Consider the following 67,753-nt stretch of genomic DNA (forward strand, 5'->3'; position numbering starts at 1 on the left):
AATTGTTATTTTGGGCTCAAACTCGGCAGCCGATTGTAGCAAGAATCGACAGCTGTAGATACCGTGTTTCGCCCATGAAACTGAATTCTTCTTTTTGAAACTGAACTCGTCAGTATCGCACCACAAATTCATGCCACAAGGGTATTCGACCACCGCCTTTGCCAGTCAGTTTAACTCTTATCCATCTGGAAAGAAAAGAGCCATCGAAATCAGCAAGCACTAGCGGACATGAATAAGAGGAAGCGTTCTTCGATCTTGCTCGCCGTTCTAGTGAGTGCTCAGCCGTGAAAGCGGATCTGATGATATTAAATTTGATACCGAAAGTTGTGTAGTTTTCTTGTAAATTCAAAATTTTGTGGTTTTTGCTGTTTCCAGCAAAGCGTGAAATGGATTAGGCTACATTGCGCTTACAAGCCATTAAGCTCATCATTGCTTTCATTTTTGCATTGATTCAACGTTTGCTGACGTTGGACCGGTGTGGAGGTAACATGTTTAGCTGGCTGGGGTCTTATAATTATCGCTTTATCGACGTAACTTTATATCAAAGCATGTGTGATATCTGGAAGATATAACTTCCCTGGAGAGGTTATAGGCCTAATTGGATTTCCGTAAAATGATGATGTTGTGTTTGCTTGTTTGTTTTTTTAAGAAGAAAGGGGGGATGAGAGCTTTATCAACACCATCATCTATCAGCTCATCCATTCCACCACCCGCCAGGACAAGAAACAACTACCTTAAACTGGATCTCAAACCTCAATCGTCGTAGGCTACTGTGTGATGTGCAGTCTTCTCTCTGACCATAGAAACCTTAACACCTGCTCTCCTGGGCCACATCGAAATTGGCTTTTGGCTAAGCATGGGTTTCTTTCATGTCCGGTTTTCTTTCTCCATCCTATTATTATGACTGCTCAGTGCTCATCCACATCAACATTGGAACTGGCAAATTCAATCCACAACACTTTTCATTAGGCTGTCGTTCATTACTACATGTGTGCTTCTCTCTGTTTTTGTTTTATTTTTTGCAATTTGTTTTTTGGCCGTGCTAACTACAGACATAATTAGGCTATAGCCGACTACATGATTTTCTATTCAGGCACGTTTTAAACCTTTCAAGGTTTTGCTACCTTTTCCTGTTCATTAACATGCTGGTAGGTCTATATCGATTTTTGTAGCCTAGTAGGCCTATCTTTTTCGTCCCGGACGCGTTAATGACAAACAATAAATGACCTGTTTTAGCGTGCGAGTTCGCTGTGGTGATAGCGAATTGCACTACCTTTCGGAACACTGTTCTCCAGTCATGTGCTGTGACAAATGGTGTTGGTCAGTGAGTCGTTATTTACTGCGGCTCTTTTGTTTGGCTTGTAGCCGCTGAGTTTCTGTGTTGTTAGCACAGTTGGTCAGCGCGTGACTTCATGAACAAAGTCACTTCAAGATTTAGTGGCGCTGGTTTAACTCTCGGGGTGTTTGCTTGAGCAATGCACGTTAAGGACAGCTCTCCATTCAGAAGCACCTAGTGAATGGAATAGTTTCCTGCAACAACACTTCAACAATCGGAGAACTTTACTCTGCCAATCTCGGTAACCGGCCCTGCGTCAAGAGCCTCTACAAGACTACAAGTATGCGAAACTACAGTAGAATTCGCCTATAACGGCACCTCTAGGGGATTGCAAAATCTGACGTTATAGCCGAATTGACGTTATAGACGAACTACCACAAACTATTCCAAAACTATCTTTTGATTAAAGAAAGAGGTGTAGGCTATAACCCAGTCAGGTTTACTGTGTAGCTACCACCAAACTGACAAAAGTCACGCAGAAAATACAGTAGGCCTAAATCTAGCCTAAATAAAGAAATTGTTTAAAAACCTGTTAATTTTGCTTCAGAGATCTCTTTCGACAACTGTAGGTAACTGCGGCGTGGTAACAGTGACTGCGGCTTCTAGTTTATACAGTAGGCTACTGCACGTACAACTGTTGCTTTGAGTTGTTTAAAGGTCAGCTGTAGAGCTGCTTTTTACACGTGATAGTTTTTCACGCGGGAAAAAGGTTGAATCAGTTAATTAAAGTCCCTGCTGCGAACGACGTAGCAAAATGAAGTGAAAACATTTTGCAAGCAGCAGCGCTAACTGGATTAAAAAACTGACCGTTCGTGATGAAGGTGATGGCTTAAAGTGACGTTATAAACAAACAAAAGACGTCTGGAAACCAATAAAGGGTGCAGTTACATGCAAATTGACGTTTTAGGCGATGCTGTTGTAGCCGAACTAATGTACGTAAAAGATAGGAATTCTGCCGGGACCGAGCGAAATGTGGCGTAATAGGCGAATTGACGTTATAAACGAAGCCGTTATAGGCGAATTCTACTGTACCAGGAATATTCAGATAATACGAAACCAAGAAAGTTTCCAGAAATATATTAATAGGAATAACCTATCAAGACTTTGTCAGTCCGAAGATAAACATTCAAAACCAAACTAAATGAACAAAATGAAGGATTTGAAACAATTGCGTTATATTTATTTGGGCATTTTCATAAAAGGTTTACTCAGATGCAAGATAATTTCATATTTTATGGCTGCCCAAATAGACATGACGCAGTTTTAAACACACAAAATTAAGAAGATTTTGTTACTCTTGTGTCTATACAAAAAAGATTACACATCTACAGAAAGTCACCTCTTTACCAAAATTGTATTAGCCTACATCTACATAAGAGTGCCAAATAAAAATGCTAAAGCATGCTAACCACATATTTTATGAAACTTGTAACTGTTCCACCGAATTCGACACTAAAATCCACGAGGCTTTGCTAATAAAATCATATAATCCTCGCCTCAATACACAGTTGTTTGCCTCAGGCGCTTCTTATTTACTCAACGTCTTTTCTTGATGCGTCTTTGCCTCGCGTAATTTAAACGCCATGTGATGTGCCTTTCTCCTATGCTCTACCGTTTCATTTTGCATTTCGCTTTTCAATTCAGTGTTTAGATCAGTTATTCATTTTCATTGTAGATATGATAAGCAGTTATTTTTTTGTTACTTGATGAGGGCTAACGTGTGTATGGCCGAAAACGTTTGTAGCTTATAGTTTATGTTCAATTTTAATGGATTATGTTAAATGCCGTAAGGTTTCTTGGTTGTAGCCTATATGTCTGTGGTTGAAGAAAGTGACCTCTTTACCAAAATTGTATTGTAACTAATTGATCTAAGTTTAAGATCAATTATTATTTACTTTAGTGACGTTTCGTTTGTCAGCCACAGACATATACAACCAAGCAACCACACGGCATTTAACATAATGGATTTCGTTTGTCAATATTGTAAGTTTTTGCCCAAATTTGCTACTTTCGACAATACAGGAGGCAGTTGCCCGCTTCCCTCGCAGGCAGTGCCGGTCTTTGAGATGTGCAAACCGTGCGATCGCACAGGGCCCGCAAATTAGGGGGCCCGCAACTTACTCAGAAAATGCAGTAATTTTGTCATTTTCAATGGAAAAATTCAACAAGTGAATTCAACAAAGGAATTAGCAACAAGAAAGACTCAACGGGTGCAACCTATTTCGTCCCCTGAAAAGATCGAGAAAAAAAACAACGTTGCTGATCGGAGTTGCCGCAAACATTTCAAATTTCTTTCGATCTTTTCAGGGGACGAAATTTGATTTTGTTACTCCGATTTCAGGGTACGAAATCGGGGTACGAATTTTTCAGGGGACGAAATAGGTTGCATCTAGACTCAACATAGCTTTTATTTCCAAAAAATGCCCAAGAATGTATGATCTTATCCTTTTGCCATATGCCACCGGACTGCACCATTTTACAGTAATATTCATACCCAAATTTTGAACATGCTCTCAGAATGCCCCAAATTCAAAGTAATTTTTTAAAATTTTCTGGGGGAGGCCCCCCAGACCCCCGCCGCTGGGTGCCGTCTTCGGCGATCACGCCGTCAGGCTTTGCCGCTGACCGTGAAACCACCCCCCTCCCCTTTCAAAATCCTTAGCTACGCTACTGAATTGGATCATTGTCATTGGGGCCCGCAAATCATATTCTGCACAGGGCCCGAAATGCCCTAAGACCGGCACTGCTCGCAGGATAGGCCTATTTTCGGAAATGTAGCTGACTTTTATTTCAGAAACATTTTTGATGTTTTACCGAATCTTATTTTTTTCTACTAGTGTTGCGACCCTGTCAAATTGTTTGATTTTGTTTAGTAGCACAAAAGATGATTCCAGAAGTTTTCCCCCAACTTCATCTTCTGTGCTGCAGAGGTACAGAAGATAATTTCTTAAACACAAACAGCCTTCCCGCCAGGCCCGGATTAAGGTCAAATGGGGCCCCTGTGCTAATGAATTTTATGGGGGCCCTTACCACCTTACGTGGAGCGTAATGGAAGTGAGCTGGTTTCGCTTGCAGTGGAAACCGAGCCTTGCTTAGGTAAGTTAGGTAACTTTGAAATAGCACGTGATCGATAATTAAATAAGCATGTGCAAATTAAGTCAACAATATTTACGTTATAATGGATGCAAAATCACACACATTAAATCAACGAAACCGTGCAAGGGAAAACATTGTAGCAAGGGACCACTGTTAGTACTGCACACTACACTGCAAATTGCAATGAAAGGTGATTCTGAATTTCTATTTTAAACTACTCTTGCATTCACTACTAACTACCAATAGGATTTAGAAAACTAACATGAAATTCAGTCGAACGACTTTTTTCTGGCTTTCTTTGCTGCAAAGTCTTTGTTGCCAAAAAAAAAATACAAGAACCATATTTTTATTTCACGTGAAGGGGAAGATATATTGATAAATGTGTTACTTTTTTCAAACAGAGGGGCCCCACTTTTCTTAATTTTTTTTTTCTTGGAAATTTTTTTCAGGAAAAATTTGTTATTTTATTTATTTCATTTTTAGGAAAAGTAAGGCCCTCTGTCTGCGGGGCCCCTGTGCTTTAGCACACCCTAGCACAATGGTTAATCCAGGCCTGCTTCCCGCCAACCAACACCCTCCACGCCCGTCATACTCCCTGAAAGGAATAGGTTTCATAACTCTCAAAACTAAAGCAGCTTTTATTGAAGCGGAATAACTAATGCAAACTACGTCATTGGCGTGTACTGTGATTACGTCATGCGGTATGAATGATTATTCAGTAATTAGTGCAGTAACTAACAACCCGCCACGTCACAAAGACTGGTGGTTGACAATTAAATCTATTTGACGATCAATAACGTTGTACTATCACAGGTGAGATGCGTGAAGAAAACGGGAAGTGAAGACGTTCCGACAAAATATTTACATTTCCGCTCCAAAGGAGCTCAGCGATGCACCGAGCGATATATGAAGAATAAAAGCACCAAGCAATAGACCACAATAATGACACGAGTGGTTGGGCGGCACGGACCGTTCGAACGGTTTCGAAACAGAACAAACTTTACAATGGTGACGTCATAATGGCCGAAACCTCGAGTAATTATTGTTGCTTAAGAGAAAAAATACAAAAGTTCTTTTTCAATAACGCAGAACATTTTTGGAAAAACCTTCGTCAGGCGATCATTGCCAACTACGAATACCGATGAATGCTGATGCGTGGCTAACATTACAAGTACGGTAACACCACGATAGGTCAACGGTGCAAACAGGTAGCCTTATATAAAAACTGGTAAAACTTTGCTAGAAATTGGTCGGCCTTGATCAAGATTGAGGTGTTAAGACGAGTGGAGCATTTCTTCCAGGAGTCAAGTGCCGTGGACACTCAGGTGATGGAACGGGTTAGTTTAAAGTGATAAAGATGTTTGTAGACTAAGTTCACTTCTTCTTCTTCAAGAAACTTAGCGGGCGTTTCTTTTTCTTTTTACCGCTGTCCTTTGTTCCAACATTTGGAGATCCCAAGATTTTTTCCTGACTCGGAGAATCTGTTGCTTTCTTTTCCTCTATCACAGAAGTAGGTTCCTTCTTTGGAGATCCAACCTCTTTCCTCTCGTGGATGACGTCACCAGAAGCATTATCGTGCTTATCGGAAATGTGATGGCTGTCGCTCGAATCTGCTGCACAAGCAGGAGAAAGAGGTGCCGGCATGACTTCTACCACAGCATCTCCCACAGTGTCTGCACATATCAAGATGATGAGGTGACGTGAAATTGATGAAAAGGTGAAGCAAATAAATTTAAAGGCACGTGGTAAAAGTGAGGTCCGCTATCGCAAGTGATGTTAAAACCAGACAAGTTATCGAATAAGTTCATTATATTTGCGTCACATGTTGAGAAACAGTTGAGCCTGTTGCATGTTGCAAGTCATTTTTCTCTGATCGTACAATCAGGATTGGGCCGTGTTAAACGTCTCCCCCAACCTCCGCTCTCCTCCCCTTCGGTCGTCTTGGGGCCAACATACTTTTATCGGCTAAGCGTTTTTAGCTATTAAAAAAAAGCAAACACATTGCTAGAAAAGCTCGATATTTAATGCTTGCGCTACATCAATGGAGCTTTGCGTTATCGGTATTGAATCAATATTTCAACAAAGTCAAAATTTTATTTAGAGTTTATAATGAAACTATACTCCCCCTTTCTTGGAAACATTATTTCAATACTGGGTAGAATCGATTCCTTCCAACATTGAACTCTCATGGCATGACAGAGATGTTGAATATTGACAGGGCAAGTGCAGGGTATATTTTTGAACCCAGAACAACTTTTACGCCCAAAACCTTATAAGAGGGGGAGGGTTGCAATCGAAAAGGAACTCCACAGCCTCATTTTTTACGCTTGTGCAGTGTGCACCCATCTCAGCGTCTAGTTTTTTTTAACACAAACTTTTCCTTAAGTGAAAACAAAAACATCAACAAAGTAGCCTACATGTTGTTTCAGAAACTCTAGTTCAGCAACAATTCTATGGTGTTTAACAATATTGTCTGACTCAGCGCAGTGATTGCGATTCAGGCATTTTTGTTTACAGGTACGTTTCATGTAACGCTAGGAAGTCAGAACCGACGAACAATCTAAAACTACGCTAAGAAGGTTGGAACAGACAGATACGACTCGCATGCTCAATGGGAATACCTGTAGCTCGATGCTCTGGCGCTTCGACGCTCTGGGGAAATTGGGACGATGCAGAGGGAGGCTCACCGGTGCCACTATGAGATGGCTCGTCTTCCTTGTCGCTGTGCTGGTCGTCACCTGAAAAAAAAAACAATTGCTAAAGGTTTAAGCTAGTCAAGATTGAGAATGAAGATTGCCATCGGTCGGACCACCGCGAGGGGATGACGATTGTCGTCGCACCATGGCAAGTGGGGCATCTCTGTCCAACCAGGAAACAGAACTGATAGAATGCTTGCAGCTAACCATGTCTCACCCGATCTGTGCTGTTCTGCACTCTTGTGTTTCATGGCGTTGAAGGGATTAGGAGGCCCAACGGGTGACACCAGCTCCACCTCAGTCCCCTTCTGAATGATAGCCTTGCTCGATGTGGTCACCCCCTGCAAAGAAATCTAACACGCGTCAATTCAATAAGTTTGAAAATCACCATTTGCATTGAAAATGTAACCACAACCAGCACGCGCACCCCAGTCATGTTTGCTGTTGGTTCTCAGCTACAACCTTATTAGTGCACTGCTGTCAGAGGTGTACGGAGTCAGGTTTTCTGGACTCCTACTCCGAAGTCTGCTACTCCAAATCCACTCCTGCTCCAAATATTGTGGAAATATTGACACTAAACTCCAAAACTCCGGCTACTGTACAGTTGTACTCCGGCTACTGTACAGTCTGACTGCTGTGCAATGTCAGTTGTGGTTACCGCTTTCAAATAATGCTACAAACATAAAACTTAAAAATTAACTACGGAAGTTTTTGACACATTTTCTTTTCAATTGCCGCACGAAGAAGAAATTGTGTGTCGGCAACTGCAATTCATATTTTCTTCTTCCACCGAACTTGCCCGACGCGAGCAGTTTATCAAACCACATAGAATCGAGCACAGGCCAGCCGCATGCCAAGCGATGGATGGCAATTGAAGATGAGAAAGCCAATTGGAAGTCGATCAGGTGTTGGAAGAGTTTGATTCTTACCATAATGATATGATAGGGATTTCGACCAATCATGCAATCAAGCATGAAGTTGATTTATTGTCAAACCTTGGACGGCTTCAAGGCAAAGTTCGTTACTTTTGTCCGAAATTACGAGTGGTTGCTTTCTTTGCATAATTTGCTTAAAATCAAGCAAATATCCACACAATTGATGACGTGGCCAAGTTGTGAATGAACACGCGAAAACTCAGAATCTCAATTCAAGGGAACGAATGAAGATGCAAGAGAGTGAACGAACGGGTTGCCATGACGATGAAGTTGGTTGAAGCCACACAGCCCACCACAAGCCGTTCACCTGGTCCAGGAAAGGGTTGCGCAAGACCGATGCCACGTCATCGAAGCAGAATGAGAGGTAAGCGTCGTCGCATGTCACTTGCTAAAGACAATAAGTTAGAAGTCGGTGGCGACAACCTCGCATACGTCATCAACATACAACTCACCACGGTGGTTCGGTCGGGGGAGACGCTATGGAGCAGCTGGGACTGGGGTCCGGGTCGGTTGTGGTCCCACCGGCCTTGGCCGCGTATCTGCGTGACCAAAAATCATAATGTCAATCTATGACGGAACTATGAGATGGCCTTGTTCAGTCGGTACGACGACGACGTCATTTCGACTCCCAGCGCTGCGAACACTGCCTAGTTGGTGGATCAGTAAACTGTGGAATCAACATAAATGGGGCGGGCAAGACAAACAAAGCACCCACCAATGCCCATTGTATATCAAGTGTAAAAACCACAATCGTGTTCAACAAACATTTGGAGATGTCAAAACTATACTTTTGGCATCTCCAGAGTTAAAATTGAACACTGAAAATAACATCATCACAGTAGTTCGTTTCTCGGCAGTCGAGTGTAGCAAGAATTGAAAGCGATAAACACGTGTTTCGCCCATGAGGCTGGGCTCATCAGTATCACACCACTAATTCATGTCACATAGTTCTCAAATAGTGAGTAGTCAGGTAGTGCTGACGCCAGGAAAATCGCTCCTTATTAACAGTAAACGTTTTCTGGTGCACGAGTTTACATTCTTCAATTGTCGTAAGCACTCGGAACTGATGGGGATTTGCAGAATTAATGACTAAACGATATATAATTGGTTGGTTGTGTAAGTGCCTCTTTAGTCTTTGATAAGACATGCATGAAAACTGACAAGATTGTCATCTACTGTCTAGTCCTGCAGACGTTCGTTCAAATAGTTCGGCGGCAAGTCCAATCTATTCTGAGCAAACAATCTCGTGACTCACGCTCCTTCTTGTAGCCAGAACGTCACGAGGATCGGTATTGGTCGGAACGAACTGGTTGGGATCAACGATGCGAACAGCCGTGCTCTTAGCCGCCTCTCCTTCCTCATTGCGTCGCCACTGAGGAAGATCGATATTAGGTTTCATCGACACATAGTCGAGTGGCTTGGTTTGACACTGCTCAAGGGACCACAAGGGGCGCTCACCTTGGTGCGGACGCGGGGACTGGAGTCACCATTCTGTGACGAGGTGGCCGACGTCACTTCCTCCTCGGCGCTCTCCACAATCCGAGTGTATTGATTGGGGGAGTTGATCCACCGCGATTGCTCATTGTGATGCAGCATACCACGAGCGTCTGTGAAATGCGTTGATCGGTTGTAGAAAAAGCGACGGAATAGTTGGGAAATCGAACATTTTCACAATCATCGCACGTGATTTGATGCAGCACTAACAGTGAAATTACCATCATCATCATTAAATATAAATGAGGCTGTTCATCAGGTAATTAGTTAAATAACATGATATACGTTCTTTTGGTGCAAACTAAGCTGAACTATCACAAGATTCTTTGCCCTCTTGATTTATAATTGTGCTGGCGTTGAGTTTGCGTTGTTTCTTTGTTATCCATGAAGTGGCAGATTTTTCACTGTTAATGGTCGCTTTTGCAGCGTGCCGCGTGCCAAACAAGAAGGGTGCCAAGACATCTTTGTGATATTACGATATCTGCTTTTATTCCGACGTTTCGCCAATCAGACACGACTGACTTCTTCAGGGAGCTTTCAAATATCAATGCTCGTAAAAATCAGCTCCCTACATGCATGCCATAACTTCAGATTATAAAATAACATGGAACAATTCTAAAAGTTGAAAGTAATTATCGAAACAAATGTTTTCTGAAAGTTGGTTTATTAATCAAAAGCCCCATGTAATGAATCGTAATGATGGCATCTCTTTTCCGACTATTCATAAAAAAAACTAAGTGCTTGTCTGATATTTAAATTTTTGATAATTTTTGTTTGGCACTTAAAATCGAATTTGCTTGTTTAGTTGGTTTACAGCAACATGGTCCTATGTTTTGCCATGCTAGACAGGTAGTCACTATCTGGTCTAGCCCCCTGATAAAGTCAGTCGTGTCTGATTGACGAAACGTCGGAATAAAGGCAGATTGTCACTTTATACATCTTGTGATTGTTTAGCTTAGTTTGCACCAGAAGAACGCATCGTGTTATTTATCATCATCATTAAGTTGCTCCCTCTCGTCGAGGGTTAGAGGAAATGAAAGCTTGTTTGTTAGGAGATTTTTCCATTGCAGTTTTTAATCAAGTTTTGACCAGCTAACATCATTAGTCCAAATTCTTGGGGGATGCCCCTATTTCGTTGTCCGTTGAATAATGAAATAGCAGCAAGCACGTCCCACCTTCCAGGTCCTCCGGTAGCACGGGAGTGTGACCGACAACAGTGGCAGGAAGCTCAACGTCGCTTTTGATGCGAGGCTTGTGTTGTACGACGACAGGGTTGCGGTACGAGTAACCGGATCTGTAGCCCTGCAAGCGGTGGGAAGGTGGTCAGTGTACGAGACGCGCGGTGGCGCAATCAGAAATTGAATTTAGTTCTAATCAATTGTTGTTGAACAATTCTCCTACTGAAAAGGCTTCGCTGACATCTTTAAAATCAGTTTTCACCTACTACCTAACAACAATGTAGACAAAAGTAGTTACTGCTGCATCGTTTTGATGGGAGGAAACTTTGAATCACCGCACAAAATAATTTTGTAAGCACAGATGAAACCAGGTAACCACGTTCTCAATAACTTTGTAAGTATTTAATCAATAATATAATGAATCGAATTGTCTGATTACCTTATGCTTTGAGATTGAGCATTTCATGCGAACTATGTGATTAACCTATTTCGTCTGAAATATATTGACAAACGACTTTATCCTTGGACGACGGGTATGCCGATTGTGAAGAATTCGATTGCGGCGGGACAACAGCTATGTGCTCCAGGTTAAGTTTCAGTTTTACATCGCTTCAACGTTGCTTACTATTGCAGTGATGCAGAATTAACAAGTTTTGCCAGCTCATATAACAATTATCACAACGCACCATGTCGTCCAGCATCCGAATGAGAGCTTCAAACATCATCTCTCCAACCTCCCACTTGATCCCATCCTCTTTTCCTCCAGTCACATCTTTCCTCCCAACATCTTCCGTGCGACTCTTCAGTGCCGAGCGGTCGAGGTGGATCAGCTTCTCATGTTTCATGCATGACATCGCCTTCACCTGTCGCCCAACGTCACAAACGGTTCAACAATGCAAACGTTTTCGGCAATACATCGATTACAAAATATAATGGACTTTTAGAGAACATATTCGCACGATACGATATCTACACGCGACATTGAGTAAACACTCAGTTTCAGCAAATTCAAAGAAAATAGAAGTGTTTGTCCTTGTCAGTTTTAGTAAAAGTCGCCGTTTCAATTTCGATCGTAACGTAAGTGAAACAAAATTTAAAAAAATACTGAAATTAACTACAAAAACTTTATAAAATCTGGCAACCTTCAAAGAACTGGCAACACTGAAGCCGGAGTCGGCCAGTCATAAATCGAGGAGTCGGAGTCGTATACTTTTCACCCCACTCCACAGCCCTGGTTAACATATTTGATTTGACCATGTTCAACAATAAATACTTTTAATATTACACAGAATGCTCAATGCCAAGCAAAAAAACAAGCAGAGCAAATTACATCAAATTCAGTTACTACTTTCCAAAACCTCTATCTACAGCCTGTTTCACCCTAAAAGGGGGGTCATCAGAAGGTCCTTATTCCAATAGAATTCTAATTGAAAAAGGACCTTCTGATGATCCCTCGCTTAGGGTGAAACAGGTGACATGTTATTGCTTTAAATTGCATTGTAATTTACGTTGTTGCTGATTATTTTGAGCTTTGTTGTTACGTTGCCTTAAGTTCCTTTGTCGCTTTTACTGGTGTTTATTTTCAGTCTGATTTCAGTTTGCAGTTTCTGTTTTCAGAACCCAGCTGCATTTTAGCGGAATAAACTTTGTGGATGGTTTCACTACAACAGGCTGTAGAGGTTTTCGAAAGTAACAACTATATTCTGTCGTAAGGAAGAACACAACTCTGCACTCTGCAGCCCGTTCCACCCTGAAGAGATCGGTTCCCTTCTCGAGATTATCCTTCAGAACAATGTCTTCACATTCAAGGAGAAGTTCTATAGCCAAGTTGACGGTCTACCAATGGGAAACGCCATTTCGGGAGTCCTCGCCATCCTCTTCAGTCTTCATGGACACCCTTGAAAAGCAGACACTGCGGAACCAGACAAACCTCACCCTTTACAGACGATACGATGACGACACATTCTTGCTGACAGTCAACCACAGAGAAGCCTTAGCCATACAAAACGCCCTCAATCAAAAGCACCCTGCTATTAACTTTGAAATGGAACTGCCAACAGCAGACAACGTCATCTCACTACGTGACTTCGCCATAAATCGACAGAGACGGCACAATTCACCACGAGTTCTACCAGAAAAAAGTAAAGACAAAACTACTCCTACACTTTGACTCGGCCCTACCACAAGTACCAAGAAGACCATACTCCTAAACAAAATACAGAAAAGGATCGATGTACCTCACCCTTGGAACAGAGCAACACCACACCTGACGGAATTCGAGAAGATAATCGAGGACAACGGATACTCCAAGGACTTTCTTGAGCAACCACTCAGATGACGACACCAGCAAAACAGGCAAACCCCCAAACATTCTGAATTTCCTTTTATGAGCGACGACACGGACCGAAAAGTAAAGAAAGTCTTCAAACACCTGGATTTGCCAGTGCGCCTCTTTCGACGCTCATGAATCCTCCGAAACGCCCTTCAAAAACCACAAAAATCCGAACCTTGCCAGTTTACATGACTGCCCACTACGGAGCGACGACGTGTTTACAAGATCATATGCAAGAAATGAAGGGAAAGCTACATACTTGGGCAGCACGGTCTGCCCATTCCACTTCCGCCGGAAAGAGCACCTTAGCTCAGATAAAGTTCAGTCTTTGATCATTAACAACAGTGCCTCGCCGACTTTGAATTTACAATCATTGCCAGAGAAAACGACGCGGTACAATTGCGCTTCAAAGAGGCCATTTTCATAAGTAGACAGAATTCAAAAATCAACAACCGTGCCAAAAGGAAAGAACTACGTCACCCAATCTATTAATCAACTTATTCAACAAAATTTCAGCAATAACGCATAACAATAGAAATTCAAAAGCCAGCAGCCTCAAGCCGAACAAAAGAGTCGCATTAAACAACCACTCTGACTTCAACACCATTCGTCACAGCACACGATTAGGGAACAATGTTCCGAAAGCTGATGCAATTCACTAGTATTACCACAGTGAACTCGCAGCATCAGGCTAAAACAGGTCTATCTACATTGTAAAGTAAGCAACGATCATGCTGATAAAAGCGAAACTCAATCTATTGTATATATAATTGATGTATTTGACCACGTTTGTATTTTCATCCATTGTTGCGTACTTGTAGCATCGGTTAGATTTTCTCACTTTTGATTTGACAATGTATTGTAGTAGCCTAACTGGCAAAGGCGATCTGTTACAAAGACACTTCCTCAAATGGGCGTTCTACCAAATACAGAAGCAATCACTAAGAAAACAAATCAATACTTTTTTTACAGTCTAAACCTTCCAATCATTTGGATAAGCTAATATTCACAATAGTATTTTAATAAAAATTTATAATTTATGTTGCGCATTGCGCAACCGCGGTTTTCATTCATTAGGACTCTTCAGCACAACTGAATCGAAACGAAAAAATTACATCACAAATTGATAGCAGTACAACTGGCCCCAAACAAACGAAAAATTACAGTTTAAATAGAAAAAAGTCAATAAATGTTCAAAACCTCCATTTTCTTTATACTAGTTTTGGTAAGATCAGTGCATAGGCCCGATGCAGAAACTGCAACTCCTAATACTAACATGACCCAGCCCGTCCACGCAATAGTGAACAGTAAAATAACTCGGCAGGATTAAAATGCTATGTCGGTGAAAACTACAGCAAACGCTTCTATTACATCACCAATCACCATGCTAAACCTGCATTATACAAAAAGTCATGCAATCATTGCGGCGGAAAATTGGTGACCATACTGACCAAGAATGGTAAAATTAGAAAACCATATCTATAACCAAAATTTAGTATTTACTAGGAGCATTTTGGCCAATTCACTGATTTTACCAAAACTATGAAGAAAAGAAAAAAGGAAATGGAGGTTTTCTACATTTATTGACTTTTAAACTGTAATTTTTCGTTTGTTTGGGGCCATTTGTACTGCTATCAATTTATATTATATTTTTTTGTTTCGATTCAGTTGTGCTGAAGAGTCCTAACTCCTAACGAATGAAAACCACGGTTGCGCAGTGCGCAACATAAATTATAAATTTTTATTAGAATACTATTGTGAATGTTAGTTTATCCAAATGATTGGAAGATATAGACTTTAGAAGAAGAAAAACTATTGTTTTGTTTTTCTTTACAGTGCATTGCAAATCATTTTTCAAAAGCAGGGCTTCGGAGTCGGAGTCGTTAAAATAAACGGCCGAATCCGATTTTGGTTTGATAAAAAACGATAAATAATCTTTTTGTATACAATACACTTTTTTAAAATATTGTTTCTTATTCTCTGTATTGCGCTCCGAACCTTTACCAAAACATAGAAGTGCTAGTTCTTGTTAGTTTTTGTGAAAGTCGCCGTTTCAACTTTTATTACAAATTTAATGAAATTAATTTTTTTTTAAATAAAAAAGGACAATATTTCAGAAAATTCTGGCAACACTGAAACCGGAGTCGGCCCGTTATAAACCGAGGAGTCGGAGTCGTATATTTTTCGCCCGACTCCACAGCCCTGTTCAAAAGGCAAGATCCAATGCATAAATGAATACATTTAGATTTTTGTTTTTTATATTATGCCATGTTGTTGTTTAGCTTCGCTGGCTCACAACATAACAAAGTAGCCTCTCTATGATCAGTATAAATCAGAAATTTCAAAATTAATCTAATTTTAGGAAGAGAACACCAACGGTCAATTGCCGACGCAATCCTTCCGCAATGTTTGCATCATCTAGGAGGTGGGCTCAACCATTGCAGCCTCTTGATGGAAATGAGATTCTAAACTTCCTACGAATATTTTCCTGTCAGAAGATTCACCAGACCAAGGGCTGTTTATTTAAGGCAGAATCATGACATCAGTCGTTGTATCGTCAGCCTAAAGCCTTGTCAGACATTAACCAAAACACTTGAGCGCTTGGAGCAGCTTGCAAACGGCACAACAGAGCCTACTATATGAAGCAATTCTCAACAGTGGGGTTCATTAATACAATACACGATGTGAACACACAATGCCGAGTGCAGACGCTTTGTGTCGCCCAGCTTGAAAAAGAATGACGTCAAACACAACAAAACTCATCCCCTAACACGGAGTGCAATAGCCAAGTCAATAAGTCAAAGACAATATTGACCCAGACAAACCCCGGTTGCCGACCAGGCCACCGAATAGGAAGTCATTGAACTGTAGTTCCACCATTGTTGGTTCACCAATCAGATGATGTTGTTCTTCAACAAGGCAATGTTGAAGCTATGCAATAAGCTATTGCAATGAAAAGCTATTGAGTTACAAAAGGCAAGCTTCACAGTAGTAGTGGAACCAAGATGGTATCAACAAGCCAGGAACCAGAAGAAACGTTACGATATTTTATATAAATTAACAACAAACGACAAGCAATGCAGTGAAAGTAAGCCGTGATCAACATCCATCTTGATCTTCAGGAAAAAAAGAACAATCGTCAAAATTTTTATTAGGGCTGTTCAAAACCAAAATATTTAAAATTTTCAACTCAAACCAAAGGAAGGATAACAAGTTTTGCGCAATAGTATCTACAAATTTACATTAATTACAGCAAGTGGCACCAAATATTGTGCTGCTTGGTCCATCTTGCCTCAACATCAAACAAAAGTGTATGTTGATTGTAAAACCACTTTGATCAATGTAGGAAAAGTCTTTTTTGCTTCTAGCACAAGCTGTTTAATGAAATCAATGCGCAGTAAATTACTAATGCGGCGAAAGTGACTTCAATGACTTCTTTGAAAATCATTTTAAAGTATTAATTATGACAGGTTATGTTCAAACACCTTTTCTGAAACACTAAATATAAAAGTGGCATGCACCAGCATGAAATATTCCCATTTTCGTTAAACTTCCCGTCTACGCGTCTTAATACCTAGAAACTGTCGGTTTCACTATAGCTCACAGCTTGCAGTTTGAGCACTTTGGCAAGGTTGGCGAAAGTATCAATTTTGTGGCCTCTTCAGAACCACAAATTGGAAAATCGCCACGCGGGATTATAGCTCCGTGGTCATACCAAGTGTACCTACTGCATTGATGAGACTGTAAGTACGGCTGAAACGGTGAGCCACTGTTAGAAGTTAAATAGGTATATCCATTGAGGCCGGCACCACCTCATTATGCTCCACCTTCATATGGGCTTTTACGGAAAGCTATTTATGAAAAAACACTGCCACCCTCTTGAAGTATGTGAACTCGCTTTTCCAGAAAACATATGAACATTGTTACAGCCAGAACCGCGACATGAATGCAAGCACCTTGAAAGCTCCCGCGTGTAGTAGTCAAATAGTTTATAAACACAAACACTGGACAACCTGCATTAGGGTTTCGATCGAAGTAACAAAATCCTTGTGAGTTTAGGCAACTGAAAACCTTTAGTCGATGTCGAAGCTCGGTTGGGTTCCAAATACAAGAAACTTAAAGCGGAATTTATAGCAACTTTATATGAGATTAAGTCAAGCACCTGAATACTGCAAGCGATCATGGCGTTGTAGAGATAATGGAAAGCCTCTTCGACTGTCGTGCCACAAGCTACTAAGCCATGGTTCCGTAGCATCATCACCTGCAAGTATTAATTATTCATTCGGTACTATGCATTAAGGCGATTCGAAAATCAAATTTCAAAATTTCACCTATCGCTCATGGATTGTAGCAATATGTAGAGCATTCCTGTAAAATATTTTGTAATAAAACGCTCTAACTTTAAACATTGAAGCGTTTAAAGATTAGGTATTTACAACTTTTTGATAAGGCGATTCACCAAACTAGATTACGTAACGCCTGAATCATGTGATCCAAATAGCGCTCTGTGATTGCGCAGTTCCATGGAAACGTGGTCTGTGACGACACAATGAGTGATTTAACGATTGGGAGTAAGCTCCAGAAAATAGACAAGAAGCAGTTTTCAGCAGGCTTGCCAGGTTGGCCCTTTTTAAAGGTAGTTGGCCTCCAAAAAAATTGTTTGGCCCCTTGGCCCTTAGCTTTCAATATTTGGCTTTTTTTGGAAGCAGTTGGCACATACTATCAAACTAAATCAAATATAGTTATTACTATCTGAAGCCTTTACAAATTGTTTCATCTAACGGATCATCAGAAGGTCTTACAAACTAGCTATTTAAATAAATGTCTTTCGGAAATTGAGACTGAAAAGTGTTACTACGATTTTTTAGACAGTGTTTAGCTGACAATATTTATGCCAATGGCAAAGATTCGAGTGGAAACACTGTAGAAGAGGAAGATTTGGAATTGTTTTTGTACTAGAATGTAGACTGTGTTGTTGCAATGTTGTAACGTTATTGACGTTGTTAACGTTATTATGTTTTATTATCAACGTTATTAACACTATTGAACAATTTGGCTCTTTTTTACCCAGTTTGGCCCTTCTTTCGACATTGTTTGGCTCTTTTTCTCAAAAGCTGTCTGACAATCCTGGTTTTCAGCTGAAATGTTTGCTACAGTGCAATTCTAGGTTGGTGAATAACATTAAGGCTAATATGTGTTTAAAACTTATATAGTTGTTATGTAGCCTAGCTTTCCCGAGAAACTCGAAGCGGTTGTCGTTCGAAAATATTAGGGTTTCTGCAGTTGATTGCTTTGATGTAGCCTAATTTCTGCTCGGTGCTCAAACATTACTGAATCCCGATGACAAATTGCATAAAATGTAGAGTTTGTTACAGATTAACGAAGTACAAGGCCTAGGAATTTCAATATTTGAAATTAAACAGTGTTAGAAGAAAAAGTTCTGTGTTCTATTGAGTTCCAGTCTACTTCACAGTTTGTATGTACCGCAGTCATAAGATCACAAAACTATAACGGTACCATAGCCTACTCTTCAACTATATTTTCAGTCAATAACGCTTAAATAATTGTAGACTGTTGTATCAGTAAGATAATGCCTAAAACTTGTACGAAGACTATTAGAAGCACTGAAAGCTCTGTCATTGGACCCTCGAAAGAAAATAGATCGAGAGAGAAAACAGAAAATAGATCGAGAGAAAAAAGGAGAGGAAAAGTTACAGGGGATCTTCTTCGATGGGAAGGAGATTGAAAGTATTACTGTAGAAGAAGAGGGTGGGGTTTTTAAGCAAAAACAAATAAAGCAAGAGCACATAGTTTTAGTTGGAGAACCGGGAGGCCAATACATGTCACACCTTTTGGGAAAGCTGCAGAGCCCACAGCTGTTGAAGTAATAAAATTTTTAAAGGAGGAATACCTCATCGACAACTGGTTGGTTGTAGGAGCAGACTCCACTGCTGTTAATACTGGGAAAAATAATGGAATAATCGCCAGGTGTGAACGACACATTGGCCACCGTCTCCAATGGAATATATGCAGTAAATGCATGTTGCATACCAATGAGCTCCCATTGCGACATTTATTCCAAAAGCTTGATGGAGCAACTTCTGGAAGTGCTTCCTTCGAAGGGCCGATCGGAAAAATTCTGTCGCATGTTGAAGACCTTGAATGGGATGCAAAATTTCTGCCAATTGAAGGCCCAAAATTACAAGTATCACCTGAGATTATCTCTAATCTTTCCACAGATCAAAGATATCTTCTTCTTTCTGTAACATCAATTTAAGGTGGAAACATTTTAGACAGCTTGAAGCATTTGAAGCCCGGTCCAATTTCTCCTTCACGATGGCTTACACTCGCATGTCGATTATGTCGTCTTTACATGTCAAAGCATGCTCTGCAGGGGACGATTGTTGATGCTCTCCAGAAGTTGGTAGCATTTATTGCCACTAATTATGCTCCACTGTGGTTTGACATAAAAAGCAAGCCATACATTCACCATGCCCCATTTCATGTTCTCCGTCAGGTCCAGCTGCTACATCTTCTTCCTGCGGATACTCGGGAAGTAGTTGCTCCTTATATAACGTTGTGGCATGCTCACAGTGAGAGCCTCCTTCTAGCGATGGTAAGCAATGACGACCCTGCTGTTCGATCTTTTGCTGTGAGAATTTTGGAAGACATTCGTAAGGGCAACAACACTGGTGATGTTTCCATCCGCACATTCATACCTCCAAAATTAAACTGGAATGCCGACTCACTGTGCTCGTTAATTAATTGGGAGGATACCACACCTACAGAGTCCGTATTAACTTCTCACTTGACCTTGGACGATTTAAAGAATACGAAGTTTGAATGCGCTCATTTCCCTTGTCATACTCAGGCTGTGGAGCGCCTTATCCGGGAAGTGACCAACGCCTGCGGAAGTGTGGCTGGCTACCAACGACGGGATGGCTTTATTCGAGCTAGACTTGCTTCAAGGAGAGTCACTCCAAAAGCAAATACAAAATCCGACTTTGTTGCTATGACCACGATTTAATATTTGCTAGTGAGCACAGTTATATCGTTCTGATTGCTTTTTCTGTTGATGTGGTTCAATATTGCAATTTTCTTGGCACATATTTTATAGGTAAACGTTAAAGTCGTGCATTTCCATGTGGTTTTTAATTTGTAGTTGTTACTACGTCCAGTCGTCCATATGCATGAGGTTGTTGTATGTTAGTGTATTATTTATACTGCGTGTTATGTTGTTATGTTTACTGCAGTCCTACAACAAAGCAGATGATTGACGATTTAAGACCATCGAGATTATACTCTTGATATAGAGTAGAATATTGAATAAGCCACGTTTATTGCTGACTGAACAACAGTAGGGTTGCCAAAGTGATTGTGAAAGATTGCGCAGAAGACGCTGAACCTTCTTTTGAACAAAAAGTAGCCATTACACTGGTTATTATTGTAATTTAGCTCTTTAGGGTTGCCGAATTTTTCTGTTTTTAGAATTTTGCACAGTTAAATTCTTAGAACAATTAGTTTCTGGCAACTCTGTCCTTGTTACAAACGCCTGATCATAAAATCGCCTCAATGTTTAAAGTTATACAAAACACAAAAAAATCTGCCTTGAATTAGTGTTAGGAAAGGTTAAAGGTTGCTTGATTGATAGGTGAAATTTTGATTCTTCATACTTTTTGAAATTTCGAATCGCCTTACTATGCATAATAGATTGGCAAGTACGGCAAGCACCAACCTCGCACAGTGATCAAAACGCTGAAGTCTGGCAAGCTATAAAAATCACAATTGATAAAGAGTGGACATCCTCATCGAAGTCATTCAAGGCAACGTTTCAAAATGATCAACAAGGTACCAAATAAACATTAAACATCCGGTAAAAGAAAAAAAAAAAACAATGACATAAAATGAAGAATGTCGGTTTGTGGTTGTCGGAAGCATGAACTTAAACGCGTAGCGCGCCCTTCCGGGCAGGATTCGTATGAGATGCGGTAACAACTTGTTACCTTGTTGTTGGGTCCGAGGTGCTTCTGGATTGCTTTCTTTTCCTTGTTATCCACCAGTATCCCATGGTAGTTGTGATACGAGATCTCGCCGACCACAAGAGCTTCTTGGGAGATGGGGAGGAGGCCGCACTCCATGCACGACACCTAGTGGACGTAATAAACCTCGTCTTGATGACGTCATCGTCAATTTAACAATAACTGAACAATTGCATTTATCAAAATAGTTCGAGATGCTGGCATACGCAAAACAAGCTTATCTCCCCACGTATTTATTGATAAAAAATATTTATTTATTAAGAATTATTAATAATTATAATTAATCAATTACAGTATTATAAAATCATTAAGACTTATTCTTTGAAAAATATTGCAATTTATTGATTAGATAGTTTTTTTTGTTTATCGTATCCAGGCTTACACCCAGAAGATTTAGATTAAATGGAGGGAAGGCAGGGAAGTCAATCTTCATGTCCGCCTTCATCTTCACTTCTTCAGGCATACCTTTAAGTGTCTTGCCAAAGACACAGCCGCATGCTCTTGAGCGGTGTCGAACCGGCGCCCTTTCGAACGTCGTTCCAGGGTTCTCACCACTCGGCAATGCAGCCGACGATTTGATAGTAATAACATCTTTTACCATATTTAAATAAAACGCATGTGAGAGGCACACATCATATAAAAATGGATATTTTATTATCACAATAAAAAGGTCACTTACGGCAACCACATCGCTGGTGTGTACGTGGATGATGCAGTGGATGTCTGGACGAGAGGCATGGATGGCAGAGTGGAGGGTGTATCCCGCCCTGTTGAACCCCAAGGTCGTAGACCCGGTGTCAACCACATCGCCTTGCATGTTGACCTGATGGGGGAAAAGTTCAATGCAATAAAGCAAACCATCAGTTGTTGGCGTCATTGGCGCCAACAACATCCGATGCTGGACGATGTTTCTCTTCCTTCATCCACAACTATTTTGTTTATCAAAGAAAACTGCCTAAAAATGAAAAACACTGCAACATAACTTTTTATCAAAATTCGACACAGGTTTTAGTTTTGTAAAACAGTGGGCTGACTTGTCAAGCCTCCGAGAAGCGAAAAGAGTAGCGGAAAAACGTGATTTGTGGAAGCAATTGACAGCTAACCTTTGTCTAGGAGACGCCACATGATGATGATGGGATTCGTTTTTAGCTTGTTTTTTTGTAAACATTGCTTTTTTCTTTAAAAGAATGAAGTTTAAAAAAACAATCGTTTTTTGCACCAACAATCTGTCTAAAATATAAATGCTGAAACAAAATTTGCAGTTTTGCTTCTCTGAAATATCTATTCTGAAATAATCAAGACATCGATTAGTTACCAAAATAAAACTTCTTCAATAAATTTTTCATTGAAATCTTTTTTTGACTTCACCAATGATCAAAAAGGATGCGCGATTGCGCGCGGTGTAATAAAATAATCAAAAAAAGCAGAGAGTAATACACTAAATTGGCAAATTCGAGTTTATATGTTAAATTTAAGTTTGAAGGACTTAATTTTACCAATTTAGTGTGGTACTCTCTACTCTCCTTATCGATGTTAACCTGTATCAGTCGGCCAGACTGCAGAGTGTAGAACTGTAGATTCACCAATTAGACTTTAAAGAACATTTACTCATCATAATATATGCAATTAAAGAAATGAACAAACTAAAAAAAATTAAGACAAGCGACAAAGGAGGTTGACTGTTAACATGGTCACCACTGGGAACATTTCCCAGAAATCATCATCTGAACAGTATTGCTTTCAGTAGACCGAAACTGAGAGTCAGTTGTCTTGATAACTCTTACCGATCAAATAAATAATGCAAGACAATGCAGTGCACTGTCAGTTTCAAAGAAAATGTGCAACAAATAGAAGAGAAGATCTGTTCAAAGAAGATTCTGCCGCTGGATATGGAAAGGCTTAATTCAAGTTGACGGCCAAACAGGACTGGTGATGCAATAGCGTGCGGAGTGACCTCCGAAAGGGGAAGCTTGCGGCGGTCAACGTTCAAACTAGAAGTAAGTGGAAAGCCGCCATCAAGCCAGATCGCAGTTTGCTGACGTCTAACTCTCGCAATACGGAAAACAAAAGACGAAAAACCGTGCACCAACTAACTAAAAAACATATTTATGACAACCGGTAACACAATTTATTTCCCATGGTTATCGCGCCTGGCCGATTCGTCAATAGATGCAGCTTTCCACCAGTGCTCAGCCGCTCACCCTTCCCCAATGGTCGAAAATTTGTGGAATTAAAAATAAAAACGAAATTTTTGATGCCATATTTCAGAAAACATTTGGGATCATTCAAACAAACTCCTTCGCAGTCAGGACACAAGGTGGCGGCAAATAAACTTACCTTTATGAGCTTAGAAGCAGATACTTCGTGATATAACAAACCGAAAGGGTTGATCAAGAAATGCTCCTGCTCTTGACTGACACGAACCTTCAAAAACAAACACACTGGCTAGAAAATCAGTCGCCTTAACATCGGGTAACAACGGAATGTACTTAAAGCATACAAACGGTTTGCGTGTGATCAAGGTGACAATTATTAACTAACGACGCTGTGACAAAATTCGTCTTAATTTATAAATTAAGCAAATACATGATTTGTAGGACCGCCGCCAGATACGACGGATGAACGATTACGGTACGTCACCAAAACAGCGAATAACAATCTGGTGTTACACAGATGAGAAAACTAGTTATGGAAATGTTGATTTGGAAATGAAACCAAACCATCAACAATTCTGCACAAGCATCACCTTGCGCAGAGTGAAGGCCGCTTAGACGTGACAGCTGATCGAATAAACTTTAGAAGTAGCACACTAGCACAGTTGGGCAACGTTACTTTTATGAAAGCATGCATCCAATATGCGACTTAGTAAATCTCAACTTATCGCACGAGTCAACACAATAGCATCGACTTCAATGTTTGAAGCATGACTTCAATGCTTTCTCATATCGCAGCAAAAATACAAAATTTTAAAGATTCGATTGCACAACTCCCGCCAAAAGTAATCACATGACTGCAATTAGGGGCGTCCCCGCACTTAAGGTTAGAAGTTGTATTACATGGGCAACAAGCTTAAATGCTTCAAACAATTGAATTAAAAGTTATCAATTAATCAGCGATTTACCAGTGATCAGTACACGTTTGAAACATGAAATATGCAAAACGTTGCACAGAGTTTCCATATTGGAGACAATAATTGTCTCACTGTGATTACCTTGTGGTGTGATAAATTTGTCATCTAAGATACAAGACAAATATAACAGAAACATACAAAAAATACGTATCCAAAATAATGTAAACAGAAAACCCAAAAAAAAAACAGAAATCAGTAATGTCAAATATTTCTTTCGCATGTAAAATTGACAAGCGAATTTCTATAACTTGTCAATTACTATGCACTGTAGCTTTGTAAAATTAAAACTTTGATATCTTTTTCATAATAATGAAGTGATGGTTGTCTTCAAGGTGCTTAGAACCTCTGACCAGACCTTGGGACGATAAGACAAAGACCAAATAGGACGAGAAGTGTAAACTGTGCAGTTCAACTTTAATGATTTACACTTACAGGGAGGCAACAAAAATATGAAGCCGAGCTGATATAATCAGGGTATCGTCGCTACAACCGCGTACATTACTCAGCTTGAAAGCAACAAAGCTTCAACGGTCTTCACAGCAATGAAAGCAACAGTTGGAATACTTACAGTGATGTGGTTATATATAGCAGATGTCCAGCCGTGCAGATCAACGATGCGGTACAAAGCAGCAAGCTTGCATCGCAACAACTTCTCTCCTTTCGAGTAAAGTGACGTGTCGGCGCCAGTCAGATCGTTGATCGGCGAAACGCATCCGATTCCTAAACACAAACCACGTGATATAACTTGAAAGTACAAGACAAGCACCACTCGACATCTATGAACCAAGGATAGGTCGTTGTATCAAATCAATCAGTTGAATTGAAACTCAACCTAGCAACAACACACTGTAATGACCGTTAACTAAAAGCATAAAATTGCGACAGAGTCGTGATTGCAGTGATTAGCCTGAGTCGTGGACGTCGCTGTAATAGCATCTGGACTAGAAGTCAAACGCTGCCGGATGAGGCCTAAACAGGGTTGCCATATTGGTAGTTTTCATACCATTTTTTTAATGGATTCTTAGGTTAAAATTTGGCACGGTTGCAACACCTTAGGTTAGGCCATGGTAGTAATTATGCTGTTGACAAAATCAGCCTAAAATGCAATTTTTTGTATTAAAGTATCATCAGAATTCGGGAAAGTTGCCTTGTTAAATTTGATATTTTGTAAACAGGGTATTGCGAATTGACAAAACAGAGTATTCTAAACTATTTACACTGCTAAAAAAAATTAAAAAAGCCAAAAATGTGTTAAAATGCCAAACTCCAAGTACTTAGCCAGTCAATTTTTTAAATGTGGCGTTAAAACCGCCAGTACGGGGTAATCCTGTTGGGTCTCATCTGGTCCGGCAGCGTTTGACTTTTAGTCCAGATGCTATTATAGCGACGTCCACGTCTGACCAATTGCGGTCTCAGGGTATTCAAATTGATGCCATCATTTGGACAAAATCGTGCGTGTTTAACCAAAGTGCAAGAGATAAACAACGAAATTACAATTTCTGCACTGAAATAACAAAGTTGCTTGGCAGTGGATTAAAATGTCACAAAATGCATTCCAGCAACCATGCCACGTGTGATTAGAGTACAATGGAGTCGATATCAGAAATCACCATGTGATGGCAAATCATTCTACAAACATATGAGTCGAATAAACCATGCTGTGATTGATGATGACTGCAATGACCGTGGCAGCCCAAGTTAAAAAAACGACCTGTTCGGAACAAGATGTTTGACTTGGTGGAATCAAAAACGATTTGTTTTGAAAAAGAAATTTTATCCACAAACCGACCGCAAGCTCTATTCTAGCATCTACAATTATGGTGTCATGAACAATTTAGCATCAAAGCCAATTGGGCCCATCATAGTATCAAGTCACAGTGATTTGAGAAGTTAATGCAGCCCTATGCTCAGTAGCAAGCACATGTTGCAAGTAGAACACGGCGTTGCCCGGCCACAGCACCATCCATCCAGCTAGAACCAAAGAGTCAATTGAGCATTTGAACCTCAACTCGCTTAAGCCATCATGCAAAATTTGAAATATTTCTCCTTGTCTGAAGGGTTCCTCGTTGACGTTTGGAAATTATTTTCAGAGGTGAGCAACTCAGCATTCGCATCTAGCTACAATCTAACGCTTGACAACTCATTTCAAGCAAAAGAAATTAATTCTGATTATCCTGAGTGAAAGTAACTTTAACGTCAAATACATTAACGATTGATGGACAGCAGCTTGACTGCTTGATGAATGAGATATGTCAAAGATCTAGCAAAATAAACCAACGAAACCAGATATGGATGACTAAAGTCATTACAGCACCACAGTGAGCAGCCTTTTAAAGCAAAAGATGATCATGTCGAAAAATTGCTGCAAATAATTAAACTATTTAGTATCAGGAAAAGAGTGTTCAACTAGCTCAATGAGCACTCTCTTTTGATGATACTACGATCTGGTTACTATGGATCTAGAATACTGAGATAGTATCCGAAAGATGTTAATTCACTACATGAACAAATCATATAATTTGTGCGTGTTGATGTCACCTGTTTTCATCTGTTGCAAACCAATACCTGCAGATAAGGCATCAATCATCAATATTCAATAAAATCACCAAGTCACTTCACCAACATAGATACCACCGAATGCTTTATACCAGGGTTGGCAAACCACTGACGAGGTCACCAGATGACCCATCACAGATTTTCTTTGACTCATTTTTCTTTTTAAAAATAACAAATTCAGCAAATGTAACTATTTCACTAAATATTTGTAGTATGCCTTACCTTATTTTAGTCTAGTAGCCTACTGTATTGAACTGCCATATAGCAGTTTGACACCTACGTAGTAATAGTGCATCACAGCAAGTAACTGGTCACTTATAACGTACATGCTGCGTGAAGTTAAAATCTATGCTTTACAAGCCAAGAACGATAAAATTTGCAGAGAAGATTCTGCAGGAAGTTATGTAGCATACCGTGCACTGAAAGACAAATCATGTATAAGCCACTTTTATTTTTTAAGAATTAAGGTCTCTTTTGGGACCTATGCAAAAAAAGATTTGCCATCCATGCTCTATATGAAGCGGCTTGCACTTGCTGATGTATAGGGCTAAAAGCCTAAAACAAATAAACACCTTCCTAGAAAGTCAGCTCAGTAGGCATAGCCCTAAGAAGGGCCGTCTAGGCATTTCTCCCCAAACTAGCGTACTGTTAATACATAGGAGAAACCAAGGACTATAGTCTAAGGGGCGCCACTACGCAATTGACGACGTGCATTTAAATGTTTTTCCAAAGATACAGCCACATGCTCTTGAGCAGTGTCAAACCAACAGCCTTACAAACATCGAACTATGGCTCTCACCACTCCGGACTGGCCCGTTTCGGTGAGTCCGATTCGGTGAGTCCAATCCCTTAACGGGGGATTTTTTTAAGTTTTTTTTTAAATTATTGGGTACCGTAGCCTAATTATCATTGCCGTTTTACGGTTCGGGGTTAGGATTAGGGGTTAGAGGTTAGGAACCTACCGAATCAGACTCACCGAATCGGACTAACCGAATAGTAGCAGACCCCACCACTCAGACTCAGATGCAACAGACGTCCCAGAAATACTGGGATACTAACACCAATTCCCGCACGAACCACGAAGATGAGGTTGTCAGTCGATTACACCTTACCCAATACCCATGTTTGATAAAGAAAACACAATATAAAAAAAAATTGGATCCTAGTCAATCCTTCACTACATTTTCACAATTTGGCATTTTGAACTATACAGATGTTGTAAACTTATATATAAATATTCTCATCAAAAACAACTACTTGCAAACTGTGGGGGTTTTAAAATATATATAATAAAAAAAATCTTGTACCATACCCAAAATAAATTGATATGTAGCAGATTTAATAATAATCTTACGATAAGACAACAGAATGTTATCATAACTTTAACTTTTAAACCGGCAAAATTTGATTGCACCTTTTGGCAAAAATATTGAAAAACATATGTTCAAAGTTCAGTCATTGTAAACAATGGGAAACTGCATTATGTTGTCAACTCGTACAAACTTAAAGTGAAATTTTTCAAGGGTTTGTCACGTAAGCAAATTTGCTAAACGTCTAATGATCCAATTTGCTGCACTGGGTGGTAAGCTGGGAGGATACACAAAAACGGTCAGAACATTGAGGACATGTAGGTAACTGTGCCTTTCTTGTAGCCTCACTTCAGCACTGTACATTTGGTACAATAACTCAGGTTCGGGGTCGATTTTGTTTTCCACTTTGCCCAAAGAACGTTTGTTCCTGGGGAAAAGCGATTCTGATAGTGGAACCTGCAGAAACTGTCCAGGAAGCAACAATGCACATTGCACGCCAATCATATACCGGTACCCACAAGTTGAGCAATGGTTTTGCTTTCTTTACTATTTTTTGCAGTATTTGGTAACAAAAGGAAATATAATGTCTTTTTAACGTTTTCTAAATCTGCTAATTTATCAAACATTTCAAGATAACGTTTCAAGATAAGTTTGAACATTAAACCTTCAGTTGATGCAAACTAAAACAAAATGCAACAGAAATAAATCAAAACATGGTCAAGGTGATGATACATGTCATTCAAGATTCAATACAAAAAGTCACAACCATACACACACTAACGTCATTCTCATTATGTTTAAAACTGACTCTTATCTAGCATAGAAATGGCTCTACCTTGGTTTGATGACCGTCCAGTGGGAGAGAACACATTTGCAATCGCTCGAGCAATCACATGATCACCTCCCTTGTCCGATCGCAACAAGTCGGTCACCACACTCTCCAATTCTTCTTTAAAGTCCTGACAAAATTTTATCAGTTCATCAAGGTAGCCTTCCACAAAGAAAGTCCAATTAATGGTACCACGTATCATCGTTAACTAATGCTAAAACAATTTGCTCAGCAGTCGAGCATATTTCGAGCAGTCGAGGCAATTTAGTACATTGTGATTTCCAACTTTTTTTAAAACTTGATTTCCATTGGTTACCAAACAAGTAACAACAAGTTACAAAATGACATTAATTTTGGTGGATAAGGACTTGAAAAGTTACTGTATTATTTCTATCAACAAAATCAAATCTGATGTTGGAAATACAGTAAAACTTGTCCATAGTGACACCTGAAGGACCTTCGAAAAAGTGTCACAATAATCAAATTCTACTTGTAGGTTAAACAATTCTACTCTAATATCAATCATCGTATTCATGGTGAAAAGAAGTCATTGCTTCCAGGCCATATTAACGTTTTGAAATGCTAAACCACTGTGATTCTCAACTGCTAGTGAGGTCGTTAAAAAACAATTCTTTCTCATCTGGACAATATTTGACAGAATAGAAACATTGCATTTTTATAGAAATATTTGTTTCAAAATTTTGCAGTCATTTGCAAACTATAAAAAAAAATCTTCACATATCTAATTAATTATTATCTATCCCGTGACACCAAATCTTAAATGGCACCAAGTTCAATGTTTTATTTCAACTGTAAAAATGTTAATGGCTTACTGGACTTCTCAAAATGCTAGAGACACGTTTCTTTTGCCCAAGTGAACTAACATCTTTTTCAATGTTGACTGGCCGACGCACAGGATGGATCCCAAACTCTGTATCAAGATCTTGATGGCTCACTTCATGCCTTTGTGACATCTGAGTGTATAAAGTGACATATTTTAAGTGAAGGCAATTTAAGTAAAGCGTATTAGATCAGTGCTAGTGTATTAGTACGTGATTAGCTTGAAAACATCTTATTGAATATTTTTTTGTGTTGATCAGTAGGCCTGTGTTTTTCACCATACTCAGGTTGTTCTTTCGCAGCTTAACGGAAAATTATACATAACTTGATTTTTCAAATGGTTGCATGGACATTGCTATGTACATAAATAAGCAGAGGTGGGCAAAGTTACTTTCAAAAGTAACTGAGTTACAGTTACTTGGCCAAAATAGTAACTGAGTTACCGTTACAGTTACCGATTTCAAAAATGTAACTAGTTACAGTTACTAGTTACAGTTACTAGTTACTTTCAGTTACTCATAAATCTCAACATAAACGCTGTAATCCAAATTTAAACAAACAATTATTTGCGGGAGGCGCATCCATTCTTCTCAACATTTATTAGATGTATCACGCACCCTGTGGTGCAAATTCTTTTCTAGTTACGCAGTTGCCTTTTCCTAATGTAATTTGTTTTCCGTCTGTCTGTTTTCCACACTATTGCTTATAATCGTTGCGTGTTTCTTGATGCTCATAGTCAGTTAGTTATAGTTACTTTCAAAAAGTTTAAATTTATTGTAATTTATACATATTTTCAGATTCCTGATGAGGGCTTAAGTTAAACCGAAAACGTTTAACTGTTAAACTACTTGTAAATATGTAAAATATATTGTTGTCATGCTCAAGCCTGTGGTATTGTTGTGTTTTGCCTGTCTTTGGTACAAAAAAGCAAACTCTCTCCAGAAACTATATTCTCTTTAAATGCTCGAAACAAAGGAAATAATTTGTTTTCCCTGCTATGACTCAAGTTACTTAGACATCGACTTCCGATTTTGAATCGAAAAAACAATGATGTAATAAGGTTGCGAATAGTGAACGTAACACCGAGACTTCGGGTCCTAAATACTCCAAAACTACGGCTCCTGTACACCTCTGGCAGCTATACGACAAGCATGAACTGAGCTATCAAGTGTTGCCAAACACTTTTGCTAAACATTGCATAGAAAGTCACATATTGATCAATCACCAAAAGCAATTAATTTAGCCAAATCAGTTCTCAAAAAGCGCTAAAAAAGAGCCAAATCGCCAAACCATAAATATGAAGCCAAACGTCTTAAAAAATCGCCAGATTTCTGGATTTTGGCGATGAATTCGCCAATATGGCAATCCTGCTCCATAAGATCACAAAACAAGAGCGCCGCGCATGGGCAGTGCTGCTCCGAGTCCGATACAGCTGCGAGAAGAATGCATTATTGCGCGCAAACACGCATAAAGCATGACACAAACATGTGCAGAGAAATGGACGGCAATTAGAAACAGAAATTTCAATACAAAAGTAACTTGTAACTGTAACTGTTGAAAAAGTGCTATAATAGGAACTAGTTACCGCGTTTCGTTACTTTTGGAAAATAGTAACGAAGTTACCGTTACAGTTACTCGAAAAGTAACTAGTTCCAGTAACTAGTTACTTTTGTAACTAGTTACTGCCCACCTCTGTAAATAAGAAACAACCACCTTCAGGCCCAACTGATTCCGATATTAGAGCATGACCAATATATCGATCAGCCAATGTTTATCGGCCGATATCAGGGGTAGCCGATATATTGCATCAGCTATTTTTCGCCAATAAACATTGGCCAGCAAAAGCACACTCAAAACCAGTCATACATGCCTTTAGAAGAAACACAAGTTGCTCAAACGTGGTTGCAAAGAGCGCATTTAAAGCCTCTCGTTTACACTCTCTCAATTTAATTAGGTGCACGCGGCTGCACACAACCCATTTTTGCATGCAGCAGATGGATATGCTTTCGAATGTCTTGTTTTGTGCACGTGGAAGGGCGCTCTTCTAGCTGCCTATTTAATTGGTGCTGCCTGGTTAGAGTTCGCGCTCCAATGGCTGTATTTGTGCTTCTGTTTATCGGGCTAGTAGCAGTGACACCGGTCTTTGTGTGAATCCTAACAGAAACTCCTGTCATGGGTAGCAGCCCCTACTTCTGTCCCCAGCAAACGAGTGTAGCACTGTTGGACTGATTTACGATGACAAAAGATGTTCTCTTCTTGGCATGAATGCTGAGAAACTATGTTTTTTAAACTACAATTTGAAACTGTTGAACTTTGATTATTATTGAACTGAACACAAAACAGTATTGCATTTGGTTGTTTCTTTTTTGTTTGGTGTTTTTTTGTGATTAGTGTTAAGAATGATTTTTCCATTACAGCAACCAATGAATAAACTTTCTTAAACTGGTTTGATGCTTAAAACTTTCGTAGTTGATTTATATTGGTTGATATATATCGATATCGGCCTAAAAATTTCATAAATATCGGTATCGGCCTGAAAAAATGATATTGGTCAAGCTCTAAAAGTAATACTGGAAGAGCCATTGAAGTGTTAGGGAAAAAAAATTAGTTCATGTTTTGTTCAACAATACAATGCATCTTATTTAGAATTTGGCTTTATAGCAACAGATGATGCTAGTGAGTCAAAACTGTAATATGTGGAGTTGGGTCAGCAATGAAACTTCAGATCTAAACAAAGCGCTTACCATTGAAAACATGAAATTAGAAATAAGCCAAAAGAATTTTTTTAAGAGAAAAAGAAAGGAATAACAGATGTACTGTACAGGCCCTCTCATATAAATATAAAAGCTATATATACAATACATGCAGTATGCAGTGTATGCACTATGCACCCTATGACGGAATGGCCCGTTTTGGTGAGTCTGATCCCTTAACGGGAGATTTTTTCAATTTTTCTTTTAATTATCGGGTACCGTAGCCTAATTTTCATTGCTGTTTTAGGGTTAGAGGTTAGGAACTCACCGAATCGGACTCACCGAATCAGACTCACCGCATAGTAGCAGACCCACCCTATGAAGTAGAGCTAAGGATAGCAAACACTCAAAAACCACACACCGTTGATGAAATGTCAGTGAAAGACAGTTTGTGAATTTGCATTTTAGAGTGGTAAAATCAAGACTGGACTTGTTACTGTTAGCTTTTTTTCGTTTGAAATCTGCGACCGGTACGCCAATAAGACCTCTGCCAGTATGCTGTATTAAAAAGTTTAAGTAGCACTGTCTTTAATTGTTTATTTTCTGAACAGTGTGGCAAATTATCTTGCAACAATCCTAAAGCTTGATTGGTAATGGTAGGGTAATAGGGTATCTATGTAGTAATTTTCCAATTAAAATAAGCAACGTTATAAGCCAGGAACACCACCTGGCAGGTCGCGGTCCACAAGTCAACCCAGGGCTGCAATTTTTCTTCCTTGTCGAACAACCAAAAATCCTGTGTTTGTTTGTCGAATAGTAATATGACATCACAGAAGTCAGATAAGCGTTAGGCCAAAAATTACCGCACAAGGTGTGTGCATGTACGTCAGAGTCACTTAAGTTTTTGATCGCATGCTGGTTGAGTGATTGCAAAGGAGTATCAAGCGCTAAGTTGTGTAGCCTACAGGGCTGCGATTTTTACCTTTTTCGGCGACCACGTCACTCGACACGCGCCGTCACTATTCGACAAACGCCGTGTCTTGCAAAAAAAAAATGAAAGAGGACTAAACGTCGTCAGGTCGAGGAACAATCGGGGGGGGTCATCACGTGATGCAATCATTAGAATCCGACTTACGTAAATTTCTTTGCGACAGGTAGGCTACTTCAGGAAAGATACTAAAGCGACGCTTCACGCAAGAAATTCCCAAGGCGTCTGTGCCGCCATCTTGAACACTGTGGGAAAATGCTTTGATCAAAGTTCTAATGCTTGCATCAAACATTTGGCCACACACGTTTCGTGCTATTCGACACAAACAGGTTTCTTTTATAGATGAAATAACCTAGGTTACTTTTAGTTATCAATGCGTATGCCAGTTTGTATTTCGCTGTATGATCCAATTAACAATATTGCTCTGTTAAAATGACTCTTTTGGATACTTGTTACAAAAGTTTTTCACATCTAGAAACAGCCTAGTTGCCGACCATATGTTCAGAAATACAGATGATAAAAACCGCTATTTTTATGGAAAGGAGTTCTCTTCCAGAAGAACACTGCAGGAAAATGCTATGATCGAAGTTCTAACGCCTGGCATCAAGCATTTCGCCACACACGTTTCATGCTATTTGACACAACGAGTTTCTTTTATACATAAAATAACCGAAGTAGACTATTTTTAGTTGTCAACGTCTATGCCAGTTTGTATTTCGCCATGAGCTAATTAACAAAACTGACTCTGTGAGATACTTAATTATTGCAACAGTACCATGTCAGCACGCTCTTCAATACCTGCAATTTATGAGCTCCCTGGTGTTCGCCGACTTCTAGAATCCACGGGTGCGGATGTTAACCAGGAACGCCTCATTTCGCTGCACCACACGCTTCATCAGCGCCTAGCATCCGAAGATCCTTTTCCTTTAATTGAAAGTTTGTGGTACAACGTCCTCACAAAGGAAAATTTTTACCAGGATTGAAGTGAGCTCATGCAGTTCTGCTTGAAGTACCTGGTGCGCTGTTGCAACGAATGTATCGTCGAGTCTTTCTGCTCTAGCTACGCACTGCACGACTCATGAGCAAGGTCGCTGTCTGACAAAGCTATTCAAGATGAACTATTTGTTGGCATCTGTTTTTTTTTTCCGGTCATTCATCGGTCATTGACCAATTTTTTAGCAAAATGTCAGAAAAATATATAGTCAATTCGGTCAAAACGTCCAAAAAAATATATATATAGTCAATTCGGTCAAAAATGTCCGAAAAAAGAGTTTGGTTGAAGTTTTGCTGATAAACATTGAAGAAACGTTTGATTGTTCTAACTTTTCTCAGGTAAAACACGACAACGTTTCTCAGCGAAACTTAATGTTGTAGCTTATAGTCAGGAAGTGCAAATTTTGGTTTGTATCACCTACTTGAAAGGAAATATTTCCATCAGAAAAAATGACCGAAATAAATAAAAATTGACCAAACTTTTTCAAGTCATTTCGGACAAATGACTGAAAAGTTTCAGCAAAAACAAAACCCAGGTTGGCAAGTGCGGCCCACCGATTTCATTTGCGAAATCATTGTTGCGAAAAGCGGTGTCCGACAAATTGTTCGTAAGCAATTGTTCGTAAAACAACTGTTCGTAAACTTAATTCTTCGTAAAATAATTCTTCCTAAAGCATTTTTTCAGGCATGCAGTCAAAATTTGATGTATACGAAGAAATGCTTTACGAAGAATTGTTTTACGGATTTCATTTTACGAAAAACAGTTTACGAACAATTGTTTTACGAACAATTGCTTTACGAACAATTGCTTACGAACAATTTGCCTATAACCACGAAAAGCACTTGACTGCCTGTTCCCAAACGGTTGGCATTTTTATCTTCAAAAAAAAAAGTACCAGAAATCTCCGGTCTAAAGTCATACAGAGGCAGACAAATCAAGATCTAGCACCAAGCATGTTCTGGCATTAATGTTTGTCTTGTTACTAATGTTCGTTCCTTTCACATTTATTAATTAATTCATTCTTGTAACAACACAGCCACGTACGTGATTGCATTTAGTTTGTTGCAATGTTGTACGAAGAGGCTTGTTTGCATTCTCGGCACATCTTAAACGCTGTAACATTACGCCGTTGTTTAGTAGTATTGTTCCGTTTTCTTTTATCTGCAGTTTATTTTTCACTTTATCTTCGCTGTGTTTCTTGGTAACTTGCATATTTCGCTCCTAATCGTGTTTGCGTGCAGGTACGTACACTGTACAGTCGTACATAACCATTTATGTACTAAGCGAGACCAAAGAGATGCCAAAGGAAAAAATCTCTATCACGCAGTAGGCTACTATAGTGGTATAGCCTAAGGTTTTTTTTCCTTTTGCGATGCCCAGTTTCGCGTTTGCAACAGATCTCTTCCTGGAGCAAAACAAATAATATAGACTACATGTCCGGTAGGTAGGCCTACACAACTTAGCGTTTGATACTCCTTTGCTATCACGCAACCAGCATGTGATTGAAAACTTGAGTGACTCTGACGTACAATGTACATCTACACAACCTGTGCCCCAGACAGCAAACTCTGCTATTTTTACAATTTAAAAATGACAGATTTTACTGCCTTGGGCGATAATTTGCGGCCAAACGCTCATCTGACTCTTGTGACGTCACATTACTATTCGACAAACAAACGCAGAAATTTTGGTCGTTCAACAAGAAAGAAAAAATCGCAGCCCTGGTTGTGTACTTACCAGACATGTATGTATATCATTTGTGTTACTGCAGGAAGAGAACTGTTGTAAACACGAAACTGAGGATCGCAAAAGAAAAAAGCCCTTAGGCTATACCGCTAGAGTAACCTACTGCGAGATTTTTTTCCTTTGGCATCTCTTTCTCTCACAGGATCATTTTTGTTAATTGACTCATAAGGCGAAATACAAACTGGCATAGACGTTGACAAAATGACAACTAAAAGTAGCCTACATGAGTATCCCCGGTATGAGTATCCCCAAGGGTATGAGTTAGATACTACCCAGAAGCATTTTACTTCAAACTAAATTGCTTGCTAAAAAACACTGCCTAAAAGTCAGGGATATCTATAACTACGGGATTGGAAACTCTATTCAGTGCTGTACATCAGTACTCAATAGGGTCATCACATTACTACGACTACAGAAAGATTAACAAAATAAAATGCAGACTAAAAGATATACAAAATTCGATTTTACAATAATAATACAAAATGTACAGTGTACACTCATATTAAAACTTACTTGATTATAAAAGTACATTTACGCTGCTAGAAAAAAAACAATGAATCCAAAAAATGAATGAATGCATTGAGTCCAAAAACCGCCTACTGTTGTTCTTTAGCATTTTGCGTACTGCAAATAGGATCAGAAGTAAATGAGGAGTGTTCAGCAATCAGTAAAATATGCTGTTATATCATCACCTTGTTCACAGACCAATCCAGTACGAAACCCAGGGCTGGATTTCAGCCGGAACGGTCCAGAGCGCCGCTCCGGAAGCTCGATTAAAAAGTTGACTTGTCCGGAACGGCGTTCCAAAAGCTCAAATGTTTTATACTCTTTTATGCTTTGCCCAGTTCAGTAAAAGTATATATTATCCTTGATGAGTCGACCACGTTAAATCGCGTATCCACTAGGCTGGCGCAAAATCTCGAAAAAAATTTTTTTTTCTTTTAAATTTTTCGTCAGTTTGTAATATTGTTCCTTTTGGTAAATGCATCTCCTATACCAAATTTCATAAAAAAATATCAACGTTTGACCCTGGTTCACCTAGTTTGAATTTTTTCAAAATATCGAATTTTCGCTTATCCCTGAAACTGTCACTCGCTATCTTCTAATGCACTTTAGCATCTTAATGGACACAATAAGAGGCAGTAACACAAACTTGTAGCAAGCAAAGTGGTTTAATTAGCAGCTCCATGAACACTGACACGTGTATTACTCTCAAAATGTCGAATTCTACCACATTTCAGACATGATTTTCTTTGTGCACCGTTCACTGTAGTAAATATCTACTGCTTTCAGTTTCTTGAATCATTTGACGATGTTTATCGATTTTCACAGGCCAACAAAATTTTTTTTGTATAAAGGCAGGACTTGTGAGAGTCATTCTAAGGTATTTCGAGGCCCCTGATTCTGAAAATGCACTAAGTTTTATCGAATTGGCTCTAGTTTTTGAGTTAGCCAAGATTCCAGCTACCACTTTTGATAACTAAATCTTTAACTACTACAGTAGGTGGTAGAAATGGTTTTGAGAAAAAAACTTGACCTTGCTTCAAAACATTACTGAAGGTATTGAGGTTACTCTCAGTCATGCCCGTTTTCCTATTGTTTCAAGCAAATTACCACGTGAAACAAGAGAGGGCAAACAAAAAACAGAAATAGCAACGTCCACGCAATGACTGCCTTGCACACTCCATGTAAACATGATGTTCCAACTTCCTTCGAACATGCTCACCGTACAGAAGTATCAATTTTCATGGTGATTCCACGGCTCTCTTTATGCCATGGTACTCTGAACTTCTTAGCCTTGAGCCCAGAAACGGGTTTGAGTGCAATGTTTGCATACTTTAGGAGGAACCTAGGACTTATCTTGATCACCCAGCTTCATGTCAAAGTAATAATAATAATAATAATAATGCTTGTTTTTATATAGCGCTGTGTCTACCGCAGAATGCGTTGCTTCTCTGCGTTGCCTCATGCAGCAAAATATATCTGGGTTGCTTGTACAGCATCCTACTTGTCAAAGGCGTATTTTATTAGCCTATATGCCATTTATTTAGCCTATAGACCAGAAGAAAAACTTCTTGCAGCAAAGACTTGGCCTTAGCAAAGGCTTAGAATAAAATTTCATTTGTACAGTATCCATTTCAGTAGGCCTACCTTTTCAATATAAAGCTGCATTCATAAACACATGACTTTCAGGATATTTTTCTTGTGATGTAGGCCTACTGATTCACAACTGTTTTCATTGAATATTTATGTCTCCCTTATGTTAAACACAATTCATTTCAACCTTTGCTTGCGTTTTGAACTTTCGTGCAAAATGAACCAATTGAACTAGACAAGTGCAATTATGACATCATAATGGTAAACAGGGCTGAAAATAAGTAATTTGCTAATTCAAAGCTTTTGAGTAACGATTTCAAAAATATTTTTATTGTCGAATATCTCAAAAACTAGAGCCAATTCGAAAAAACTAAGTGCATTTTCGGAATCAGGGGCCCTGAAATACTCTAAAATGACTCTCATCTTTTGTGCCAAAAATTTTTGTTGGTCTATGTGTTATAGATTCAATGACTGCGAAAAGTCTGTAAAATCAACTAAAATGACACTAAAAGCATGCACTATTAGTGACTCTCAGACTTGGAGTAGGGTGAAGATGTTCCACGTGGAACTTAACAGAGGAAGTGACGTCAAAATCACGTGGTCAAATTTTGAGAAATCCCCTCTTCAGACACGGCTAAACCACTTCAAAATTTATTAATTTTTCAGAAAAATTCAGAATTTCTCCTTGGGTGAACCAGGGTCAAAGGTCAAAACCCAACAAAAATTTTTGATTTGCAAATATCAGTGAGCAAAATGAAACATTATTCCAAACTAACAAAAAATTTAAAGAACATCAAGGAAACTGAGCCACCCTAGTATCCACTCTGATAATATATCAATCTTTGTACTAGTCTTGACGGAAGCGAACCTGTGAATGTATTTGTAGATCTTGTTGAGCTCACTAATCTCACGGCGAATGGCATCATTGATTTCTTGAAGAGCTGCCTAAAATAATATGGCATGTCTACAACATTTTTATCTTCTTGTTTGATTGGTGCTGTATGTGATGGCGCGGCTGTGATGTTAGGTCGCAAAAATGGTGTGGCAAAATTGCTTCGTGATGAATTTCCAGACATTGTGGTGTGGTATTGTGCAAACCATACTGTAGATTAGAACTATCGGTTCATGATGTTGTAAAATCAGTCAGTAATGCGTATCAATTTCGATCTTATGGACAAGCGCTAGCCTATAGCCTTTACCACGCTTCTCCTAACAATAGCAGGGAATTGGGTGAATGTGCAGCGGCTGTTAAAGTGCAGTTGTTGAAAATCGGAAGGGTACTGGACACACGTTGGGTAGCCTCGAGTGTCCGCACAGTTAATGCAGGCCTCGAAATTCACGGCGGACATGTCCGCCGTCACAGCATGTGATGTCCGCGGTAAGTACCATTTAGATCGGTCATATTTGTCCGCCGAGAAATAACACAAGAACTAGTGATGCAAATCGTCATTGCATAACACGAACAATTGTTGCGAGAATACAATTTCCGCGCATTCTAGCACGCATCTAGAAAATGTGAATACCGTCCTGTATCCCTTAGCTTCCATTCAAGCAGGAAAACTTTCGATTTTTACGTTGCTTCAACGATTAATGACATTGAATCAGCGTAACAAAGGTGAATTCTTCGCTAAGAACCGATGGGAGTTACCGGTACTTTTACACTATTCACGCGCAACTTAGTTCAAGTCTTAAGTCACAATGTCTGGCTTTGATCTCCGAGTAATATTGATAAGGCAAGGTTGGTTACAAAATTACATTATACGAGTAGGCTATTACAGCAAGATCCACCAAAATTTGTTACGGTAAGTTAAGTTTAATAGTAGCTTTAGTGTAGAAGTTTTCCGGCTCGTGCTCAGAGCATTGTGACGCAAGAAGCCACACGACTTCGTTCGGTGGAAGTTAATCAGTTATGCGGCGTATTAAGCAGCTACACGGCGCTTTGGCTCTTCAAGTGCACGTCGTTGTTTTGATAAAAGCTTTTCAGAGTCAGTGACTTTGCTAAAGTTTTATAAAGCCTTCTAAACCATAGCTATAGTTCTCAAATGGCGAAGAATTATCAAGAAAAAGTGATTAAGCATGACGATCGACGCTAAAACTGGTGTGTCCGCCGTGAGACTTAATTTGTCCGCCGAGATAGCTGCTCAGACCAGACACGTTTGTCCGCCGTCAACAAAAACGATTTCGAGGCCTGTAATGCCGTCTGGAATGATTTTCCAGCACTTGTCGAACACTCCAAAAAGGTAGACTTACCATATGTCCCGTTTTAGGCGGGACAGTTCCGCTTTTTAACGTCTTGTCCCGGCGTCCCGACCGGTCAGCCAAACGTCCCGCTTGGGCGTTCAGCCAGCATAATACATGAACATTACCAATTAGCATGTTCTCGTTACTGTTGATGCTGTGTAGCGTACCGGTAGCCTACTTGCTGAAGGTGAATGCGTGATTTTGTTTGTTTCGTTGTTTTCGATAAAAAATATTATTTGTTATGTCATTGTTATCGGATAAATTGGTAGGCCTACAATTTGTAGATATTATTCGACTTTGTAAATATTGAGTATCAGCGTATCTTGCAACGTGGCAATACAAGATTTCTCTCTTTGCTACCAGCTTTGCAAAGAATACTTGAAATGTTTGAGGGATTGAAAAGTTTTTTCAACTACCAAGAAGGTTGTCCTACTCTCATCAAAAAATGCTTTGAAGAACCAATACAAGAGCTCTATTTGAAATTTGTTCATGGGCAGTTGAAATACTTCAACGAGACTATTCTAAAGTTACAGCTTCGATAGAGAGTTTGTCTTGTTGAACCTTAGGCATACGAAGCCGAGCAACGTTATCAAGTTTAACATATTAAAGATTATTATATTTACAAAAAAACACAAAACTACGCAACAATTAAATATCGAACGTTTTCGACATCACACGATGTCCTCTTTAGGAATAACATATGTTACAGGATCTACAAGGCAAAGGACCGCAAGGCTTCCCGCCTTGTTGCCAAGGAAGTATCTGCCCTTTGGCGAGTGGAAACACCACAAGAGGAAGCAATCTCTGGAGACTTCACCCCAGAGGAATTCGCCACCGCCCTCCGCCTAGTGAAACCACACAAGTCTCCAGGGCCGGATAAGATCTGCCCTGAGCTTGTGCTCCAGCGCGTCAACCTCCATGCCCTAAAGTCCTGGTTACGTAGATTCCTCTCTTCCTGCCTGCACCACCTCACAATCCCAAAAATCTGGAGAAGAGCTTTAGTAGTTGCGATCCCTAAGCCTCACAAGTAGAGCTCGACCGATATCACTTTTTCAGGCCGATACCAATACCGATATTTATGAAATTTTTAGGCCGATACTGATATATATCGGCCAATATTTATGAAATTTTTAGGTCGATACCGATATATATCGGCCGATATATATCAGCTACGAAAAGTTTGTTACCAACAAAGTTATTAAGTAACAAACCAGTCCAAGAAAGTTTATGCATTAGTTGCTGTAATGGAAAAATCATTCTTAACACTAATCACAAAAAAACACCGAACAAAAAAGAAACAACCCAGGCCTCGAAATTCGTTTTTGCTGAGGGCGGACAAACGTGTCCGGTCGGAATTCTTCGCCATTTAAGAGGTATGGCTACGGTTTGTAAGGCTTTTTAAAATTTCAGCGAAGGCTTTCATCACACCAACGAGGTGCGCTTGGAAAGTCAAAGCGCCGTGTAGCTGCAATACGCTGCATAACTGATTAACTTCCACCGAACGAGGTCGTGTGGCTTCTTGCGTCACAATGCTCTGGGCACGGGTCGGAAAACTTCTACAATGACGCTACTATTTTCTTCTGTGCAAAGTTTCACTAGGCTTTTTTTGGGGGGTTATTTTTGCAACTTCTACAATGACGCTACTATTTCCATATGTGATTTGCGACAAAAAATTGAGCTTGGCAACTTGCGACTTTTTGGGCTACTTTTAAATTTAGATTGGCGACAATATAACAAGATTGCGACTTTTTTACATCGGAAATTTCTTACTAAAGTAAGTTTCGCTCGCAGTCTACTGACAGTTTATTTGTAGTTTACAAATTTTACAGCGCATTCTCATGTTTCCAAGACGTAGCAAGGGACATGGTTGAGTGAATTTCTAGTCTATTCTAGCGTTACATTATCTCCGTTCTATGTCTTTACAGTTTACTCTTACTGTAGAAGTCAAAACGCAGAAGTGCTTGAAAAGTAGTGTGCTGAAAAAGTAGTGAGAATCTGTACCCGATAGAGCCTGATGTGAACGTGCCTTACTGTACCGGTAACTCTGTTGCTATTTAGCAGAGTAATTTGTGTTCACTGGGTTTGTTAAGCTGATTTTTCATATGTGTGTTTTTTAGCTGTACATTCAAGAGCATTTGACGGCTTGTATGTTATTAATTAACATATTTTTTCAGGTTCTTCCACTGACTGGCATGCAGTTTTTACATAGTTTACTAATCAATGTAATAATAATTGGAATAAGAATGAATGGCTTGATGAAAATGTATGTTTGTTGAATTTGTGTAATGATGATTGTACACCTTGTCCTTCAGTGAAAAAAAACCCAACACATGACAAAACTGAGGCTAAGCAGTTCTGTTATGAAGTATGCCTAACAGAGACATCCAAAAGATTGTGTCAGTGTTAAAACGCCTCACGGGGAGTCTGGGGGGCGAGGCCCCCCAGAAGTTGAAAAACATAGTTCCCACGCCCCCTGCTATAAATTGGGCTACTTTGGGAGCAAATTTGCTACTTTTTTGGCTACTTTTTTTTCAAAATCTGGCAACTCTGGAACAGACCGCAAATCACATCATCAATGACTGCTCCATCCTCAAGCCACCTAACGGAGTGGAAGGTCTGCGTGTTATGGATGATGAAACCAAAGACTGGCTGCTCTCTAGTAGCCTTCCAGTGTAGTCCGGGAACATCGTGAATCTGGGGTGGTAAAAGGATAGACCCTCGGCCCCAGACGCTCACACGACGACGAACAGCGACTCTTTTTTCGATGAACAAGTATTAGTGAAACGGCACATGTCTGAACGTTGTAAGGAAGAGAGCTGGCAAAATGCATCTTTGGAAGAAAAGTGGGTCGAGATGTTCAAAGAATTTGAAAAAAATGCATACGTGTTTCAAACTTTCAAAGGCTGGTAGAGTTCATATTTTGTTTACCCGGAACAACCGCACCTGTTGAAAGAATTTTTTCCATCACGAAGAGCATGTGGTCTGAGAGTAGAAGCAGGATGCTGGAGCAGAACGTGAAAGCCGTGATCACATGTAAAATCAATACTGATTGGTCCTGCTCTGACTTTTACGAGAATGTAAAATTGAACAATGTCTTTTTGAAGAAGGTGTTATCTACAGAAAAGTATGATTGGGCGAATAAGTATATAAATTCGCAAATGCTTGTACGCAGTGTTGGGTAAATTCAGTGCAATTGGGAGTTACTTATCGACTTGAAAACCGCAGGCTATTTTATTATTCTTTCTTCCATTTGCTTTACAGAAAAAATCTAGATTCAAATTATTTTGTATCGTTAATATCAATTCCTTTCTATTTTTCGAACTGAAACCGATATTTAGAAGAGAATATGCGCATGAACTCTCGATGACAATACGGTCAATAAAGACAGCCGGGGTGGCTTTAAATGTAGGCCTATGTAATAATATCGGAAAATGTAAAGTTAAAAAATCACAGCTAAGTGGTCTTGGTCTTTGGAGGCGTCCCGTTTTGAAGTCACAAAAATATGGTAAGCCTACAAAAAGGGAGCTAGTAGCGACACAAGTGATTCTCGGAAACGTGCGAAATATCAAGGACTCTTGTCGAAGATAACATCCACGGATTTCGTGTTGGACTTGGCTTTGATGTACGATTCCTTGCAAGAATTATTCGAAGTAGCATAAGCCTCGAACTGCAAAACAGAGCATGTACTATTTGGGATGCAGATAACAAAATTAATAATCTTGCAAAATTATATGAAACACATAGGAACGAACCCGGACGACATTATCACATTGCCATGGATGCTGAAGAAAACTTATAGTTCAAAGGTGTGGAATTGCATGTAAACATTGCAGAAATAGCCCGCAAATCAATTGCCGCATCTTCTATCATCACTTAGAAAATTCCATCCAAGATCGTTTGTTGAATTCAACAGACTCGTCATTTAGTAACAGCTGCAAATACTTGATTCAACTACTTGGCCAGAGGGGTCTGCTACTATTCGGTGACTCCGATTCGGTGAGTCCGATTCGGTGAGTCTGATTCGGTGAGTTCCTAACTTCTAACCCCTAACCTTAACTCCTAACCCCTAACCCTAAAACGGCAATGATAATTAGGCTACGGTACCCAATAATTTTAAAAACAAATTGAAGAAATCCTCCGTTAAGGGATCGGACTCACCGAATCGGACTAACCGAATCGGACTCACCGAATCGGACTCACCGAAACGGGCCATTCCGTGGCCAGAGGACACAGTAACGACACACGGAGAAAACGAAATCATTGAAGTGGCAAAAAGATTGCGCTTACAGTAGATGAACACAAAGCTGTGAGAGGACTTTGCGAATATAAAACTACGAAAAGAGTCTTCAAAATTTGATAACGTCACTAAAATCCTTTCCAATTTCATCGAGCAAGTGTGAACGTGGATTTTCACAAATGAACCTCATACTGACATCTGACCGGGCTTCTCTACACACTATGTAACTGTTTCAAGTTTACTCTTTATACGAATGGTCGGTCCTCCACTGAGAAAGTTTTAACCAGCAAAGTGTGTTGGATCCTAGTTGCGCCAGGGACATAACTCGGCAACTGAGACCCAAAATTGCCAGAGGATTATGATTTTGAATTCGATAAATGTCTTAAAAAATTGTAGGCTGTAACTTGTATTTTTTTGTGTTATTGTTTCACTAAAATACGAATATTTGCGTTGAACAACGCTTATCATCTATGGACCATGATAGCCTATTTACTTTAGCAACGTTTTACGTAGGCTACATCAAGTGTGTTGTTTCAAAGTCTCATAAGGGCATATTTCTGAATCTCTTCTACGGCACCTAGCGCATTTGGAAAGTACAAAACTAACGTTCCGGAAGCTAATCTTCTGGAAATCCACCACTGACGAAACCAATACGTTTACGATGTCATCAGAACTAAAACCAATAAACATTCTGGAAATTTTTTAAGCAGCAAGCAAAATGCAACATGATTGCACTAATGAAATACAAACAAATAAACAAACCAGGCAAGCGTAGACGTTACAATTTACAGCAGGTGAATTGATTGTTACACTTTTGGTTGTTCGTTTAGCCTACTACTTGCTGCTCTTTGAGGTCAATTTATGTGATTATTTATCACAGCAGCGCACAAAGAAAAGTGACCCTACAGGTGTATAAATGGTTTTCAGTTCCATAGAGCTTCCAATCCTGTAGTTATAGATATCCCTGCTAAAAGTAAACTTGACATTGATGAAACCATTTGTAACTTTGTACAGCCACCAAACTAACTTGTTGAGAGCAAAAATGTAATGCGTCGTTCGGCAAACACGGTCACATCCTCTTATGACGAATGGAAAATTACCCAGAGAAATTCTCAAATTCCAGCAAATTAAAAAAACTCCAACTTTATAACTCATATTTGAAAAGACATAAAAAATTGGGCTGTAGGCTACTCAAATTAAAAATTGACCATGAAAATGCAGCAGCTTAACAATTGAGCCACTTCCAGTCAAAGTTTAGTTTAAAAAAAAGAATGCTTCAGGTAGTATCGAACTCATTCCGTCTGGAACACCAGCCCGAGTAGTACGGTATCGTACACGCCACTGATCCAGTTGAATATAATTATTGAATTTAGAACTTATATAGGCACTTTTTTCTTCTCTTCTCGTCTTTTGATTTGAAAGAGAACAAGAAAAAAGTGCCTATATAGTGACGTCATGACCGGTCAAATAGCCATTGCCTTTTTTTAATGACTTTAACTCTGGACATTCCAAATCCTTCCGACTTCACTGCCCTGACAGTAAAAAGAGTAGGCTATATTCTGTTGCTACAAGTGATGAAAATACTGGTCACAGCCCACTTACCTCGTTACTCTTTTCCGTGGTGGATGAGGAACTTGTTTGAGTTGGAGTCTTCATGTCTTCCCAGCAAGCACAAACATTTAATGTTGTAACCAAAGCAGATAGCAATAATAAACCTGTGGTAAGTCTTAAGACCAATATAACTTTTATTGAATTGTGATTATTTTTTTAATACTACTGTACCGCAGTGGGATGGCACAACGGATAAGACGCTGGCTTTCCAATTATGCAAACTTGGTTCGACTCCCGGCTTGAGCTGGTTGTTGACAAACACGGCTCACCTCGGGTGCAACCTAGTCCTAGTTCGTACCTTGAACAGTTCGTACCCCCAGCTTGTACCCTGAAAAGATCGAGAGAAAATACAGAAAAAAGCCGAAGTCGCTGATTGCAGTTTAATAGCACAAAGTCAAAGTCGCTGATCGGAGTTTCCTTAAACAATTTGAAACAAACTCGAGGGTTAGGGTTAGCGGAAACTGCGGAAAAATGTTTGCGGAAACTGCGATCAGCGAGGGTTAGGGTTAGAGCATAGATTCCTCTATGATTAGAGCATAGATTCCTCTATGGTTAGAGTTAGGGTAAGCGGAAACTGCGGAAAAACGTTTGCGGAAACTGCGATCAGCAAGGGTTATGGTTAGAGCATAGATTACTCTATGGTTAGAGTTAGGGTAAAGGTTAGCAGAAACTGCGATCAGCGAGGGTTAGGGTTAGAGCATAGATTACTCTATAGTTAGGGTAATTAGCATACACTGCGGAAAAATGTTTACGGAAACTGCGATCAGCGAGGGTTAGGGTTAGGGCATAGATTACTCTATGGTTAGAGTTAGGGTTAGCGGAAACTGCGGAAAAATGTTTGCGGCAACTGCGATGAACGAGGGTTAGGGTAAGGGTTACGGTTAGCGGAAACTGGGATCAGCGACTTCCGCTTTTTTAATTTTTTCTCTTGATCTTTTCAGGGTACGAACTGTTCAGGGTACGAACTAGGTTGCATCCGCTCACCTCTACTTGGGATACAAATTGAGTGGGCAAAATTGCTGCAGAAAAGGTGGTCGAGAGAAAGGAACTGGCCACCCTACTCCCCTTAGTGCCGAAGGCTTAGTACAATGAGAACCTTATCTTCTCATACTCAACACTTGAATCAAGTAGCCTACCGTACCCTATGGGACCAATTTTTACCTTTTTACGAAAAATTGTTTGTTTTGTTTGTTTATCTTTATCCTGCATTGCGGGAAAGCGGACTTGAGCGCTATGCATCGGTGTATGCCTTCCGACGTACACCTGACCCACGCTGCAGCCAACGGCAATGTCTGTTTCCGGTTGTCTACTTTACTTATGACTTAAATTTGGTACTACCCATTGCTCGAAATCGATCACTGGGTAGAGGCAATTATCGTAAAGTTTCTTGCCCAGAGAAACAACAGCAAGTGCGGGTGGCTGGAGTCGAACATGCAGGCTTTCGACTGTGAGCCTGCAAATGTTTTTGCTTGTGCTATTTATTGACTTGAACTTTTATTGGTCGCACTGAAGTTTAAACACCCTTGCTACAAGAGTTTATTGAATTCAAAGATTTTTTCTTTGTTATTTTCAAACAACCGAAATAAAGTTTCTATTTGAATAAAACCACAGGATTTCAATTGAGTACGGTATCGTAGCAGCACATGACTTCTTTCTTTTCTTTCCTTTTTACTGAACATCAGCCTATTTTGTTTTAACATTATTTGCCGATGCTTGACATTTGTCACATTTAAAACAGGGAAACAGCTGATTCGATGACCGATATGGTCTTTCGCTGCTTAGGCCTACCGGGCCGGATGCAACCTAGTTCGTACCCTGAACAGTTCGGACCCTCAGTTCGTACCCTGAAAAGATCGAGAGAAAAAATTAAAAAAAGCGGAAGTCGCTGATCGCAGTTTCCGCTAACCCTAACTCTAACCATAGACTAATCTATGCTCTAACCCTAACCCACGCTGATCGCAGTTTCCGCAAACATTTATCCGTAGTTTCCGCTAACCGCAGTTTGTGCTAACCTTTACCCTAACCATAGCCGTACGAGCCAGGGGGGCAGGGGGGGAGCCGTCCCCCCATTTATAAAACTTCCCAAATTGGCATGATGCAGTTGCCTAGGCATCAAAATTTACAAAGTCTTTAATTTTTTTCATAATATCCATAAATGCATCATCTTGATTTAGGCAACTACAAAATATGAATTTATATAAATCTGGTGAATAGCCTACTTTTATAAAAACAATTCGGGTGGAGAGTTCACAGTACTTTTTCAACCATAAACGGACATACCTAGCTAAGCAACAACACAACATTTAACAAAAACATGTTATACCTGTTAAAAGCAATGTTAAGGTGTTGCTTAGCTTTGTTTGGTTACTTTTATAAAAGGTTCTGCTACTATTCGGCGAGAGCCTTTTTCGGCGATTTTTTGAAAATCCAACGACGCCTTCTGCAAATCCGATGATTGAATATTATTCAGACATTGAATCAATGTAAATACGTACTGCTAGGCTAATTGGGTTCTTTGAATCCTACATCACCGTCTGTATGCAAACTTAGTTAGAATATATTAAACTTAGTTATTTTTGTCATCAAATCACCTACCGTACTAGCCCAGCTACTGTATATTTTTAGAAGTAGTGCTGCCAGACCTTTTTATTTTTGTACTAAAATTCGTATCATCAAAACTACTTTAATTGATTGAACAAAGTTTATTTGAACAGAAGTAGTATGTCTGTGTTTTATTACATTTAATTATAATTTCTCTATTGTTATGTAGGATACTTTTTTTTTGAATATGCATGGTCATGGTCACCCTGAGCCGGTTTCCTGCAATGTTTATTTTTCTGAGTCTTTTATAACATCACAACTGAATATTTAAGGGGCGTTGTTTATTATGTGTGGTGTGTAAAACAATATTTGTTACTCCTACTTACCATGCCAAAGTGCAGAAGCATCGAGCAATGCACAAGCAAGGTATCTTCAAAGATGAATTCAGTTGTTCTATCTTGATTACTTTGGTAAGAAATTCTAGCTAGCTGGTGATCAGTGGCGTAGCCAGGGGGAGGGAGGGGGTTGGGTATTGCAAAGTCAAGTCAAGTCAATTTATTTTGTTTTAACAGCGCCATATATTAACATATAATCAGAGTAAAATGTAATTGTCAAAACAATGCATTGTACAACTGTTGGTTAGATTATGGCGCAATCAGGATGGTAGCGAAAGACCATAAGCAGTCATCTAGTCAGCCACCACCCCATCACAGTAAATCTAACTACACATTCATACACACTAGTGTGCAGAGGCAGGCACACTACTTCATTGAATAAAAAGGGTTCGCCACTGAGATTGAAAAACAACTACTGTTGGTTTGAATCTGCATTCTCAGACTGAGTAAGCCGAGGATGAAGATTCAAACCAACGACCAAGAATTGACCAACCACCAATAATTAGTGATTGTGTGCTATAATAGGCTACAGCACTTGCGAAAGTTTTCCTGAAATAACGAGGAAAAACGTGGATACCACCACCGAATTGCAACAATTTTTATGTGAAGCATACAAAAACAGGGCAATTTGATACTAAATAACTGTAGAGAACAAATATTAATAAGTACGATATGATGATATAGGCCTACTGTAAAGGTAAGTTATCCTTTGTATTGAGCACTTAAGGTACGCATGTATATTCATATAACAGTTGGTTTTTGAGATTTTTTTTGAAGCAATGGAACGGTAAATCTTTTATATCGTGTGAAATTTCACTCCACACTTGCACACACAAGAAATGGAGTGTTTTTTTGCCAAAGTTTGTTTCAAACCTGGGAAGAAAAAATCTGGTTTTAGCCTTATGTCTTGTATCATGTTGATGTATGTCGTCTAATTTAACAAAGTAGCCAGAGAAACATGCTGGCAAAAAATTATTTTCGTACTTGAACATGAACTGTGCATATGCCAGCTTTGCAAGGTCACTCACTTTTAATACCTGAAATTTGCTGTACATGTAGGTCGTCGAAGTTTTCCTGTCACCAAACAAACACGCTCTAATAAATTTGTTCTGAATCACTTCCACCCTGTGTACTAACGTTTTGTTGGCCCTACCCCAATTAATTATCGAATATTGAAGATTTGATTTAAATAATGAAAAGTAAATTAATCGTAATGTGGATAATGGGACATAGTATCTGATTTTGTAAGCAATGCCACATACTTTACTCAATTTTGTGCAAAGGTCAGAGATATGGGCGTTCCAGTTCAATCTGTGGTCCATCGTTACTCCAAGATATTTTACTTGATCAGTTTTGTTAATGCTTTGGCCGTTTAAGGTGAGAGAGAACGATTTTGCAACAGGAAGATTTCTACAAATGATCATAAAATTAGTTTTAGTGAAATTAATCGATAATTTATTGGTTCTCATCCATACATCAATCTTTTTTATTTCTTCATTGGCTTGTTGTTCTAGGCAAGTCAAATTATGGTGTGTCATGTTTAGGCTGGTGTCATCCGCAAAAAGAGTGGTCATGAAAGAGGACGCAGTAAGTAGATCGTTCACATATAATAAAAATAACAAAGGACCAAGGACTGACCCTTGGGGGATGCCGCATTTGACCGTCGAAAAGTTTGATGATAATGAGTTAAGTTTGGTGTATTGTTGTCTGTTGGTTAAATAAGACTTCATCAAGTTCCATATTTTTCCACGTAAACCATAACAATATAATTTGTTCAATAAAATTCCATGATCAACAGTGTCAAATGCTTTACTCAGGTCAAGAAAAATGGAGCACGTATAGTTATTGTCATTTAAGTTTTTGAGTAAATGATCATATATGTGAGTTATACTGAGTTCTGTCGAATCGTTTGTCCTAAAACCATGTTGACTGGGAGTTAATATATTATTTTTATCCAGAAATTTAATCATTTGTTCGTACAAAAACTTTTCAAGAATTTTAGAGAAAGTGGGCAAAAGAGATATTGGCCTGAGATCGGTTAAAGCGGTGGGATTGGATACCTTTGGTATTGGGATGATTTTAGACAGCTTCAGTGGATCTGGATAGGTCTCTTGAGCAAAGCAGTTGTTGTATAATCGAGCAAGAATGGGTGAAATAATACAGTTTGCAAGTTTGATGAATTTTGTCGGGATATCGTGTATTCCAGGAGAAGTTTTTGTTTTCAATGTCATTATGATGTTGGTCACAGCGGTAAACCATAATCTCTTCGTGGGAAAATTGTAACGTAAGATTCCCAAATCCGTTCGTCTGCATGCAATGACCCAAAAATAAACACACTTTCGAAACGTCTATTCAAAAGTGTATTCCAGTAAAATTAGCCCGAGGCTATCGAAATGACTGGTGCAACGCCGTACACCTAAAAACTGTCACTACAATACAAATTACTTGGATAAAAGACGGAACCTTTGTCCAGCTAGCAAGCACTAAGCCAACAGTTAAATGTGCGGCCAACTTTCAAACAATCATTTTACGAATGACCAGAATAGATAGCAATATCTCAAATTCACGTATGCAGTACTGTGACGCAATAATGAAAGACAATTATGAAGTCATTCCAACAGGTGTTTAAAGCTGATGTAATATTTCCTGTTTAAACAGGCCCAAACAGGTTTGACACAATTCTTATGAACGCTGGTGCAATTTTGGCACATTTTCTAGCAACTTCCATGACGTAATATTCAGTAGACTTGAACGGTTTTATATGACGTTTGATTTGTACAGAGATTGGACGTAACATAGCGGCCCCTAGTTATGACAGTCTAACATGGCATAACTAAAAAAGAATTGAAGGACAATCGTGAGCCAATGAATAAAACATACGATACACTAATTGTTTGAATCACTCACGTTTAAGTTAATACGCAAATACAAAGGGCATGCAAAGAATGAACAACAATACGGAATAATACACGACGATACATGAAATTGGTACCATAGGTACACGCTAAAATGACGCTATATACAATAGTTGCGATAATAACCGACTGTTCCGGGCTCAGACAAGGGTCGGCCACCGCAGACAAAACCAGGCTCAAACCCTAACACTTAGGTGTTCTTTACGGGGGCGAGGCACGAAATATCCCTCAACACGTAGTCTACTTTTACTTTCCCCGTACTCTCATCATAGTTGCAGACGGCAACTTTGGCTCTACGAACCACAGGCTTCCCTTTCCTAATTTGTGGAACTACCTCATGCACCCTCCCAAGTTGATACTTCCCACGTTTACCAATGTCTTGGAGAGAACCTACCACTACAAGTTGACCAGGCTCCAAATTCTCGGCCATTTTTAGCCATTTTTTCCGGCCCTGAAGACCTGGCAAGTAAAAATCGATCCATTTACTCCAAAACTGCTGAGAAAGTGACAAATTGAACCGATAATCCCTTCTTAATTGGTCACGATCATGTGGTTGCCCAACAGCACAGTATGGGTCTAAGTATGGGGTCAAAAGTGAGGCAGGGGTGATGACAGTAAAATCCCTAGGGTCGTCACTCAAAGGTACCAAAGGGCGTTCGTTCACGATCCGAACGGCACTGCCTGTGTACGTAAGCAGTTCAATAAAATTGGGCTTACGAATTGAAGAGTCCAAAATGTGAAAAAATGCAATTTTAAATTGTTTAACCATTGCCTCCCAGACGCCACCTTGCGCCGGAGCATACGGAGGTATAAATTCCCAGTTTATCTCTCTCTGTCTCAGGGCGTTGTGAAATTCAGCTGATTCTATCAACTCGGGTAACTTCTTAGATGCTGTCTGAAAGGTACTTCCATTATCGGAATAGATAGCATTAACCTGCCCACGTAAATCTGTAAACCTTCTAAAGGCAAGTAAAAAATCACTCAGCGACAATGACGTAACCAGCTCAACATGAATAGCGCGAGATGCCATACATGTGAATAAGAGTCCCCAAGCTTTTTTGTGACTCCTACCTTCAACAAAGGTCAATGGTCCAAGATAGTCCAAGCCGCAATCAAAAAAGGGTTTCCTATGGGCAGTTGTGCGAGACAAAGGTAAATCAGACATGAGCTGCCTTATAGGCCGAGCTTTCTCAATCGCACATACACCACAATCATTAAGATACCTCTTCACGGAAGCATTACCATTAGCGATCCAAAACTTCTGTCGCGTAGACAACAAAGTGTGCTGTACTCCACAGTGCGCATTTCGATTATGATGCGACAGTACAACAAGCCTAGTGAAGGGGTGCTTCGAAGGCAAAACAATCGGATGCTTTGCTTCTAGAGAAATCTCGGGAGAATTACTTAAGCGCCCTTCAATGCGGATTACACCAGCATCATCTACACAAGGTCTGTACTTTTTAAGTGAACGCAATCCTTTCAAGCGTTCCTTCTCACGTTGCGAAGCGCCAACACTACCCCGCTTTATCACTTCCTCAAGTGCATCCGGCGATCGTTTGGTCATTAAATGTAACACATCGCCATACACGCTTTTCTGAACAAACTTCACAGTTAAGTCTAAGGCTCTATTAAGATAAGAGGCGTCCAGTTTTGGCTTCATAAAGCTACGCTTTTTCGTTTTACAGCACAAAAATTCAACAAAAGCAACCAAATAAGCAATTCTCTTTTTCATAACATACAAAGAAGGTGCGGCCTCGATCAATCTGTGAAGGCCACCCTGTCCAACGTCAAGCGACCCCTCTTCGTCACGAAGATATAGGCTATGGACAGGTACTGGAGTGGGGTTTTCTACAGATGGAATTTCTTCACACTGATAGAGAAGACTAGAACCATTTAACCACAACTCTCGAAATTCTTTCTTTGTAATAAGATTTGGCCTTGTGCCAACATCAGCTGGGTTCATATCGGTAGGGCAAAAACGCCAATCCTGGGCTCCAGACAACAATAAAATATGCTCAACTCGACGCGTAATAAACTTATTCAAACGTAAATCAGGGTTCTTAACCCACTGCAACACAGTCCGAGAATCACACCAAAAATACTTACTGCAGTCGGGCATCTTCAATGCCTCGTAGGCCTGCTTCACGAGTCTTGCTGTATTTAAAGCGGCAACAAGCTCTTTCCTAGCTATCGGCCAAGAAAACTGATTTTTTACAACAATGGTAGATTTACCCAGAACGAAAGACACACTCGGAACTCCGTTAACCAGTCTACGTAAGTAAACAACAGAAGAGAAAGCTTGATTCGAAGCATCACTAAACCCATGCAATTGATATGAAACAATATCATCCGGACTGCACACACCAGAGTTTGCAAAATACCATCTCGGTAACAAAAAATCCTTAAGCATGTCCAAAGAGCGAAGCCACGACTCCCACTCTTTAACAAAGCTATCAGGGACCTCGGTGTCCCAATCAAACTTGTCTATCGCCAATTGCTGAAGTATAAGGCGTGCTTTTAGAAAAAATGGCGCTCCAAAGCCTAGCGGATCAAAATTTTGTCCAAGCTGACTGAGCATACTTCGGCGCGTGTGTTTAGCTAAGGGCTTTAAAGGGGCATTAAACCCCAAACCATACTTTTCGATTTTTTTCTTTGTAAGTGCTCTACACATGTATAATAAGTGGTTGTCGTTGGAATTTTTCCTTAATTTCATTGCGTTTCCTTTGTAGGGCCGTTTTAGTTAGCCCTTAGTTTCAGAGCGACGCGTGCTCACTGAACCGTGCCATAATCGGACGTGACGTCATAACGGTACAAGCTGCTCGTATGTTCACGCAAGATGCATTTGAAATACAGAGTAAGAGATCGCTTATGGTGTCGTTTCCAGCAAATGCAATGAACTATTTATGTCGATTTTAAGCAGCTTAGTAGTTGATAAAATGAACACCGAAAGCAACTAGCTTCAGGCAAGCACCATATTAGTTTATAAAGAACTAGGAACATTTTCTCAAGAACTCTGATAGGCATACTTTAGTGTACAAGTACAAAAATCACTCTCTCTATGCACACGGCAAAGCTTTTCTTGAAGCAGACTTTGAATTGTGACTTCTTTTTATTTCAAATCAGGATAATTTAAATCCAACATATTTTCTATGTTCACTTGAAAATTTCGACCTAATAGCCGAAACAACGCATGACGGCAGAGGCACACGGATTGAATGACAAAGATAACCCCAGATCCACCGAACAAATTGTCTGTAGACAATGTGCCTATAACGTATTTAAAAGCAACTTTTGGTTACATGAATATAATACAACATGATTGCCCACGTTTAGGTATTGCATTTGCTACATCATTTAAGACGGGTTTTGGTTAGAAAACCGTGAAAAATAAGATGCAATTGCATCAGAAACATCTGGATGCAAACGCCTAAGCATAAATGCATGGAAAGAGGTGTGCTTTCCCATTCTTCTCGGTGTTCTGCCAATGTTTCCCTTTCACACAATGCAATCTTCAAAAGGCTCTTGGCATGATCTTTAAAAAAGATAATGCATTTTTAAATCAATAAAAATGTATGGTAGTCGCAATGATTGCTGCACACATTTCACTTTACCGCACATGCTTATCCAGTCAACGAAATCAGTCCTTTTTACATTGATTCAACGTTTTGCAAACGTTGAATCAATGTAAAAATGACGAATTTTGCGTCAAATAAATGAATAATAAAATGACAAAATTTGTGTCAAATCCGTCATTTTTACATTGTTTCAACGTCTGCAAAACGTTGAATCAATGTAAAAATGATTGATTTTGCTGACTGGGTAATCACATACTACAACTACACAGTACACATAAAGTAGCAGTTTTGGAATATTGCTAATTTCATAAAATTATGGTGTATAGATAATGGTAAGTGGGGTTTTCTTTGATCGTTTTTAGAGAATAGCCTCATTCCTTATGCTTTGCTTTCGGATAGCTAACCCGAAACCTAGCGGTAGACCTGCTGCTATTCTTGTTGGAATGAATAGCAGTTACAAGTTGTCTATGCATAGTATAAAAGAAATGCAGTTACAAGTTGTCTATGCATAGTATAAAAGAAATGCAGACCAAAATGATGTTTGCACTCACAAGCCAATAAAAACTTATCTTTTATTACATCTATTATAACAAATCCGTAACAAAAATGTTGACCAATAATAGGCCTTCCCATCCCGCCCCGTTAGCTCAGTGGTTACGCGCCCGGCTCAAGTTCGACTCTCGGAGTGTGCGCTTGAGCAACGCACTTTCAGGACTGCTTCCCATTCAGTGGCACCTAGTGAATTCTCCGGCAACAACACTTCAACAATCGGAAAACTTCAACTTTGCCAATCTCGGTAACCAGCCCTGTGTCAAGAGCCTCCACAAGTATGCGAAACTACCAGGAATAACCAATCAAGGCTTTGCCAGTCCGAGGATAAAGATTCAAAACCAACCAACCAAGACACAAGCAGTTTTACAAATGAAACTCATTTTGGCAGCATGATTCTCAAAAGCAGCAAACAATGTATGATGTATGAGGGGACGACATCATCACCACCCGTTATTTCATATGTTAGTTTATTATAGAGTTAAAATTTCTTACCTTTCGCCACACTCCTTGGCTTCATGGCATCCTTTTGACAAACAAACACGAAAATCCGATATGTTGTATTGTGTTGCGGCATAACAAATAACGATTTTTGTTTGGCTTGACCCATCAGAATACCAGGACAACTATGAACACAAAAAGCACATTACAAAACAGCACAATACAACTCAAGATTACAAGACAGTAGGCTAATAAAGAAAACTCACATTTATGTACTGTTACATTACCGTTGCATATCGTGCTAGCCAGTAAATGAAATAAACACCAGTTTGTCAAGGACTTGTTTTTGTTAATATACTTGGTGAGTTATAGATGGGTCATTTTAAAATTACATGTAGCTAGGATAGGAATCGCTATGCCAGCAGGCAGCAACTAAAATGTAGTAGGCTTAGCCGGAAGATATTCTAAATTATATGAAAAACAATTTCTCAAGGATGGTACAGTACTCCCCATTCCCCAATTTATGTACGGTACTTTATAACAAACATGTAGTAACATTATTGTTAACTCAAAATTACTTCAAGAACTTGACGTTTCCTGACAGCCGGTCGTATGGATGGATTGGAATTTTGTTGTAGAGTTGTCTCCCCACTGGACCTTGACTCCAAAGGTTGCAGAGTTGTTGAAATGGATTTTTTTGAAAAAAATTGAAGGGCATGCATTGCGGTTTAATGCTGTGTGGCAAGTCCCATGTTAAATTGAAGATTTTGAAAATCTGTTTCCTTGAAATGGAGTCGGCATTATTATGCTGGTCTCTGTTGCTCCTGGCCATACTCTTGTGGTGTTTACAAACTTGTCCCATTTCAATTTTCTTGTATGAAGAACCACCAGATGAACACTGAACAGTCATACACAACACATCGACTTGTCATGATGAGTATAAAACTGTAACAGGTTTAGCTTAATCTATTCAAGTAAGGTATGGCACTGGGAAAGCATGTACCGTATATTGAGGTAGGCATATTAGTTTAGCCTGTCTGATAGGCCTACAAACATGTCTGATAGTACACAAACATGACTAAAGATGAAAAATAAATAAATTTAAGCCCCTACAACCCTTGACTGTCTAAACCTCTTGTTACTAAATCCCATCAAAACCATTCTGTAGCACTGAAGCAAAATAATCGCATTTGCTTGTTTCCTGCAAACAGTGCAAGGCCTAGTGTAAATGTGTAGTATGGTCTCTAAAATGATGTAATCTAGTATCAAAGCTACAATAAACTAAATCTGAGCTAAAATTTTTACTTGTGATAATCTTATCCAATGCTGCAACGCTTCAAACCTTATCTGCAGCTGCACTCAACACCTTAAACCAGCAAAATGTTTTTGCCAAAGTCTGGTTATGACGTCACGTAAGCAAATATTTTATTTTGACAACAGTTGAGGCGGCGTGTGTTCGAATTGCAAAACCAAAACTTTGTTTTAAGATTGCGCGAGAACAAATGGGTACTTTTTCATAAAAACAAGTGCAACGTGTTTTTGAATATCCCCTTTATGTATTTCAACTCTCAATTTGCATTTGAAAATGGGGTTGTCTGCCCCTTTAAGGAACATGCGATACGCATCTCGTCAGACTCGGTTTGCCACACACAACCCAATGTCTTCGCTGATGGCAAAGTCATATTTTCAGTCTGAAAGTCAATGTCACGAATCAAAGGTGAAAGCATCTCATTATCCAAATTTGACAAGACAATCATAGCCTCCTTGTTAGCACTCCACTTAACAAGTTTAAACCCACGGCTATCAAACAAAGCAATTGATTCATGAGTGATTTGCTGAGCTTCCTCTAAGCTATCAGCCGAAAATATAAAATCATCCATGTACATATTATCTGCAATATTGCAGAGAGTTAGTTCACCAGCACCGCTGGGGTTCTGCTCGACCATTTTCTTTATAGCCAAGCAAGCGATATATGGGCTACTCTTTATTCCCCAAGGGTGTACACAAAAACGAAATGGTACAATCTTTCCACTTTCAAGGTCATCATCTTCAAACCACAATATGCGAAACAAATCCCTTTGCGACTCAGGTAACATTATTTGAAAGAAGCATTTAGTCACATCAGCCATGAGACCAAATCTACCAAGCCGAAATCTAGCCAAGACATCTACCAGAGGGTTTAACAAGTCAGGACCAGAAAACATTACATCATTAACACAAGTTCCTCGAAATTCAGACTTGCCATCGTAAACAATGCGCTTTTTTAATTGTGACGTCACAAAGTATGGTAAATACCATTCAAATCCCTTGACATTTCCTGCTTCACCAGCACGCTCAATATAGCCATTAGATTTAAGATCTTTCATGGTGTCAGTAAGGAAATCACGAAGTTCAGGTTGTTTTAAAGCCTTCTTTCTTAAAGCAGCAGCTCTATCTGACGCCAACACAAAATTGTTAGGTAGATCAATATCTTCCTTCAACGGAACAGGTATCTCAAATCGACCATCTTTCAACTCAATATTCGGTTCGACAAGTTCTCTAGCCAAAATATCATTGCGAGACAATTCACAGGTTTCATTTTGCAAAGTCAAATCCTGAATGACTTTATTCAGGTCTGCTATTTCCATATCACGAGACTCAATTTTACGCTGAAAGCCAGAGATGACATCCGACTCTGAAGACGTCTGCACTCTGCACACTTTAGCAACGCTTTCAACTAAGGGTGACTTACCACCACAAGCCAACCAACCGAGAGGAGTGAGTAAAGCATGCGGTTCACTACGATTTTCACCAACACGTTCTTCTTTTGTCCACATCAAATAAGCGTTGTCATTGCCAATCAGTACATCTACAGTACTACAATCATTCAAATGAAACATATTCACGTCATGAAAATGACGGAAACCACTTAAATCTTGTTTATGGGGTAAAGTTTTAACATCGTCAGCCCAAGCTGGGTTAACTACCGAGGTTATATCACAAAACAGTTCATCAGTCTCTAACGACTGGATGTTGAGTTTAACAAGGTCAGCACAAGTAGGTTTCTGACCAGCCAGAGTATCCATTTTAAACGACGCTTTATCATACGGTTTAAGACCAAGTTCGCACACCAAGTCACTCGAAACAAAGGTCAACTGCGAACCAGGATCATGCTGACAATACACCAACTTCGATTTGCCAGTCATTGGATTCAAAACACGAGCAGCAGTAACGCGGTTAAAGGCTGCTTTAACATTTCCAATCTTAACATTACGCACAGGAACTCTGGCACCAGCATCATCTTTACCGACCGAATCCAGAGAATCACGTGACGTCACATAAAAATCATGCAGAAGAAAATAGTGTTTCCTATCGTTGTTAGGCCCACACTGACGACAGTTGTTTGCATGATTACAGTCCTTAACCATATGCTGGCGCAAACAGTTCAAGCATTTTCCAGCTTTCACAATGACATCTCTCCGACCTTTAGGTGTCAAGCGCAAAAATTCTTTACAATTAGACAAAAAATGATATTCAACTTGACCACGTGACGAACAACAAAAACATGCCGGTATGTCACTACGTCTGGCCACACCGCCGCGCGGTGCGCCAACAGCAGTCGAGTACTGCGAACTCCCTGAAATCACATTATCATGGGGTTTTACCGACGTCTGCCTAACCGGACATGAAGGCAATTTTCCTTTGCCAAACTTTTTAAAATGCTGCGACTCACCAGAATCGCCCATTAGCATAATGCTAAAATCAGTCGACTTGCGCGTTTCCTCCCGTACTACAAAATCAAACAAACTCTGAAAGGTAGGTTCCTCAGTGCTACCATACTGATCACCTAAAAAGTCAAGATAACGCTGCTTAGCGTCAAACGGGAGTCGCTTAGCCAAATCCAAAACAAAACGTCCTTCTAATTTATCACGCTGACCATAAGCTTTCGCGTAAAGCAAACACTGCGACAATTCATCTTTAAACTCTTTCAAATCACTGGAAGAGATAGAAGTCAATTTGCTACCATAGCGATACTTTCTAATTTCCGGTTCTGCGAAAAGACCTCCACGAACTCCAAAACGTTGGGACAAGCGAGCTAACGACATTTCTATCCTGTCTTCCTCTGACAAGCCAGGAGTGTCAGAAACCAAATTAGCAATCGTTTGTGCAGCTGTTCTAACACAAGCTGCTTGCAACAAAGTCAAACGAGTTCCCTTAAAGGGCGAAGCTGCCATCAAGGCCATAACACGATTTTTAAAGAAGACAAATGGCATATTATTACCATCGTAACCAATCAAGGCCGCCTTATCGAAGAACGTCCTACTATTTTGGTATTCAAAAAAGCAATCCTGCTGTTGAGAACTCGATTTAGCGGGAGAAGACAAGCTATATCCCTTAAGGGGCTGAGTGGGCTCAGTCACATGCACAGCCTGATCACGATCCTCAAACACGTTAAAATCAGGAGACACGATACGCCTCTCACAACCACCCAAATTACGTGTAGCTGGGCGATCAGCAACTAGCGGCGCAGAAAACTTTGAAGGGGGCAAAGCATTACTGCTAATGGCGGCCCCGTGACCTGTACGCTCTGGGGGAGGAGTTCGGTTGTAATTTGCAGACCTTGGCTCTACAGCCTTCGGAAGACCCTTAGCCGCGGCCCTGAGACCTCCTGAAACAGCTTGAAAAGATGTGGATTGTACTGGTCCACTTACAGATTGAACAGGCGTCTGGAAAAGGTTATGTAAATTAAACTGTGATTGATGTTCACTTCTGGAATGCCTAGAAGATCCCTTCTTAGAGCTACGCCGGGAGCCCACCTCTGATCGATATTCAGCTAATGCCACTTCCTTACGTTGTTCAGCCCTCAACTGAGCGTCTTTGAGTGCGAACTCAGCAGCTCTCGCTTCGGCTTTCGCGGCAGCCTCAGTTCGTACGGCCTCAGCTCTCGCGGCGGCCTCAGCAGCTCTCGCTTCGGCCTCAGCTCTCGCGGCAGCCTCAGCTCGTATGGCCTCAGCTCTCGCGGCAGCCTCAGTTCGTATGGCCTCAGCTCTCATGGCAGCTTCAGTTCGTATGGCCTCAGCTCTCATGGCAGCCTCAGCAGCTCTCGCTTCGGCTTCGGCTTGTATCTGGAGCTCCTCTCGTCTTAGCTGTAAGTTAATTTGTGCCACTATCCGTGACGAGCTCTCAGACATCCTAGTGCTTACATTTGAGGCGCTATCTTCAGGATGTATGTCAGCATCCAACCTATCTGAGAACTCACTTTCTTTTTGTTGGAAGTTATTTTTTAACGAGTTAAATTCGGGATCTACCCTATCACGAAGTTCTGCTAAGATTGCAGAGTTAAAAATTTTACTCAAGAGAGCATGGAAATGCCGTAATTCCTCTTCTAAAGTAGATAAGTTAGATCGAAAAATTAACAGTTCCTGCTTATCACTCAAAGAACCTAGGGCCACAGAAAGTTTCCCAATTTGAGTCAAAATATCCCGTCTAAGATGCCGGGCCTCTCGAACTGACTTAGCCTCATCGTTATTGGGTCCCTCCCCAGAATGGCCTGCCCGACCGCAAAGAACATCATCAGGCTTAAACTCAGTCGAGTCTACGGCGGTCGAGTCCTTGTCGCCACCGAGTGTAGACATATTAAATGTTGGGGCTAAATTAACAATTAAAAAAATTAAGTTACACAAACACACAAAATTATTAGGCTACAGTAGTTATAAAAAACTTAACTGCCAAGACCGTAAAAAATACAAAAAAGAATTTAAATGCACGATACCGTAGCTGTACGAGTATGTGAAGTCCAAACGTCCACAAAACTTGCTTGGATTCTTCCACTTGAATCTTCAAGCACAGATGGATTGCCTTTAATCTTCTTTCTTGCCAATGAATGTCAAAGTTATTTTTCTTCTGTACCAAACTGAGAAGAAATGTCTTTACTTTTTAGCTTAAAGTTCTTCAGTTGCCTACCGAGAAGAAATGTCTTTAATTTTCTTTGCTTCTTTAGACTACCAACCAATAAGATCTTCTTTTATTATTTCTTTGCTTCTAAGTGCTTCTTGGCCTACCAACTAACTAACTTCGTCTTTTATTTTTTATGGTCACAGCGGTAAACCATAATCTCTTCGTGGGAAAATTGTAACGTAAGATTCCCAAATCCGTTCGTCTGCATGCAATGACCCAAAAATAAACACACTTTCGAAACGTCTATTCAAAAGTGTATTCCAGTAAAATTAGCCCGAGGCTATCGAAATGACTGGTGCAACGCCGTACACCTAAAAACTGTCACTACAATACAAATTACTTGGATAAAAGACGGAACCTTTGTCCAGCTAGCAAGCACTAAGCCAACAGTTAAATGTGCGGCCAACTTTCAAACAATCATTTTACGAATGACCAGAATAGATAGCAATATCTCAAATTCACGTATGCAGTACTGTGACGCAATAATGAAAGACAATTATGAAGTCATTCCAACAGGTGTTTAAAGCTGATGTAATATTTCCTGTTTAAACAGGCCCAAACAGGCCCAAACAGGTTTGACACAATTCTTATGAACGCTGGTGCAATTTTGGCACATTTTCTAGCAACTTCCATGACGTAATATTCAGTAGACTTGAACGGTTTTATATGACGTTTGATTTGTACAGAGATTGGCCGTAACAGATGTTTGAAACCTCACTGGGATTGATGTCTTCAAGTAAAAAACTGGATTGGCATGTTGTTGTTAAAAAATCTGAAGAGGATACGCCAGTTGGTTTAATTTTACTTGCCATATTAGTACCAATATTGGTGAAGTGCTCATTCGATAGGTTTGCAAAGTGGGTTGATTCAGTTTTGTGTAAAATGTTATTTATTTCCATATTGGTGGGAAGCGATGACGTTGACTTGGATTTGCTAGTGATCAATTCGTTAATTACTTTCCATGTTTTCGATGCATCAGCTTTGTTTGTTTCAAATAAATAAGTGTAGTGTTGTCTTTTAGCTATTCTTTTTATATGCACCAAGCGGTTATTGTAAGCTTTATATTTCTTTATTTTCATGTCATCTTTGTGCTTATAGCACGCTCGATATAGTCTATTTTTTGTCTTTATGGATTTAAGAATTCCTTTTGTGATCCAGGGTTTGTTTTGCAATTTAACTTCTTCACGGGATAATTTCCTTACAGGTGCGTGTTTATTGAGTGTTTTTTGGAACGCATCTATGAATTCACAGAATTGTGTGTTGACGTTGTTTTTTGTGAAATCAAGGGAGTTCATAGCAACATGCATTTCAGATAAAAAGTTTTCATTGTCAAAATGCCGCATACATCGTGTCAATTTCAGAACTTTGGTTTTAAGGAAATTCAAATTAGTTACGCTCAAGAACACTGGTAAATGATCAGAAACATCATATAAACAGATACCGCTGGTTTTGTGTTGTTTTTCAATGTTTGTGTAAATATGGTCCAATAAAGATGGTTCACTAATTTTAGAAAATCTAGTTGGATGGCTTATCACGGAATTACAACCTATGGCCACAAGTGAGTCCAAATATTCTTTTACTTTAGGGGTTTTATTTTCATGCATAAGGTTGATGTTGATGTCTCCGCAAATGATATATTGTGATTTCGTCTTCTCAATTTCCGCAATAGTTGATATTATCCTGTTTTGAAAACTATCAATGTTTGGTCCAGGATGCCTGTAGATGACACCCACGACTGCGCTGTCTTGAGAATTACTTTTTATCTCGATCCAGAGGTCTTCACAATTTGGTACATTTAAGCTAATATCATTACGTATAGAATATGCAATATTATTTTTAATGTAAAGTGCAACGCCACCAGCATTTGTAGGAGAGTTTTTGTGTAAAAATTTGTATTCGATGAGGCTAAAGTTATCAACACAATTGGGTTTTATTTTAGTTTCAGAAATTGCAATAATATCTGGTTGGTGATTAATTTCGGCCAAAAATTCTTCGAGTTTGTCTTTATTTTTGCTTAGACTGCGGGTATTGAAGTGGAACAAGGAGAGCTTTGTTTTTTTACTTTCTTGAAAGAATTTTTTAGTATCTGATGTAGAGAGGTAGTTTTTAGAATCGAAATTGAGCAAAGAGCGAGTTTTGCCATTACCAAACATTCAAATATCTCAGCCAGGAATTAACAACAAGAAAACATAGATAATTGTAGCTTTATTTCCGAAAAATGCCGAAGAAAACTTTGCTATGCCACCGGACAGCACCATTTTACAGGAATATTCATAACCACATTTTTGTTGAAAATACTTTCAGAATGCACCAAATTCAAAGTAATTTTTCAACATTTTCTGGGGGAGGCCTCCCAGACCCCCCGATGCTGGGTGTCGCCATAATCGAAATACGCGTCAAAACCCCCCTTTCAAAATTACTGACTACGCCACTGCTGGTGATCTTGTTATGTTACTTTTTCACTGTTACCATGCACCGCATAGGCTACATTATATTTGGGCAATTTCTATAAAAGCGTGCACATTTGGGCAAATTTACGTTCTGCCCCCCCAAAATGGTTTGTTCTCGTACGGCTATGACCCTAACTCTAACCATAAAGTAATCTATGCTCTAACTGTAACCCTCGCTGATCGAAGTTTCCGCCAAACATTTTTCCGCAGTTTCCGCTAACCTTTACCCTAACCCTAACTATAGAGCAATCTATGCTCTAACCCTAACCCTCGCTGATCGCAGTTTCCGCAAACATTTTTTCGCAGTTTTTGCTAACTGCAGTTTCGGCTTACCCTAACCCTAATTCTAACCATCGAGTAATCTATGCTCTCTAACTCTCGCTGATCGCAGTTTCTGCAAATATTTTTTCCGCAGTTTCCGCTAACCGCGTTTTCCGTTAACCCTAACCCTCGAGTTTGTTTGTGGAAACTCCGATCAGCGAGCAGCGACTTCGGCTTTGTGCTATTAAACTGCGATCAGCGACTTCGGCTTTTTTTAATTTTTTCTCTCGATCTTTTCAGGGTACGAACTGAGGGTCCGAAGTGTCCAGGGTACGAACTAGGTTGCACCCTACCGGGCCCACTGTCTGTTGTGGTCCAGAGTTGCCAGATTGTGAAAAAAAAAGTAGCCAAAAAAGTAGCAAATTTGCTCCCAAAGTAGCCCAATTTATAGCAGGGGGCGCGGGAACTATTAACACTGACACAATCTTTTGAATGTCTCTGTTAGGCATACTTCATAACAGAACTGCTTAGCCTCAGTTTTGTCATGTGTTGGGTTTTTTTTTCACTGAAGGACAAGGTGTACAATCATCATTACACAAATTCAACAAACATACATTTTCATCAAGCCATTCATTCTTATTCCAATTATTATTACATTGATTAGTAAACTATGTAAAAACTGCATGCCAGTCAGTGAAAGAACCTGAAAAAATATGTTAATTAATAACATACAAGCCGTCAAATGCTCTTGAATGTACAGCTAAAAAACACACATATGAAAAATCAGCTTAACAAACCCAGTGAACACAAATTACTCTGCTAAATAGCAACAGAGTTACCGGTACAGTAAGGCACGTTCACATCAGGCTCTATCGGGTACAGATTCTCACTACTTTTTCAGCACACTACTTTTCAAGCACTTCTGCGTTTTGACTTCTACAGTAAGAGTAAACTGTAAAGACATAGAACGGAGATAATGTAACGCTAGAATAGACTAGAAACTCACTCAACCATGTCCCTTGCTACGTCTTGGAAACATGAGAATGCGCTGTAAAATTTGTAAACTACAAATAAACTGTCAGTAGACTGCGAGCGAAACTTACTTTAGTAAGAAATTTCCGATGTAAAAAAGTCGCAATCTTGTTATATTGTCGCCAATCTAAATTTAAAAGTAGCCCAAAAAGTCGCAAGGTTTTGTCAGCTCAATTTTTTGTCGCAAATCACATATGGAAAGTAGCCCAATTTGCGATAAGTAGTCCAATCTGGCAACACAGTTGTGGTCAATGCTGCCACAGCAAATTCTGAAAAAACACAAGATTTAAGAAAAAAAAGCACAAGATTTGGATACCAAAGAAATTGAACCTTTGTGACCCATTTTGTGCCAATTTGAAGAACAACATGACTCTGAAATCAACAGTTTAGAGAAGATATATGCTTACTAATTACTGTTCTCTTTCGATTCGTGATCTTTATTCGTGATCTTGTCCGCCCCGATAGCTCAATTGGTTACCGCGTCACTTCTGGAACGAAGAAACTTCAAGATCAAGCGGCGCTGGTTCGACTCTCGGGGTGTGCGCTTGAGCAATGCACGTTAAGGACTGCTCTCCATTCAGCGGCATTTAATGGATGGAATAGTTCCCCGGCAACAAGACTTCAACAATCGGAAACTTCACTCTGTCAATCTCGGTGACCGGGCCTGCGTCAGTGATCCGAAGCCTCTACAAGTATGCGAAACTGCCAGGATTAAGATCTGCAAGAAGCTTTCCTAGTCCGAGGATAAAGATTCAAGCAATCAAAGCAATCAATTCAAGCAATCAAACGTAATTTAATATCACAAATCTCACAAAAAGCTACATATCGATCAGTCTTGTCTTCTTGTACCGATTTTTTAAAATCAGGATCATTCAACCATTGACCATTCAACCATTGACGATTAAAAGGCTGTTTATACCACTTTTTCGTTTTGGGACTTGGTGAATGATTGTCATTGTCTGATGCTGATGACAGACTACTCTTTCCGCTGCTCTTGTTATCTAGTATCGAGCAACACAACCTCTGAGTCTGACGACGAGCACATACCGTAGGCTACTCTTTTCAGATCAAGTTTTTAGCTAATATTGTCAGGCTTGATAACTCACTGAGTAAAATTGGTCAATATGCCTAAGTACGGTACCAGAAACCTAGTTACCAAAACCATTTTGTTCCAGTCTTTAAGTTCTCTACCAAACTCAAACTATGGTAGCAACGATTAATTTGAGTTTGATCAAAAAACACAAGATTTAGCCAAAAATCGATCGGAACCCAGTAAACA

The 67,753-nt window shown here is 39.6% G+C and overlaps 2 protein-coding genes across 3 annotated transcripts; both read right to left on the reverse strand.

Annotated features, from left to right (window-relative positions):
- Positions 1-5,052: 5,052 nt before the first annotated feature.
- Positions 5,053-46,491, reverse strand: LOC145778506 (alpha-adducin-like). 2 transcript variants are annotated; one of them, XM_082590000.1, is made up of 17 exons: positions 46,370-46,491; positions 29,765-29,905; positions 28,938-29,061; positions 26,775-26,801; positions 24,805-24,956; positions 23,444-23,530; positions 21,786-21,929; positions 21,071-21,214; positions 17,230-17,328; positions 11,422-11,598; positions 10,733-10,859; positions 9,522-9,670; positions 9,319-9,435; positions 8,516-8,602; positions 7,346-7,469; positions 7,054-7,170; positions 5,053-6,105 (listed from the first exon to the last, which is right to left on the reverse strand). In XM_082590000.1, exons 1-17 carry the CDS (start codon positions 46,421-46,423, stop codon positions 5,807-5,809), a joined length of 2,169 nt encoding a protein of 722 aa, XP_082446126.1. In that variant the 5' UTR covers positions 46,424-46,491; the 3' UTR covers positions 5,053-5,806. The 2 variants fall into 2 exon arrangements, with proteins under 2 accessions (XP_082446126.1, XP_082446127.1); XM_082590001.1 differs by lacking the exon at positions 26,775-26,801.
- Positions 46,492-54,893: 8,402 nt separating this feature from the next.
- On the reverse strand, positions 54,894-58,349 carry LOC145778658 (uncharacterized). The gene is made up of 3 exons (XM_082590193.1): positions 57,373-58,349; positions 56,849-56,979; positions 54,894-55,761 (listed from the first exon to the last, which is right to left on the reverse strand). Exons 1-3 carry the CDS (start codon positions 57,702-57,704, stop codon positions 55,580-55,582), a joined length of 645 nt encoding a protein of 214 aa, XP_082446319.1. The 5' UTR covers positions 57,705-58,349; the 3' UTR covers positions 54,894-55,579.
- Positions 58,350-67,753: the final 9,404 nt, after the last annotated feature.

Source organism: Aplidium turbinatum, chromosome 10 (genome assembly GCF_918807975.1).
Source record: "Aplidium turbinatum chromosome 10, kaAplTurb1.1, whole genome shotgun sequence".
Classification (NCBI taxonomy): Eukaryota; Metazoa; Chordata; class Ascidiacea; order Aplousobranchia; family Polyclinidae; genus Aplidium; species Aplidium turbinatum.

Bases quoted from the DNA above. Each gene is read 5' to 3' on its own strand.
- LOC145778506 (XM_082590000.1), bottom strand. From the start codon at position 46,423: ATGAAGACTCCAACTCAAACAAGTTCCTCATCCACCACGGAAAAGAGT. The intron at 7,470-8,515 runs GTGAGTTGTATG...ATTTCTTTGCAG, and splicing joins CCCCCGACCGAACCACCGTG to GGGGTGACCACATCGAGCAA. The intron at 7,171-7,345 runs GTGAGACATGGT...TTTTTTTTTCAG, and splicing joins TGCAGAACAGCACAGATCGG to GTGACGACCAGCACAGCGAC.
- LOC145778658 (XM_082590193.1), bottom strand. From the start codon at position 57,704: ATGACTGTTCAGTGTTCATCTGGTGGTTCTTCATACAAGAAAATTGAA. The intron at 56,980-57,372 runs GTAATTTTGAGT...TTGTGTTCATAG, and splicing joins GGAAACGTCAAGTTCTTGAA to TTGTCCTGGTATTCTGATGG. The intron at 55,762-56,848 runs GTAAGAAATTTT...TCTTTTTTAAAG, and splicing joins GCCAAGGAGTGTGGCGAAAG to ATCATGCCAAGAGCCTTTTG.